Below are 69,443 nucleotides of genomic sequence, written 5' to 3' on the forward strand. Positions count from 1 at the left end.
GGTTCGTGATGCTTAGCATTCCTTGGATGTTGTGTAGCTTTCAAGTTTCCATTTCATACAAATGTCATTTTTTAGCCTTACATGTAAAACTTGTATTCTTTGATTCCATGTATATAATGTGTACTTAAGTACACTCTTTACAATGTATTTGACATGTATGAGATGAGGCCAGAGGCCAATGACTATTATATTGTATTCTATGTACTTTTTAACTTCATGGAATATTATGAAAATCTTGAAAAATCGCAAGTCATTGCTTCACCATGGTTGCATCGGGTGTGGGAATTCCATTCTCATTCTTTCATAGGGTCTTATTAATCTTGTATGAAGTGTGGCCAAGGGCCAAACAGTCATTTGACTCTATTTTATATTTTTGGATTCCATGTTTTCCATTCCAAGTCCATTTTTGCCTTTCGGGCCATTAGGGGGTCGGATTTTGCATCGGCGGTATTTTTAAGTCGTGGACCATTGTAGCACATCCAAATAGGTAATTTACATTTGTGTACATGGTCGTTTCTAGGTAAAACCTCATCATTTGTGTTTTAAGCCTTCTACGGACTCATTTTGCACTTTTGTTGCATATTCTGATCTAGGGGCGTTCTAGACTTTTTAATACGGTTTTATTTTCTTCTTTCAACATGATTGAATAGAAAACATGATTTCAAAGGGGGTTTCTTTTTTGTGTTTTTCCAGAAAATGTCATCTTGGTATCAGAAATCGCTTACGAAGTTCAGCTCTCAGTTTTTCAATTTAGCAGCTTTTTGGACCTCCATGACCAAATTTCATGGAGGGGAATTTTGGGAATTTTACATTTTGTTTTTTTTTTTAATTCTCCCATGAGTCATGTAGAAAATTCAATTTTGAGGGGGGTATCTTCTTGGTGTTTTTCCAGAAAATGTCATCTAGGCCCTCAAAAATCCACTTTTTCCCGAAAAACCCATACTGCCAGGTTTTTGCTGAGTTGTAGTACAAGTGTACGAGTCAAGTGTACAGGTGGGGAATCTCGTAACCAGTTAGATGAGTTTGGGCAGTGAATTGGTCACTAATTTTTGCCTTCTAACCGGTCAGAAAGGTCATCTAACCGGTTAGATGTTCATGGGTTGTCTCTTTTTGACCTTTTTGCCCTTATTTCTTCCGTAAGCCATATCTTCTTCGTCCGGACTCCGAATCATGCGATTCTTGAGTCCATCTTACTTAATTTTTTGTTGTCTTTCCAATGGTGTGGTCGGTAGAACCCACTTTCAGGTTAGAAATTACCATTTTACCCCTAGGTTCATTCTTGTCCCTTTTTGAAACGTCGCTTCCGCATTTGTTTTCTTTGGGTTCCGTGACCTTATTGAGGGTCACATTTGTGTCTTAGGGACGTATTGTGTCGCTTGAGACCACTATTTCATCTTTTGCTTCCACATTCCGGATCCAGTTCGGGTCATCACAGGAGACACTGGGTTGAAAAATCCAGGGTCGATACAGGTACTATCATGCTACCTTACTAACGAGTAAGTGTGGGTGGGTTCTGGTCATTGTTCGTATTGCCATATCATTCTTAGCTATCTGTCATGATTTAATTTTTCATTGTCTTGGGGATTCTCTCGGTGATTGACTTTAAGTTGATATGCTGATTCATTTGGGAAGTGTCACTCAGTTCTTGATTTTTATGTCCCTTCGGATGACCTTCAGGCTTTTAGAGTTATCCTTTAGCACCTTATGGTTTGTCCTTTGGTTTGATCTTGCTTTGATCATGTTTGGTTCTCTTTTATCTGTTCCTAATTTCGGGGACGAAATTCCTTTAAGGAGGGTAGGTTGTAATGACCCAGTCATTTTCCTCCCTTTCCTTTTTCTCAAATTTTATGGATAAATTTTTTTTCGTTTAATTTTCTTTTCTGAGTTCTGTTTCTCGATGCTTAGTGTCGTCTCGAGTGCTCAGAAATGGTTTCCAAGACTCTTTCCCTTGGATTGATAACTTTCTTTAAGGACCAAGTCATTTCCACATTTTTACTTTTTGGACACTATTCATTTTTCGTTATTTTCCCTATTTTGTCTTTTTCCGTATTTTGTCTTTTCCCCGTTTGTCACTTTTTGGCACAACCGCACTTTTCATGCTCAGAGTTGGTTTTTGACTTCACGTATCTTCATTCTGAGTGGTTTCCACGAAATACGTGTCTTTACTTTTGCAGGTAATGTACTCTGGTTGCTCCCGGTATCCATAGGGGTATGGATGCATAATTTTTCAGAATTTTTTTCTTTTCTTGGGGTATTTTTCGTAAATATCTTTTGAAGATATTTTATTTCAGGGGTTTTTAAGAAAATAAATTTGGAAGATATTTTCATTATGGGCATTAGTAATATTTTTCTTTTGTGAAAGATTATTTCCCATAGCCATACCTTGCATGAAATTAACTTGTGATAAGGTATTAAATTAAGTCTTGGCATGCTCTTTAACATACTTTAATTTTGGAATATTTGGATAAGTTTGAAAATCTAGAGATTTTAATTAAAAGGATTAATTAAAATCTATTTAATAGTTCCATTGGCTTAATTAAGTTTTTAACTTGATATTTGTGATGAGTATGACTTGTACACTAGCATATATTAATTTGGGACTATTTGGTATTGTTTTAGAAGTTAGAGATTTAATTATCATGATTTAATTAAATTCTACCTTAATGTTCTATAGCCTAATTAAGTTTTTGAATGGATATATGAAATGACCATGCTATGTTGTTTAACATGTGTTAATTAGGGGTCATTTAATTGAGATTTGAAACGTATAGAAATTAATTAGGTTATGTAATTAATTTTCGTTTCTATTGCGTTAATGATTTAATCATGTGTTTGACATTGGTTGTATATTTAAATCATGATTTTGGACTTGTATTAGATTCTTCAGTTTATGTTTTCAATATTGAATTATATTGTTATAATGTGTAACGAATCGCACACTGAAGATTTGACATGTGATGTTATTATAGTGCGTAACGAATCGTGCTCTGAAGATTCGACATTGCCATCCTATAATAGTTGTGGATTTAGAGCATAAGTTATGTGGTTACAACCTATTTGTGCATAGAATGTAGTTTCGTGCTTTATATATATTTCGTATATAAGTTGTTAACTTATTTATTTTGGAACCCCTTGGAACATTGCTTGATGGCTAGGGTTTGGATTTAGTACGGGGACAAGAGTCCTCTAAGTCAAAAGTACGTGCGTTGGGTATACTGCCCAGGGGTTAGTATCCCAAAAGAAATCCTGTGTTGGTCTGATCCGATTAGTGTCCAAGTATATCCGCCTTTGTTGATTTCGCATTCAATTCCAAGTTGGCAACCAATGTTTAATTGTGACTTATGGTTTTGGTTATTGGCAAATTAATGTTGTTAAGTACATTTAGGCATTATGATTTCTAATGAATCATTGCAGGTTTTGATGTTGTTAAGTACATTCTGGCATTATGATTTCTAATGAATCATTGCAGGTTTTTGATGTTGTTAAGTACATCTATGCTATACTGTTCAAATGTAACTTAGGAATGATCCTATAGATTCATTTGGAACATAGACGTTAGGTGGCATGACCCACTTTAGTTGTTTTCGTGTTTTAGATTTCAAGTTGATGACTTTGAAAATCTATATCTTGTTGCTTGGTATAGCATGTTTTTATGTTGATGAAATTGCATGGATGATGTGATTAATGCTAAAAATGATCTAAGATAGCTTAGGATGCTCCCTGAGTCTCATCTTGACATAGACGTTAGGTGGCATGAGCCCCTTCAACATATTTCACCATAAGGTGATAAGATTGTAAAATGCTAGGTCGATGCATGCTCATTTCCTACAAGTAGCTTTATGTTGCTCACCCCAAAGTTACTGGGGTATATTTCAGGTACAGTAATCAAGGTTGAGATTTTCATTATGCTTGGGCGATTAGTGGACTTGAAGGTTCCATTTTATGAAGGTTGGCTTGAAATGCCATTTGCAGCCTTATTTGTCAAATGAGTATATTTGATTCTAAACTTGTAATGTGTGCCTAAGCATACCTTTTGATTCTCATTTTATGTATATGATATAAGGCCAAGGGCCAAATTTCATTTGAAGTCCATGTTTATTCATAATGTTTGTATTTTGCCTTTAATGAGAATATATGAAAAAATATGCGTTTTAGTATGTTATTTTACACCGGAGTGTGCTTTATGTATGAAATTCATTATTTAGTATTTATTTACCATGTATGAGGTGTGCCCAAGGGCCAAACACCATTTTGTTTTCACTTTTGTATTCTTGTTTCACATATTGCATTTTTGGGCTAAAATAGTAAAATGCGAGCCTTTAAGGGTTCATTTTCAAATCGGGTGGGGTAAAGTGTGTTCCGGCACATCCACTAGGGTTTATTTATCTTGCATGAAGTGTGGCCAAGGGCCAAATGGTCATTTGAAATCATTTGTATATTTTGGATTTCAAATTTTCCATTTCAAGTCCATTTTTGCCTTTTTGGCCGTTGGGGGGTCAAATTTTGACTCGGCCATTTTCGGGAGCCGCGGACCATTCCCGCATGCTCAAAATCACCATTTACGTCTATGTGCATAATTATTTTTGTAAAAAACCCTCTCATTTGTGTTTTGAGCCTTCTACAGACTCATTTCACATTTTTGTTGCATGAACCGGTTTAAGGGCATTTTGGGGTTTTCCTTCGGGAAATAAATTCCAGTCTTAATATGGTCACTTAGAAAATGTGATTTTAGGAGGGTTTCTTCTTTGTGCTTTTCCAGAAAATGTCTTCTTGGTGCCAGAAATCCATCGCAAAGTTTAGCTTTCTACAATTCATTTAGCAACTTTTTAGACCTTCATGACCAGATTTCATGGAGGGGCATTTTGGCCATTTCAAGTGAGTTTTTTTCATTTTATCACACGCAGCCGGGTAGAAAATTTGATTTCGGGAGGGGTTTCTTCTTTGTGATTTTCTAGAAAAATTCATCTACTAGCCGATTTCTGCTCTCAGTTGCAGACAGATCCTAGAGCACCTTTTAACCCTCTTGGTCTAGACTGATGTAGGGCATTTCGGAAATTTCTTTTGAAAAATAAACTCCAATCTTGACATGGTCACATAGAAAACGTGGTTTTAGGGGGTGTTTCTTCACAACATTTTTCCAGAAAATGTCATCTCAGACCCGTAAACCCCGCGTCAAATCTGATTTCCTATGCGCATCTGTACTATTTGAAAAAGTCTGTTGTAAGGGCATTTTGGGGACTTCACGGCAAAAATAAAATTTTCTTTTGAGATGATCAGCTTGGAAAAATTATTTTGAGGGGGGTTTCTTCTTCGTGTTTTTCTAAGAAATGTCTTTTGGTGCCTCAAAATGGCACACGAATTCCAGCATTTTGCCCAGGTTACTATTCACGGCCGCGGCGATGCCAAAACTTTGTTTTGACTTTTCTGTTCCATCCGGACTCCAAATCAAGTGATTCTTGAGTCTAACTTGACTAATTTTTCATTGTCTTCCCAGTGGTGTGCTCAGTAGCACCCGATTTTATATTTTTCAGAAATGACCATTTTGCCCTGGGGCTATTTTTGTCCGGTTTTCTTGTAATTCGCTTCCGCTACTTTCTTTTGAGTTCCGTGACTTCACAGGAAGTCATGAATGTGTCTCGGTAGTAATATACATTCTAGGGACATCATTTCCATGTAAAATGACTATTTTACCCCTAGGGACTTATTTGTCATATTTTTGGTCTTTTGTTTTCGCGTCAGTTCTCATTGAGTTCCATGACCTCATGGAAGGTCATCAAAGTGTCTTAGAGGTGTGTTGTGCCTTGGGAGACTATTGTCTTGTTTCTTGCTTTTGCATTCTGGATTCATTATCGGATCTACGTTCGGTTCATCACAGGATGCGCTAACCTAAAAGCCAGGGCCGTCACAATACCCCGGTAACTTTAGGGTGAGCAACATAAGGCTACTTGTTGGAGATGAGCATGCAAAAGACCTAACATTTTACAAGATTATCACATTAAAGTGAAGCAATTCAAAAGGATCATGCCACCTAACATCTATGTCAAAGGTGAGACTCAGGGAGTATCCTAAGCTACCTTAGATCATTTATAGCATAAATCACATCCTTCATGCAACTCCAAACAACATAAGAACATGCTATACAAAGCAACAAGATATAGATTCTCAAAGTTATCAACTTGAAATCTAAAGTGCGAAAATAACTAAATATAACAATTTAGTATAATTTGAATTTCTAATACAACGCATCAAAGACATAGATTCTCAAAGTTATCAACTTAGAATCTAAAGTGCAAAAACAATTAAATATGATAATTTAGCATAATTAGAATTTCTAATATAACGCATCAAGACATAGATTCTCAAAGTTATCAACTTGAAATTTAAAGTGCAAAAATAACTAAATATAACAATTTAGCATAGGTGTACCTAACAATATCAAGAATATGCGATAATTCCTTAAAAATCATAATACATAAATGTACCTAACAACATTAAATCGCTAATAACCAAAACTACAAGTCATAATTAAACATGATTGTCAACTTGGAATTGAATGCGAAATCAAATAGTGGAAGACTTGGATGTTAAATCTTGGATAAAGCCAAGAACTACGGTTATTCCGGCTATTAACCCCCTACGAATACCACCCTAGTACACACTATCTCAATTGGGGAGAACTCATACCTCCCGTACTAGAGCCAAACTCTAGCCATATCACTTGTAATAATGTCCCAAGACTCCAAAATAAACCAAATAAGTTCACAACTTATACATAATTTATATAATGAACGAAATCACCTTCCATGCACAAGTAGGTTGAAATCACACAATTCATGCCTTAGAATTTCAATTCTAAAATGGCATATATAATGTCAAATATAAAGTGTGCAATTCATTACACAAGTCAATCATATATTCAATATTGGAAACAAGTTCTTATGAATATAAATTTAACAACAATGTTATTCAATACTTAAAACACAACCAAGTGAATACACAATAAGTCCAACATCCATTATTTAAACATAGAAACAACTTCTACAACAATGTTAAATCCATGAAACAATTAGATAGAATTTAATTAAACAAAATAATTAAATTCTATAGATTTCAAATCAATTCCAACTAACCTCAAATTAATATATGTTAAACAATATAGCATGGTCATTACATATATCACATCAAAAGTGCAAGATGAACAAGATATCATCATATATAATTTAATTAATTTAAATCAATTAAATCTCTAGATTTCAAAAGTTATTCAAATGACCCCAAATTAATATATAACAAGCACTAAGTCATGGTCATACTATATATCAAGTCTAAAATGGAATACAAGCAAAACACAATTAACTAGAATTTAAATCAAATTAAATTCATTAAATCTCTAGATTTGAAAACTCACTTAAATCATCCCAATTTAATATATACCAAAGATCAAGTCATAGTCATACCATATACCAAGTCTAAAATGAGTTATATATAAGTTATGATACATCATTAATTTCTCAAATTAACAAAAGACATGCACACAACTTATATTTCATACAAAAGCAAGTAAAACCACTTAGAAAATAAGCTATAACACTCCCTACCTCACTAAAGAAGTGTCTCTCTAGAATCCAAGGCAAACAAGCTCAAAATGGCAAACCCTTCAAGGGTTATGAAGAGGAGGATGGGAGGAAACTTTTGTCTCCCAAGGCTAATGGTCTAAGGTGAGTGGAAGGCCCTCAAAAATTAAGGTCAAGGCCTAAGCATCAAGCTTCTCTAGTGGTGGCTAGGGTTTTCTTTACAAGAGAAGGAGATGATGAAATCAAGTGTGAGAGAATGTGAGTGGAGGAAATAAAAATCCTCCACTCACTATGTGGTCTTACACCAAGGTCAACACACACAAGTTTGGTTAATTGAAAAAAAAACCTTTCTTTAAAACCATAATCCCAAAGTAGGTCAAAAATAATTGCAAGACTTAATTTGGAGTATACACTTATCACTCATCCAAGCATCCATTGTAGGCTTAATCCTAAGCCTACACTTGTCAACCATCCAAGCCAACAAGTGCACCTATCCTAGGTCAACAAGTGGTTGAATCTCCACCCTCATCATCCAAGGCATCAAAGTGTCTCCACACAAATGTCAACAAGTGGACCAATGAGAGTGTGACACTTGCCACACTTTTTAAAAATTATAAAAAGGCCCTTTTTGAAAATATCTTCTAAATCAAAATGCAAAATGGTCCCTAAGATGAAAAATAATTATTTTACATAATTACATAAATGACCCCAAAAGAAAGAAAAATTCCAAAGAAGTGTGCATCCATACCCCTAAGGAAGACAGTACACAACTAGCATGTTTTTCTACAAAAGTAAAAATGCACATAGTAGGGAATTTAAATATCGTGGATGCATGCAAACCGAAATCAATCCGAACGCGAAAAGTGAGGTTATGCAAACAAAGTGACAAACGGGAAAAAAAATGAAAAATGAATAGTGTCACAAAAGTGAAAATGACTCGGTCCTCAAAGGAAGACATCAATCCAAAGGAAAGAGTGTCAGAAACCATTCCCGAGCACTCAAGATGACACTAAGTGATGAGAAGCTGAACTTAGAAAGGAAAAGATTTACGAAAAAATATATATATATTCGTGAAAATCTGAGAAAAATGAAAGGAAGGAAAATAACCGGGTCATTACAACTGTCACCGCAGATTGTGATACATCTTCATACCACCAGGATGAACTGCGAGCCGAGAGTGGTGAAAACCTCGAAGAACGTCTTCATGACAAAACAAAGGAACAAACATCATCCCCTTGTACCTGAGACCACCGTGTGAATGTCAGGTCCAACCCTCTACATTCTCGCTGCCTAAAATCCGAACATGGATGGCCTTCATCTCCCCATCCTCCAACTGTGCCTCAATAACTCTGCTAACAAGAGTAGGTTGAGCCACAAGGCTAAATAAAATAGCCGACGAGACATCCTCATAAGACTGTAAACCAAGATCTGCAAGCTTTCCTAACATCTTCCATCTGTGAATGGAAATGCTAGCAAGAGTCCCCTGTGACTTCCTACTCAATGCATCAGCCACCACATTGGCCTTACCCAGATGATACTGTAACTCAAAGTCGTAATCCTCTATGAACTCAACCCATCTGCACTGTCTCAAGTTCAAATCCTTCTGACAGAAGAGATACTGAAGATTCTTGTGGTCAGAGAAAACCTCAAACTTTTCCCTGTACAAATAGTGTTTCCACCCTTTCAGGGCAAAGATAACTGTTGCCAACTCCAATGTGTCGGATAGTTCAACTCGTGAATCTTCAACTGTCGAGACCCATAAGTAAGCACCCGCTCTGTCTACATCAAGACACAACCCAAACCTTCCCGTGAAGCATCACAAAAGATCACATAACCCAAACCACATTCAGGAATGATCAAAACTAGAGTCGATGTCAACCGGACCTTTAACTCCTAAAAAGCAAACTCACAAGCCTCGTTTCATACGAACTTGACCCCCTTGCAGGTAAGTCGAGTCATAGGTGCCGCTAAACGAGAGAAGTCCCGAACAAATCTGCGGTAATAGCCAGCTAGGCCATTGAAACTCCAAATCTCAAACACTATCTTCGGACGTTCCCAATCCATCACTGATTCAATCTTTGACGGATCTACTACAACACCGCCCCCTGACATAACATGTCCAAGGAACTTCACTTCTGATAACCAAAATTCACTTTTCTCGAACTTGGCGTACAACTGATTATCCCTAAGGATCTGCAACATTGTCCTCATATGATATTCATGTTCTTCCACCGAAGCTAAGTATACAAGAATGTCATCGACAAAAACCACAATGAACTGATCAAGATGGTCACTGAATACACAGTTCATCAAGTCCATAAAAGCTACGGGAGCATTGGTCAAACCAAATGGCATCACTAGAAACTCATAATGACCATACCGTGTGTGGAAAACGATTTTAGATATATCTTCATCCTTAACCCTTAACTGATAGTAACCCGATCTCAAATCAATCTTTGAAAAATAAGTGGCTTCCTTCAACTGATTAAACAAGTCATCAATCCTAAGCATGGGATACCTGTTCTTGATCGTAACATGGTTCAGCTTGCGATAATTGATGCAAAGTCTCAAAGACCCATCCTTCTTCTTCGCCAAAAAAATTGGTGCTCCCTAAGGTGAAGCACTAGGACGAATAAAGCCTTTAGCTTTTAAATCATCCAAATGAGCTTTCAACTCATCAAGCTCTGCCGGTGCCATACGGTACGGTGCCATAAAGATCGGCGCAGTACTGGGAATGATGTCAATGCCAAAGACGACTTCCTGAAGAGGAGGAAGCACCGTCAACTCCTCTGGAAAAACATCCAGAAACTCCACAATAATTGCTGGATAAACACGGCTCGAACTGCTATCTTCATCCGCTAATAGGCTAGCCAAGTAAGACCTGTGGCGACTCCAGTCACCGATACTGAAAATCATCGTCGAGTGGGAATCACTGCGATCTCCCACAAAGTGAAAACAGTCTCCCTCTGAAGTATAAACAGTCATTCTCTCGCAGAAGCAATCAATTGTAGCCCGAAAGAAGGATAACCAATCCACCCCGAGAATGACGTCAAAGCCCGTCATGTCGAAAACAACAAAATCGAACTCTAAGTTCTGCCCAGCTATCTCGATAGCACAACCCTAACAAACACGGTGCAAAAATACTGGACCCCCAATTGGTGTGTCAACACAAAGGAAACCATCCCGCTGCGTGACCTCCAGACATAATGAATATGCAAATGAAGCAGATATGAATGAATGCAATGCACCCGTGTCAACAAAAACTCAAGCCCAAGAACTGAAGACTGGAAAGATACCTCGAACTGTAGAAGTCCTTGCGGAGGTATCAGCCTATGGTAGTGCGTAAACTCATCCCTTAGCCCCTGACTACTGTGAACTGCCCTACTGAGCTAACTGATGTCCGGAAGTAGTAGACGTAGGGTTCCTACCCGGATACAAACTGACTGGTGCAACTGCCTGTGGTGCTTGAGGCACCCTAAAACCTGACTGCACAACTACCGACTATGACGGTGTAGCCTGTAAACCTGTGCCACTCTGTGCCCTGCTCTGTGGATGAGGGCAATCCTTTCTCATGTGATCGGGCTGCTTGCAGTAGTTGCAAGTCCCCTAAAACCCCTTCATCAAAACTGTAGGTACTAGCCTGTGATTGACTAGCCTGTGGCTGAAACTATGGGCAGCAAGGCTTGATATGCCCCGGCTGCTGAAAGTGGTAACAAATCACTCCCCGGGATGACCCTGAGGACATTGGAACTGCATATGAGACCGAGCCTGCTATGACTATCCTTGAGTACATGAACTGTCCCCGCCCTTAGCCTTCTTCCATTGACCCCCAATAGATACTGATGGAGCCTCTCCACGCGGCTGCTTATACGAACCCTTGATCCTATGCTGATCTCGGTCCTCTGCCTCAACCATCATAGCCCTCTGGACCACCTCTCCGTAGGTCCTCCAATCCAATACTGAAATCTATGGCCTAATATCAAGATGTAACCCATCCTGAAACTTCCTTGCCCTGAGCTCATTGGTAGCTACCATCTCCGGTGCATAGCGGGAAAGAGAAGTGAAGCGTGTCTCATACTCAATGACACTCATCATGCCCTGATAAAGACCTATGAACTGTACCCTCATATTCTACCTCATAGCCCTCGGAAAGAAACGGTTGAAGAACATGGTCCTGAACTTTTCCCAAGTCATCACCTCCATATCGTGGATAGTGGTCATAGACCTCCACCAGATATCGGCATCTCCCATAAACATAGAAGCTGTCAAGGAGATCCTCAATCAGTCTATAGGTACTGCCATGTTATCGAGCTTGTGTACCATGAGATCAAACCATGCCTCTAAAGCAAACGAATCTATACTCCCTACAAATTGGTTTATCTTAACCCACTGTAACTTCATGAAATAGTCCAATGCCTCATTAGCAACTGGTGTTGGTGCTTGTGCCGGTACCAAAATCTGCATCCCTGCAATATACTGACGAGACATCTGTTGAATGGACTCTGACATTCCCAGAGCCACTCCCTGTGCGATCTACTCCTCATAAGTCGGCGATCGTGGTGGATTAGAACCCATGCCATGAACTGGAATCCTGGACCTTCCCGGACCCCTCGTAAACTCGGTGTCATCCACCTGCTCCTCAATGCCCTGACGTGAAGACTATCCACATATGACAACCATAATACTAAACATACGCAAAGAAAGAGGTCAACAATAACACATAGAAACATGTCACACCACCTAGTGTGTTACCAAGAAACACGTAAACATATTATAGCAAGTCAACAAAAGCATGATATGAACCTAAAACCCGTCGTCCAAAGGTTTTTGAACCTAGGAGCTTCGATACCACTTGTAATGACCCAAGTTTTATTCAACCCAATGTGTCAATGATGACCCGAAAGTTGACCCGGTAACAGATCCAAAATGCGAAAGCGAAAGATAAACAAAGGTCTCTAGGAATATAAATCATCCCTAAGACACCAATGTGACCTTTCATGAAGTCACGGGACTTAAAGAGAGAGAAAGAGTAAACGAGAGTCAAAATGGGCAAAATTCGTCAGTCAAAGGGCAAAATGGTCAATTTACAAATAAGTAATGAAATTTGACTTCAATCAAGTCAAATTAGGTATTATCAACCTAAAATAATCATTTCACAACATTCCAAGAGGTTCTAAAGACTTTGGTCAAGAATCCCACAAAACGTCTTTTCCCGGTTTAAGCAAAAACTGACACCATCTCACTAAAACATGAATAATTCTCACTATGATTTGAATCTGAGAATGGAATTGATACCATTGGAAAGCTGACTCAAAATCCTTAAGTGGCTCAAGAATCACCCCATTTGGATTAGAAATGAAGAAATTATGACCGTTTCAAGTCGGAACAACAATGCTGAAACAAAATCTGGAAGACTGGTGTATGAAAGCTATTTTGGTCGACCGAAATGACATTTCAGACGACCGAATGGACAGAAACTTTCCTGAAATCTGGTTTTTGAGGGAAGGTCACTTCGGTAGACCAAAATAAGGCATCAGTAGACCGAAATGAGCCCAAATAGTGATTTTGGCTACTGGAATGTGTGTTTTTACTGTTCAATTGATTTCAAAAAGGCAACGGTCAACCGAAATGATGTTTCGGTAGACTGAAACACCTCGAATCCTACTAAAAGCTCTACTAAACATGTGAGATTTGCAATAGGACCTATAAGATTCATTCTACCCACATACATAGGTCAAAATTGATTCTTTTTAAGGAAGATTGAGCATGTGAACATGTCAACAAGCATAATATGAATATTTGAATGCAATACAACAGCTCACGGCCTCATACACATCAATTACAAGAATCTCATATGCCAAACCCCCAAAATTGGTTAAAATACATTTTTGAAGCAAATATGGTACCAAATGAGTACAAGTGTTAAATTAAACATGCTTGGCCCTTGGCCTCATTACACACACGTCCAAAGAGTGTCAAAAGGTGAACTTAAGGGCACATTACATAGTTTGAACAACAAATATATGTTTTGACATATAAACCAAAATGAAGCATGATATGCTAACAAGTGCATATTCTAATATAACAAAAATACTCCAAGTAGTCAAGCAATCTTAAGAGTATTGTGCATCCCACAATAATGCTTCTTTTCCTGAAAAACAACCAGGTAACTTTGGGGTGAGTAAACAAGTTTACTCGTAGGGAATGAACATTCATAAGCTTAACTTAATACAACTTGCAATTCAATATTATTTAATCCAAAGTGTTTAACCGACATTGAAACTTCCAACACAACGAAACAAGATACAAACTCACAAGGTTATCAATTTGGAATTTAAATGCGAAATCAAACCAATGTGCATACTTGGATATTGCCCGGATTAAAACCATACTCTTGGGATCACTTTAGGGCTATTAACCCATAGGTACCTTCCCCTAATGCACACTATAGTGTAGGGAGCTCTCTATCTCCCGTACTAGAACCCAAGTCCTAGCCAAGTCAAGTTCTTGATAATATCCTAAGTTTCCAAAATCAACAAGTTGAGCAACAAGTCATGATATATGTTACAAACACGAAAGCTCCATGAATTAAATGACTAAATCATTAGAACAATGAAATAAAAATTATTTAAACTAATTAATTAATTTTTTCTAGATTTCAAGAGTTATTCAAATAATCCCAAATGAATATATGACAAGAACTAAGTCATGGCCATGCCATATATCAAGTCTAAAATGGAATACAAGCATGGTACAATTAAGTAGAATTTAAATCAATTTAAATTTATTAATTCTCTAGATTTAAAAGCTCATTTAAATCATGCCAATTCAATATACAATAAAGATCAAGTCATGGCCATGTCATATACCAAGTCTAAAGTGTGTTCTATGCAAATTACTATTAATCATAATTTCTCAAATTAGTAAGAGTCGTGCAAACAACTTGAATATCACTACAAAAGCAATTTATTCACTTAGATAATAAACTAGAACACCCCCTACCTTAATAGAGAATTGTATTTTTATAATCCAAGGCAACCAAGCTTAAAAATGGAAAATCAAACAAGGGTTTTATAGAGGAGAGTGAGAGGAAGCTAAAGTATTCTAAGCTCAAATGTCTAAGGTGAGTAGAAGGAGGCCAAAAATGAAGTCAAAGCTCTAAGTCAAGCAGTGCTCCAATGGTGGCTAGGTTAGCGCTTGAGAGGAAAGAGATGAAGTGAAAATAAGTGTAAACCCTAAGCTAAATGTGATAAGATCCTCCACTCACTAGGTACTCTTGCACTACCTCACACACACACACATAATGCAAGACTAAATATGGTGCCTACACTTGTCACCGTCCTAAGTAAACTTCCAAGACTCAATATCAAGCCTACACTTGTCAACCATCCATGCCAACAAGTGCTCCTATCCTAGGCCAACAAATGGGTGAATCTCCACCCTCAATGTGTCAAGAGATTAAGCCTCCAAGTGGTTCCACCACAATGTCAACAAGTAGCTCCATGAGAGTGTGACACTTGTTACATTTTTCAAAAATTGCAAAAAAGTCCTTTTTGAAAATATCTTTCAAATTAAATTACAAAATGGTCCCTAAGATGAAAAATAATTACTTTGCATAATTACACTAAAACCCCAAAAGTCAAGAATATTACCAAAAAGTTATGCATCCATGCCCTTTACAAGAAAAGTAAACATTTAGCATATTTTTCTTATGAAAGTAAAAATGTAGATATCATGGAAATTAAATATCACGGATGTATGCATCAAATCCGAGCACAAAAAGTGAGGTTATGCAAGAAAAAACGATAAACGAGAAAAAGACGAAAAAAGAAATTACTGAAAAAAGAAAAGTAAGAAAATGACCGGGTCATTACACATACTAGTCAAACATTCTGATGTTTATTTATGGATTTCTTCTACGATCCCTTCAACTTCCTTTCGATTTACCAAGGTTATTTAACTGTTTAAATAAAACTTGTGATGTATGTTAAGAAAAATTCATTTATTATATACAAATATGTTGTAACACGTATTAGCCAAACATCCTGATGTATTTAAGGATTTCTTCTACTTCCCTTCAACTTCCTAAATAAAACTTGTGATGTATGTTAAGAAAAATTTATTTATTATATACAAATATGTTGTAGCATATATTAGTCAAACATCCTAATGTGTATTTAAGGATTTCTTCTACTTCCCTTCAATTTCCTAAATAAAACTTGTGATGTGTGTTAAGAAAAACTTATATATTATATACAAATATGTTGTAACACATACTAGTCAAACATTATGACATTTATTTATGGATGTCTTCTACAGTCCCTTCAACTTCCTTTCAATTTACCAAGGTCATTTAACTGTCTAAAAAAAATGACATTTCTTAAGAAAGATTCATATATTATATACAAATGTCTTGTAACACATATTAGTAAACTGTTCTGATCTCACTTTAAGGGCTTCTTCTACTCTCCCTTCACTTAGAAGGAATTAATAAAATGTGTATGGAACCTATGCAACATTTCAAAAAAATTGACTGCCATCAATGTGCCATCAATTATACCACATTAACACAAATTATGTTGTTCTTTTGGGATCATGGAATAAATGCCAAGAGGTACAAATCTGATCTTCTTTGATTCTTCAAGATTATGAAAAGTATAACACTTTTATTTAAGTCATAATAAATAAAATATAAAATCTAACCATTAATTTAATTACATTGATTATATTATACCAACAAGTTATAACATATTTTACTTACAAGTTCCAATTCGGGAGATAAACATTTCCCATTCCACAGCTCCATAAACTTCATAACAAAAACTCCACATGATGAACTGCAATACAAACTTTTATTAATTAAAATAATTACCTATATAACAATAATTATAGTCTAAACAAGAACTGTATTTTCATAATAATCGCCCCAACTGTATAAAGTAGTTTTCTGATTAAATAAATAATAAATTATTCTTACCTATATGGTTGATGGAGTATTGCCCTTCGTATATTAGCCCGAATTTTTTTAAAATCTTCCTCAAACACAATACCAATAAACTTTTTCAGTTGTACATACCAATAATTTGTAAATGATAAATGTGCACTAATAATACGTGATGTAAACTCAAACTCAATATACATACCAACAATTTTACATAATCCATATATCTATGGGGCCTTCCCAATGAACAAAGGTAATCAACCGTTTTCTTCAGATGGTTTACAACAAACAGTAACCAATGGCCCTCTATGCATGAAGGGACAAATAAGGTAAGTATGGAGTTAATGAATACTAAAAGTAAGGTTTACAGAATTATGGAGTAAACAATATAAAAACACACTAATCAATTTCGCAGCATCCACATCAAGTAGAAAACAAAATTCACCATTCTTCTTCAATTTTTCCCACACTTGGTATATGGCTCTACTACTGAAGTAGTACTTCTCTCCTACAGATCCTTGCTCGTTATTTAAAATATTCCCAAAGTAATTTATAACCTTTAAAAAATTACAGAATTTTTAGATATATGAAAATTTAATTCAATTAACATGAATACATATGTATAAACAATGTACAAAGTTAATTTAACTCACATCATCGAACGCCCAGTTATCAGCGAAGACACTATGAATCTCATGGCGAGACACGGTATTACTGTATATGGAAATAATTATTTCACTGACACAATGAGTAACAAGGCTTAAGAATTAAGTATCATACTCATGCAATCGATTTTGAACAAATTTTGTAATTAATTGAAGCCTACAAATTGTAATGTAAAAGTGATCAGTGCATTGGAAAACTTACGATTCATCTGCCTCAATATTTGCCACATATGTCAACAACATGTTTTGCTCCGTAGTAAGACTCACAATTTTGTTGCCTTTGTATATATATGGAGAGAAAAAATATTGTCCACCCTTTAATTTCCTCTTTCCTTTTTTAACATTTACATCACTTGTCCCCTCTGCAACATTTCTTAAATCTATATACTCCACATTAATGGCATCAATAACATCATTTAAGGATTTCTTTTGCTCCGGAGTTAGCAACACGTTCTGCCTCAGACCCTCAAATTTTTCACCCTCCGCATCACTGGAATAATGGTCACTTCTTCCATTACTTTTCTCACTCCCATGTTATTCATCTTCAGTATTCTCATAACCACTTTTCTCGTCCACTATTTCATCATCACCACTAGAGTCATCATCATCAGATTCATCATTCGTTGAATAATCAGATATCTCTTCACCTGTTTTGTCAACATGGTTAACATGGTCATCCTTACCATCTCTGCCATCATCTTTAGGTTCCCCGCCAAAACTGTTGTTCTCTTTGTTGTCCCTAGACACTTTTGATTTTTTTCGCATTCACACTTTTTCAATGCAGACAACATTTTCCTTAGACTCCTCTTCGAATTTCTTAGATTTAATTCTGCTAATGCAATGTCAATCTTCACTTTCTTAATGCAAGCCTGCGCATATCTAGTTCAATGGCATCTGTAATTTTAAAAATAAATATTCTGCATACATAAAATGTATTTCACTAAATGATTACCTCCACCTTTGAGTCAAAACATTCATAATCATCATATTCAAAGCTGAAAGAATCAAATGGAGAAGAGGTCAAGCCATCTTCGGCTACGCCATCATTGGCTCTGTTGCTGCTACATTTGTTCGCCTTAAAAGGCATCAACTATTCCCATTCCATATTAAAAAAAACATAAGTCAGACATTACATTAGCATATATATATATATATACACACATATATTGAACATCATAAAATAATATTAATTAATTTTGTTTTTCACTAAATAAAATAAGAACAAAATTTACCCATCCACGCCCAAAACCTCCATTACCAAATTCCCATCTTATGCGTGAACGAAAAATATCTAAGGTCCAAAAATCAATGGCTTTAATATCTCCCTCTAAGTAACCTCAATATTCTGTCTCACAATGCATCATATAAAACAGTTGTTTTCAATTGTAACAAACATAGTATAAATGCCTTATTTTTCAATTTTCAAATATGTACCTCACATAATAAAAATGAAATCTAAAGAAATGACAACCACCATATGACTTTTTCATCTTCCCATTTGTAGGTGGTTTTATAGTTCTTAACAAACAATTACGGGCATAGCCGCATCAGTTGTAAGTACTAACGGCATTCACATTATCAACACTTTTCAACAAGCCCCAGTGGCATTTATTTCTGCCAATAGGACTTAGTAAAGTAAAGCAAGCAAAGAGGACAAATGCTCTCTTGAATTCATCATTTGCCTTTAATTTTAAAACCTGCTCAAACAATAAATCATCATGCATTCTGCCTTTTTCGTTATAACCAGCTTCATCTATCCACTCGGCATCATAAAAGTGGACATGTGTGGACACTTTAGGAACCCCAAATGGTATGTCAAGGATGGAGTGGACATCAGCTGAAAGTATGGACATATACCCTATGTCCTCAACTCTTATACGATAATTATCGGCCTCATAATTGTTTATCAAATACGTGCATAAGTCATGAGACAAATATGAACATTTAAACTTCAACAATTTTTCAAAAACCAATCTCCTCAACATCTTTTCTCTTTTCTTCATTAAGCTGTGAAATTATTTCAAGAAACTTCGATACCAAGCATCTGTGCCACACACCTTTGTGAGCAATTTTTTTTTTTTTTTTCCTTTTTCTTCTACTTCAAGCCATACCATAACAAAACAACATGCATAGGCTATGTTATAGGTTAGGTCATAAAAAATAATTAGAACGAAATATAATTACCTTATGTTTTATTGGAGCTTTTTTTTCTTCAAGAATGTTGACATGCTCTTCCTTTAGTCTTTTCCTTTCCCTTATTCATGGTTTTTCTCAGTAGCAGACATTGAATTCCACGTAATTCTGGCACGTTTGTGTACTGAATTCATTAAGGGCTTAGCTATCCTTTTGGGTTTTCAGTTTTGTTTCTGGAACTTCGCTATAAAGTCAAACCTTTTATCATAATAAATAAATTATTATCAACTTTTTAAAGGACTCAATAGTTATTAAATGCATATTGCATCAACAAATTTCCCTATCACGTAACAATTATACAATTGGACAGCTTAATTTTTCATTTCATATTTCTATAAATAAGAATCACAAATTCTTTCAACATGTGTATAGTATGAATTGCATAGTGCATTAACAAATCTTCCTAACCCGTAACAATTCTATTGTTGGACAGCTAAATTTTATAAATAAGTTTCACAAGTTGGAAACCATGTACCATGTATTAATTGCATATTACATTACATCAGAATATTTTGATAACACGTAGCGAAAATATATAATTCTTATTTCAATAAATAAGATCCATAACTTGTTTCAACATGTATCTACTAAGAATTGCATTTTGCGTCATCAAATATCCTATTTTACAATGTGAAATTTAAAAATATTTAAATTTTAATATATATTTTTATACAACCTATTTAATCAATTAATTTTTATAAAATCAATCAATTTTTATAAAACCTAAATTAATATAAATTAATTTGAAAAGCATAATAAATATTTACTTATACATGAAAAACACTATGGGAGGCGGTTTAACCAAATCCTGCTCACCACCTGAAACATCTTCCTTCTTCATTGTTTTAGGTACCCAATTCCTTCCCACTTTCTTCTTCGCTGCAGTTTTTTTCCTAACCATTCTATTTTTCCAAATGTATAAAACCCTCGTAAAACCAGAGGAATAATGTAGCACTTTTGATGGAATAAGATGAAATAACAAGAAGAACTACTATTAAACATACCAAAGGGAAGATGTCGAAGGTAGATATGATACCCGGCTCGGAGGGGAAACCAGAAGAACCAAAGGACGAAGGATGAAGGAAGACGAACAGGAGAAGCTGAAGGAGGACGAAGAGAACAGAAGCTAAAGAAGTTAAAAAGAGTTTTGTTTTTTATTTTACCAAAGGGGAATTGGTTCCCACCTGAGTCACACTAATAAGTGAATAAAATAATATTTTATACCACTTGTGTATATGATATTTGTACATGGTAAAACAAAATTGAGTTCAATAACTTTGTTACTTAAGTTGCTGAGTCAGCGCTTAGTAGGCAATGACAAGGCAAGTGTCGGGGAAGTGGCTTCATCACAGCTGTAGCATCCTCCATGGACAGCCTTCAGTGAGAGGCTCCAGAGAGGCTCCAGGGAGACGATTTTTGCCCCAGCCTACTTGTATCATCCAGCCCAAAAGCTTGACTTGTTAAGTGAAGCTCCCCACCCGCCCTTATAAACCCATGATCCTCCCGATCCGATGTGAAACGAGAACCCTCTAAAGTAGCTTATATGATTGGTTAGGTTTTTGCATGCACACTAAAATCCTTGTAGGTTCACGACTTCACATTTTTTTGATTGATTATTTCCCAATGCAATACAAGAATTGTCACAATTTATCCTGTGAAAAATAGAGCAATTAGAAAAATTCGAGACGCTCCGCTTTGTTCCTACGAAGACTTGAAATCTTAATCTTCTAGTTTGGGAGAGAAAGTATCACTACATTACAACCTTCTAGTAAAATTCGAGACACTCACATTGTCCTTACGGAAACTTGAAATTCCGGCCTTCTACTCTTGTGAAACATAGCATTTGGCCCATGCGATGGTTCTGGAATTAGTAATCATGGCAACTAGACTGCCAAAGTGGGATTAAAATAAATAAATAAACTAATATTAGAATTAAGCAGATTAAATAGAAATTTTGGGATATGAAAGTGTACACATTTCGAGCTCGAAGACAAAATAACAGTCCATTACAACTATTTTCAAACTAGCAAAAATGCCATCTCCTATTCCTTTTTCCCAAAACCATCGACTAAATTCACTATGATAAAACAACACGAGAACTGTGAGTTCCTACAATACATATATATACATATATAAGTGTATTTCGTTAAATCACAAAAAAATTGTTCTTCCGGAAAAAGGACTTGAGCTTCTCCACTTCCCTCAACAGTGAGGAATTTCCTTCACAAGCATCTGTCAATAAGTGGAATCTTTTGTCTATGCAGCATGCCTGCACTGATGAACCCTCCTCCTGTCGGGAATTGTGTTGAATAAAATCCACCATCATTCCCTGTTATTGCATTACACGTACAAGGATGAGTAATAATGTATTTCAAAAACAAGGAGGTAAGAAGAAAGGACAATATACCACAAAATCATTTTTATGCATATCGCTGCTAGCCACTAATCATCACAAGCCTTCCTACCCCTCTTGGCCCAATCTTTCTTTTCTTCTTTTCTTTTCTTTTTTTTATTTATATATAAGTAGCCTAATCATATATATATAACCAATATGAGTGAAACTTCCCAATGAAAGAAGAAGTTGGTGAGGCAGCATCAGCCAATAGCTTTGACAACTATTCCTTCGGAGCCATAAATGACATTGGCATGTTCCAAATGATTTTTTTTTCTTCTTTGAGCACCCCATAATCCACCACCAGGCGCATGCAATCCCTCCATCCCACATGCACCGGGCAATTACAAGAAAAATTCCATGGGGGTGGCCCCAAGGGGATTTCAACTTCCAACCTCCAGGATGTGAGGTGAGAATCTTTGCCATTAACCCCTTGGGGTTGCATGTCCCAAAGGATTCAAAACTAAAAAATGTGGTCCACAAGATACTGGAACTTCATATATGGGAGTGTGAAGGTGAGGAGTAAATAATTATGTGCGCGCTTATATACAACATAAGCATGATCATTAGATAATAAAGTGGAGGAAGATTATTTAAATTATCCAGCTAGGAGAAGAAATAATTGAGCTGATAGTCAATGGAGGCCCAGTGGGTTGTTTTAGTGGCAGAAAAAAGAAAGATGGGTGCTCCAGCACCCCAATATTGAAATATATGGGGACTTCAGTGGCTTTATGAAGTTCTGACACAAGCCTCGAGGACAGTAAGAGCAACATTTTTATCAAACGCTGGTAAGTCAAAATATAAAAATGGAAGTTGTAGGATATGGACTGAAGAGGAAAGGTTTTTTTTTTATCGGGATGTGTTGAGGGATCATAACCTGCCATATGTCTTCCTCTAAGAGGGAAAGGAGGGGGGATTTCTAGTGGTTTTTATGACCTTGGTGGAATTAATACTGAAGGTAGGGAGTATTTGGGTGTGGCAAGAAACAGACAGTGTCTAGAGAAGCCATTGTTAGTTGAAAATTCGTTGTCAGTGGATAATGTGGCTTGCTTGGAAGGCTCATGTTCCTTGGGAGTTGTTTGACTGATACACGTTGAAGAAATAGACACAAGATTCCCGGATTAAGCTTAGCTAGGTTTAGTGACTGGGTAAATAGAAAATGGGGAACTTCTCCAGGGTGTTTGCTGTGGACTTGAATGGCACTTAATTTCTGAGTTACTTCAAAAAGGAAGCCAAGAGAGATACGTTTTCAGGAGGAGGCATAGTTGTTAAAGGCTCAAGGCGCACAAAAGCGCAAAGGCCTCCTGGAGCCTGAGGCGCAAGGCGCAAGGCGAGGCGCACGCCCGACTGAAGCAAGGCGCACGTTAAAAAAAAAAAAAAAAAACCTATATATAAAGATGCAAAAGTCAACTAAATCAATTACTTAAGTTGAATATTCAACATAAAGATGCCAAAGCCAACTAAATCAAGTATTTGAGTTCAACAGTAAATAATTAAACATAATAATATAAAGATGCAAAAGTCAACTAATGAGAATTATGAGATAAAACTAAAACAAACATAGACAATAAAATACTAGGCATCTTTTAAAGTACAAACTACATTCAAATTCAAGATAACAAAATAAATTCATGTCAATTATTGGTGTTGTAACAAAATAAACCAGATTTCAATTAACAAAACCAGATTTCATGTCAATTAGCAAAACCAGATTTCAATTTCAAAGCAATATTAACATTTCAATTAAAAAAAAATACAGAGATGCAGTCCAGTTCCAAACTTCCAGTTCAGTTCATAAAAAAAGAAAAGAAGACAGAGAGTTGCAGTCCAGTTCCAAACTTCCAGTTCAATTCATTAAAAAAAAAAAAAAAAAAAAAAAAAAAAAAAAAGAGGGAAAAGAAGACACAGAGCTGCAGTCCAGTTCCAAACTTACTGTCCAGTTCAAAAGAGAAAAGAAACGAAGACACATATTTCATAAAAAAAAAAAAAATTAAAAAAAAAAACTGTGCACAGAGAAAGTTTGCCATAAAGAAAAAGAAGAAGAAGAAGAAGAATCTGCTGAAGAAGAGAGAAGAATCTGCCGAAGAAGAGAGAAAAAAAGAGAGAAGAAAAAAAGAGAAGAGAAAAAAAGAGAGAAGAAAAAAAGAGAAAAAAAGAGAGAAGAAGAAGAAGAAGAAGAAGAAGAATCTGCAGAAGAAGAAGAAGAAGAATCTGCCGAAGAAGAGAGAAAAAAAGAGAGAAGAAAAAAAGAGAGAAGAAGAAGAAGAAGAAGAGAGAAAAAAAGAGAGAAGAAACTGCAGAAGAAGAGAGAAGAATCTGCCGAAGAGAGAGAAAAGAAGAGAGAAGAAGGAGAGAACAGTAACTTACCTGGATTCGGATTGTGATTCGTGAGAGAAAGTCGGCAGATTCAGATCTTGTCTTTGCTTCAAGCCTTCAAATCGCAAGCCTCTGTCTTTCTCTTTGCTTCAAAGTTTCTCAGCCCTAGCCGACTCACTTCACTTTTGCACTTTCCTTTTGCGTTTATTTATTCTTTTATTTTAGTAAAGTTGTCTAAAAAGTATAATAAACAAATAATAAATAATAAACAAACAGCAAATAATAACAAAATACTAACAAATTAAAGGAGGCGCGCCTTTTTTACGCCCGGGGCCTCTCGCCTCTTATGTAAAGGCGCACGCCTGTTCAAAGGGCATCGCCTTATGCATACAAAGGCGCAGGACTTGCGCCTGTAGGCGCCTTGCGCCTGTAGGCGCCTTGCGCCTCGCGCCTTCGGCGCTTTTGACAACTATGGGAGGAGGGTGTTTCCTCCAAAGATTCTTTGGGTGTCATGTGATGTCCCATGTAATTGTGAGTAATTGATGTCAAGTGATGTCCCATGTAGTAGTGAGTACTATCTTTGGGTTTGAATGGCACGTGGGTTTGAATGGCACAAACAGGCAGAGCAATGAAGACTATGCTAAAGGAATGGAAAGCTAATGTGTTAGTCTATAAGAAAACAAAACGAAAGTGGGAAGTGTCTCCGAGTACGTTGGTTGGTAGAGTGGAAAAAATATAGTGACTATAGGTACAGCTGAATAGGTTTGCAACTTGGAAGAGCCAAATGAACCCAACTTTTAATCAATTTGAGCAACCATTTTTTAAATTAGAGTTGGGCTTGGCTGAAAAAGCCAACCTGAAGTTAATTTGGTTTGGGCACAACAATAAATTAATATATAATTTATTGTACATTAATTCATTGGAGAATTTAATTATAACTTCATATAAATTTATTATATTTTTATATTCAGTTTTGAGAAATAAATAAATAAATTATGCGTAATGGTGAACCCAATTTGAGGCTAACCCCAGAGCAAACGAATTTTTCAGCCTGGCTTTCTAATGTGACCCCAAAATTTGGATTTAGTATGGGCTCTGGATGGAGAGCCTGAATTAAGGTTGGGCTTTGTAGAAGGTTTACACCTTGGCTTGGGCATGGATTAACCCGTCAATCCCCCAACTAACCCGAGTTGCACGTCTACAGCTAAGAGCTTAAACCATTCCTTAGTGCAATGGTAAAAACATAGATTGACAAGTTCGATTTTTAGACTAGTCACTTTGTGCAATATAATGTCAAAGGTCAGGTTTTTCTCCATTTTTTCCCCATTGGCAGTGATTAACTATTTTTGTTTGTGTGAGCCAGCTTGGTGATCTTGGTTATGTGGGATTCTAGGGTCATGTCAAGAGTGGACTTTTTGGTGGAGAGTTTATTCTGTCATGTTATGGATGGTTGAGGATTCTTCCAATGGTGGATATTTTCTAGAGTATATGTTGCAGTGGAGGACGGGATGAGTTGCCAGTTATGGCAAAGCCAACCGATGTGATGTGAGAGTGAGATGGTGCTACCCTTGGTGCATTAGGAAAGACTTTAACATTGTCCAATTTTTGTGTGAAATATTGGGATCCACCCGTATCCATATATGAGTCCAGATCTGACCCAACTCAATTCTAAGAAATCCATCCCTGTTTGGATAAATGTTCAGTACCAGCCCAGTTTCAGAATCCAGGCCCAGCACCCAGCAGTCCAGTACCTAAAGATTAACCAAATTACTCATTTACACAGTCCTACCCATTGTTTTGGCTCGTAAATCAAGTGTCACAATCATGTCCAGTTCTCTAAACTCAACTCAACAAAGGTTATAACCTATTTATACATTCGTTACATCATCAATCCTATTTATACATTCTGCTCTATCCAAGGTTATAACCTTACTAAACCACAATTTTTTTTTTTTTAATAAGTAAAGGTTCATTAAAGGCGCTCAAAAGTGAACCGAACCCAAAAGAAAACACAAGCCACGACGCTATAACTTTAAACTATCCAAAAAATTCGAAAGACCATCCGCAGATATGCAATTCTGCCCATTCACCCAAAAGAATAAAGAAGTCAATATTTGTATTTGAGAAACCAAATAGGAGACTCCTCCCCATTGAAGGATCTCCTATTTCTCTCACGCCACAGCCCCCACCATAAACATAGAGGAGTGGCCTTCCAAGCATCTCGCACTTGGCTCTCCACTATACACCATTGCCAAGCCTCAAGCAAATCAACCGTTGACTCGGGACACACCCAAGCCAATCCAAAAGCAACCAAGAACATATCCCAAATATCCCTCGCCACAGGGCAGTGAAGCAAAAGACGGTTCAGAGACTCCCCTGACTTCTTACACATACAACACCAGCTCACCACAACCTGAAGTCTCCTTCTGAGGTTATCACAAGAGAGGATGCTTCCAAGAGCAGCGGTCCATGCAAAGAAAGCCACCTTCAAAGGTGCTTTCGTCCTCCAAATAGCTCTCCAAGGAAAGGGTTGGCTAGGGGTCTCCATCAGACTCTGGTAAAAAGATCTAATCTCAAACACCCCTCTCGAGGAAACCTCCCACGCCATCTCATCCATGACACACCCTCCACCACCTGGTTATACAACAATGTAAGGAAATCAGTAACCTCAATAATATCCCAATCATGGAACTCTCTGCAAAATTGCACATTCAAGTTACCCTTCCATTATCAAGCCGATAACAGTAAGCAACTACAGCATGCTTGTTCACAGAAATCCCGAAAAGGCGAGGAAATCTACAGGCCAAAGCAAAATCCCCGCACCATCTCTCTCTATTTCTCTTTCTTCTTCTACTCCTTGTGGGGTATTGAGGGGGTGCACGGGGATATGGAGGGGGGAGTGGTTCCGGCTTTACAGAGGTGGTCACCGGTGGTTGAAGAGGGATCAGAAGGCAGGAGTGAGGATGAAAGTGAGGATGGGTCTGATTTCTCAGCTCATACTGGGCCCTGTCATGTTTTGATACCAGAATTGATGAGGACCTGCATGGGTTGTTGAAGCTGATTCTAAGTGGCAAGGAAGAAGGAAGTCTTTGTGATGGCCATGGGACTCAGTTTTTGATTGATGGAGGGACTGTCGATGCTTTGAGAGCTGATTCGAAGCTCCACTGTGCTGGGGATAAGGGTGGTGATGGAATGCCATCATTGAATGACTCCGAGGATAGATCTGGTCATTGCATAAGTGATTTGTCGCTGATTCCCAAAAGTGGCAATTGGGCTGTTGTATATGGTTTTTCTGATGTGGCTCTTCCCCCTCCAGTGTGGGAGAATGGCGGTGTTCTAGGTATTGACACTCCTTTGGCAGCTATCAGGGAAGCGCAGAGAGATGTTAACCTTAAAGGCAAAGAATGAGGGGTGGTTTGTGGAATGCATTGAGGGCACTAGCAAGCTTCTGGGTATGTCGTATGCCAGGGATGACAAGCAGGTCCATGACATGTTCCAGGAGGTGAATGATGATTGGGCTCTGAAGAAGCAGAAAAAAAGTCCTTGCTGGAAGGGGGGAAGAGAGCTCAAGAACCTTATCTCCTATGTGAACTATAAAGGGAGAGTGGAGAAGGCAGTGAGAGAGAAGTAGGGGTAGAAGGGGAAGAGTAATTGCGTGTATATGAAGCTCAAAATAGTGTCTTGGAATGTTCAGGGCCTCAACAACCCAAACAAAAGGAAGATGGTGAAGGCCTTGATTTGAAAATGGGGGGCTAATGTGGTGTGTCTGCAGGAATCTAAGTTGGGAGAGAGGGAGAGAGAGAGAGAAGGGGAAAGTGTGGGGGGGAGAGAAATTGTGTCTATAAAGCTCAAAATAGTGTCTTGGAAGGTTCGGGGCCTCAACGATCCGAACAAAAGGTAGGTGGTGAAGGCCTTGATTCGAAAATGGGAGGCTTAATGTGGTGTGTCTGCAGGAATCTAAGTTAGCTTGCCCCACGGACAGAGTTATGAAAAGTCTTTGGGGGTGGCAGAATTGTGGACTGGGAGGTGATTGATGCGGAGGGGGCAGCGGGGGGCATTGTGGTTTTATGGGACAAAAGGTGGGTCTCAAAGGTGGATATATGGAGAGGAAAGTTTTCCATTTCTCTTTTGTTTGCTCTGGAGGAAGATGGTTCGCATTGAGTTTTCTCTGTAGTGTGGGCCAGGAGGGGATGTTGAGAGGAGCTGGGTGTGGTTCGAAGTAGATGGGCAGTTCCGTGGGGTGTGTGTGGGAGAGGAGGGGGGGTGGGTGGGGGGGGCTTTAATGTGGTTCGGAGGCCGAGTGAGAGATCCATGATGGGCAATTGGACTCCAGCAATGACAGAATTCTCAGATTTTATTATCATCATCTTCTGATCAATCTCCCAATGGACGGAGGTAAGTTCACTTGGTCTAGCGGGTCGGAGTCACCTACATTGACGAGGTCGGACAGATTTTTTATTTCTGGCAATTTGGAGGAGAAGTTCCCTCGTGTATTGTTGGAGAATATTAATATAGGAACCTTAAATTACTCCACAGAATATTGCTCTGAGAATATTGTGGTAGTGATTTTAGTCTATGATAAAATATGATTGGAGTGATTTATGAGATTGATTTTATGAATCCTCCATTAATGTATTTTCCATATTTATCGCTTTGTTCTTTCACCTATAAATAGAGATGCTCATTGTAAACAATCTTAAAAGATAAAATAATAAAGATGATGTAGCCCTTTGGGCTTTGTGGTTATATCCTTGTGTGCTTCATTTTTTATATCTCTCTTCAACTTTGACATGGTATCAGAGCAAGTTTATCATACCATACTCTACACTCTACTCGTCTCGGATCTACGGATCAACTTGTTTCAGATGTACGGATCAACTCGTCTCGGATCTACGGATCAACTTGTCTCGGATCTTCGGATTAACTCGTCTCGGATCTTTGCAACTCGTTTCGGACTATCAACAACTTCGCATTTAGTTTCAAGTTGGACACTTGAGTTAAAATCTCCGTGTACCAACTTGAGGGAGGCTGTTGGAGAATATTATTATAGGAACCTTAAATTACTCCACAGAATATTGCTCTGAGAATATTGTGGGAGTGATTTTAGTATATAATAAAATATGATTGGAGTGATTTATGGGATTGATTTTATGAATCCTCCATTAATGTATTTTCCATATTTATCGCTTTATTCTTTCACCTATAAATAGAGATGCTCATTGTAAACAATCTTAAGAGAGAAAATAATAAAGATGATGTAGCCCTTTGGGCTTCGTTCGTATATCCTTGTGTGCTTCATTTTTTATTTCTCTCTTCAACTTTGACATATATCAAGTGGTGCTGGCTCGTGCAATTTCGGATCATATCCCTATTCTAATTAATTGTGGAGGAGTTAGGAGAGGAAGGACCCCATTTCGGTTTGAAAATATGTGGCTTAGATTCAGGGATTTTAAAGACAAGGTTCGGGATTAGTGGAGTGGATATGAGGCTAGGGGCAGCCCGAGCTTCCAGCTTGCTTTGAAAATTAGGCGCTTGAAGGAAGATATCAAGATATGGAACAGGGACGTGCTTGGTAATCTCGAATTAAGAAAGAACAGATTCCTCCTAGAGATTTCCGAGTTGGACAGAAAGGAGGGAGAGTAGGGCCTCAGTGAATGGGAGGTGAGTAGGAGGGAAGAGTGCAATACTGAGTTTGAAGATATTGTGGAGATGGAGGAAGTTTCTCGGAGACAAAAATCTCGGGCTCTATGGCTTAAAGAAGGGGACCGGAACACAAAATTCTTTCATCGCTTGGCTAATGCTCACAGAAGAGGCAATCACATTGGGAGTATGCGCTTTGATGGCATTTTGGTTACCAGGGAAGAGGACATTTGGAAAGGGCTTCTGTCGTTTTTTGAACATCTTTTTACAGAGATCGCTACTTGGAGACCTTTGTTGGATGGGATCGGGTTTGTGGGAATTTCAGATGCTAATAGAGATTGGCTTGAGAGGCCATTTGGGGAGGAGGATGTGTTGGAGACTTTGAGGAGTTGTGATGGGGACAAAGCACCAGGGCCAGACGGCTTCACTCTTGCTTTTTTTTCAACAGAACTGGGGAGTGGTGAAGAAAGAAGTGATGGCAGCCATTCACTCTTTCTATTCTGATGGGATGTTCGAGAAGAGTCTTAATGCTTCTTTTATTACCCTAGTTCCTGAAAAGGGTGGTGCTATGGAGGCTAAGGATTTCAGACCAATCAGTTTAGTGGGGGTAGTCTATAAAATCATTGCGAAAGTGTTAGCAATCCGTTTAAGGAGAGTACTGGATGGGGTGATCTCAAAGTCGCCGAATGCGTTTGTTGCCAGAAGACAGATTTGCTAGGAGTGCATTGAGGCTAGGGCCAGAAGCGGCGTTCTAGGGATAGTATGCAAGCTGGATGTTGAGAAGGCCTACGATCATGTTTGCTAGGACTTTTTGATATATTTGTTGCAAAGGATAGGGGTTTGGTCACATATTGCGGACATGGATTTACCACTGCATTTCAGCTGCTCAGTTTTTGGTCTTAGTGAATGGCTCCCCTGCAGGATTTTTTGCTAACTCTCGCAGTCTAAGCCAGGGAGATCCTCCCTCCCCCATTGTTGTTCATCATTGTTATGGAGGCATTTAGTATAGTGATGGGGAGGGCGGAAGAGATTGGATTTATCCAAGGATTCACAGTGGGTAGACCTCCCAATCAGTTGACAATCTCCCACTTGCTTTTCGCAGATGACACCATTGTTTTTTGTGATGCTAGAGCTGATCAGTTAAGACACTTGAGATGTGTGTTGGCTTGTTTCCAAGTGGTTTCTAGGTTAAAGATCAATATTGGGAAGAGTGAGATAATCCCAGTGGGGGAGGTTGAGGAGATTCAGGATTTTGTAGATATCATGGGATGCGGCGTTGTTTCTTTCCCGATTTCGTATTTGGGACTTCCATTGGGGCGTCGTCAAGGACGAATATCAGTTTGGGATCCTGCGGTTAAAAGATTTGAGAGGAGGCTAGCGGGGTGGAAAAAACAGTACTTGTCGAAAGGGGGGAGACTGACGCTTATGAAAAGCACTCTTTCGAATCTGCCTACATACTTTTTGTCCCTTTTTCCAATGCCTACAACTGTGGTTCAAAGACTTGATGCGATTCAGAGGAATTTTTTATGGGGAGGCATGGGAGATGAGTTCAAATACCACTTAGTTAATTGGGAGAGAGTTTGTACTCCTACTAGGAAGGGAGGTTTGGGGATCCGTAGGCTGAATTTGTTTTAAAGGCTTTGTTAGGAAAATGGTTATGGAGATTTGGGGGCGAGAGGAAAGATTATGGAGGCGAGTCATCTCTTGTCGCTATGGGGAAGGAAATGGTGTGTGGTCTTCTAGGGAAGAGTCCCAGGTATGGCCCTATGGATTCTTGGAAATTTATTCGGAACACGTTAACTAATGCAGGACAGTTTTATTGCGTTGCATATTATTTTTATTATTAGCATTAGTATTTTATAATTTTTTGAAGAATTTTAATTTTAAGTAATTTTCTTATATTTTTAGTTTCTTTATATTATTAAGTTACCTTATGTTTTTTTTAAGTTCCCTTGAGGAATTGGATTCCTTAATCTTTTAGGTTTCTTAGTCATGAAGTTTCTTATTCTATTTATACGTAATGCAAAGAGCAAAAAAATAATTCAATTCAATTATCAATAATATTTCAGAACTCTTGGCGAATTGTCTTCAACTTTGTGGATTCAAAGTTACCCTACTTTGTGGATTCAAAGTACCCTTGTTCCTTGTGAACGGTTTCATAGCTTCCGCTACGTCGGTATCAGAGCCTTGATTTACCTTTGGTTGTACCCACTTTGCCGATGATTGATCGTTTTGGTTGTACCCACTTTGCCAACGTTGATCGTAGAGTGAAGACCCATTGGGCAGCTATGCATACTCAAGAACGGTTTAATAGCTTCCGCTACATCAATTGGTATCAAAGCGGTTCGTAGCAACTGGTTTGGGATTGGTGGCAACCAGGTTCGTGGTTCAGTTCGAGTTCGCGCTAATGACGTCTCGCAGCCAACTGAACATGGGTTATGTTCCTGTGTATCCCCGTAGGCCTCAAGCCTATGCGGGTTAGTCCGATGATTATTCAGCGATCGAGGTATACGCAACAACAATCGTAGATATCCAGACAATCATGAATTTCAAGTAAAACTTGATCGACTTACATCCAATGGAAGTGTTGTTATTAAAGATGTTATGGACTAGCTTGAAGAAGTTGTGAAAATTTTTTTGAGTATTTTGATTTACCTGAAAACAAAACAAGCAACTTCCGCTTGTTGCCTTCAAGCTTAAAGGATGGGTTTCAATTTTGTGGGAACAAACACGGATTAACCAGAGAAGGCAAGGAAAATAGCTTGTGCGGTCGTGCTACAAGATGAAAAGGTTGTTAATGGCTAAATTTCTGCCACCAAATTATGAGGAGATGATTAATCAAAAATATCATAATTGTCGGAAAGATAAGTCCATCTTTCAAAAGTGTACAGAAAATTTTTAGAAAATAGATAGTGACATCAAGGAAGATCAAAATAATTTTGTTGATGCAATGAGTGATATAATTGAGATTGATCTTGAGAAAAAATCTATTGTTTCTCATCTTGTAGTTGCGGATGATGTCCATGTTTTAGTGACAACAGAGACACCTAAAAAGGCTTCTAATAATACAACTTCAGAAACAACAAAAGACGAAGATGGTGAGAAGTATTTCAATGCTGAAAGTAAGCAACATGAATTAACTGATGATCAGCAGTTCGATGATTTTTCTAAATTGCCTGTTCAAGATGGTATGGAAGAGTGCGGTGAACAAGTTGGTGTAGGGACTGGTGGTAGTAATCTTCCTAGGGTCAATACTACTTCACTGAAGACACCAAATTCTGAAAAACCAGTGCAAGACGATGGAGTTCTCCAAGAGGCGTCAAACAACAAAATCTAAACGTTGGATCTGGTTTTGTTTATAAGGAAGTATATTATTGGGAGAAAATATAGGGATTATTGGATCTGGTATTGTTTCCTTATGAAGTTCCACATTCTGTCTTGGAATGTCCGAGGTCTAAATGATCCGGATAAAAGGAAGGTGGTGAAGTTGGGGATCCACAAGTGGGGTGCGCATGTTGTGTGTTTGCAAGAAACGAAACTTTTGTCAGTATCGGATAAGGATGTCAGGAGACTTTGGGGTGGATTGGATTGCTTTGGATGCTTCCGGTGCTGCAGGAGGTATTATTATTATGTGGTACAAAAGGTGGGTCTGCAAGCTCGATGTATGGGTTGGTGTTTTCTCGGTGTCTTGTGCCTTCTCTATGAAGGAGGATGGCTTTCATTGGATCTTTTCGGGTGTTTATGGGCCTAATGACGATGATGTTCGCCAACAGTTATGGGAGGAACTTCTTTCTGTTCAGGATAGGTGGCCTTTTCCTTGGTGCGTAGGAGGGGATTTCAATATCATCCATTCTCATATGGAAAGATCTTCGGGCGGTGGGTGGACTTCGGCAATGGAGCAGTTCTCTAAGTTCATTGATGATTGTCAATTGATTGATCTACCTTTGGAGGGAGCTTCCTTTACTTGGTACAATGGTAGAGAGGCCCCCACTCTCTCTCGCTTGGATAGATTCCTTGTGTCTGGGGATTGGGAGGAGAAGTTTCCGGATATCGTCCAGGCGGTTTTGGTTCGTCCTACATCTGACCATATTCCTTTGGTGTTAGACTGTGGTGGGATAAAGAAAAGAAGCTCCCCATTCAGATTTGAGAATATATGACTTAGAGCAGAGGAATTCTTGGAGATGGTTCGGTCTTGGTGGGGAGGTTATGCTGTAGATGGTTCCCCGAGTTTCTCCCTTGCTTGTAAGTTGAGGTTCCTTAAGGAAGATATCAAGAAATGGAATAGGGATGTTTTTGCTAATTTGGAATGGAGGAAGAATTGTGCTCTTTCAGAGATTGCTAACATTGATCGGAAGGAGGGGTTGGGTTCTATTGAGGAGGTTTTAAGGCAAAGGATGAGTGAGGGTCAAGCGGAGATTGCGGAGATTGCTATTCAGGAGGAGATGGAGGCAAAAATCTCGTGCTTTGTGGCTGAAGGAAGGGGATAGAAACACAAAAATTTTCCATCGGCTTGCAAATGCCCATAGAAGGGGCAATCATATTGGAAGGCTTATGGTGGACGGTGAGTTATTGTCAAAGGAAGAGGATATTTGTAAAGGGGTTGCCTCTTTTTATCATAAGTTGTTCACTCAAACCTCAAGTTGGCGTCCTTCCCTTGGAGGGCTTCAGTTTGATGCGATCTTCGGATCGGGGAGTGAGGGGTTGGAAAGGCCCTTTTCAAAAGAAGAAGTCGTGAAGGTGTTGAAGAGTTGTAATGGGGATAAAGCCCCGGGTCTTGATGGTTTCTCTATAAGGTTCCTTCTTGAAAGTTGGGAGGTGGTTAAGGGAGAGGTGATGAACACTTTCCATGCTTTTCATTCTCAGGGCCGTTTCGAGAAGAGCATGAACTCAACATTTATTGCTCTTATTCCTAAGAAGGGGGGAGCGACGGATGTGAAGGACTTTAGACCCAATAGTTTAGTGGGATGCATCTACAAAATAATTGCTAAGATTTTAGCTTTGAGATTGAGGGAGGTGTTGGACGGAATCATTTCGGACTCTCAAAATGCTTTTGTTGGGGGGCATCAGATTTTGGATTCAGTTCTTATTGCTGGCGAATGTGTTGATTCTAGGTTGTGTAGTGGGGTTCTAGGGGTCCTATGCAAACTGGACATTGAGAAGGTTTATGATCACGTCAGCTGGAGCTTTCTTCTTTCTCTTCTTGAGAGAATGGGTTTTGGGAAGAGATGGAGGAAATGGATTGAATTTTGCATTTCCAGTCCTAGATTCCCGGTCCTCATCAATGGTGCTCCAACAGGTTTTTTTGGCAGTTCGAGGGGGTTGAGACAAGGGGACCCACTGTCCCCCTTTCTTTTCCTGATTGTGATGGAGGGTCTTAGTAGAATGATGGCAAGGGCTGTGGATTTGGGTTTTTTTAGAGGCTTCAGGGTGGGAAGAGATATCGCTAGCCAGTTGGAAATCTCACATTTGATGTCTGCTGATGACACCTTGGTTTTCTGTGATGCTAATGATTTCCAGATGAGATTCTTGAGATGTATTTTGATTTGGTTTCAAGTTGTCTCTGGTTTAAAGGTGAATGTGGGGAAGAGTGTTATGGTGCCGGTTGGGGATGTTCCTGAAATCTCAACTTTAGCCAACACTTTGGATTGCAGTATTGGTTCTTTTCCCATTACTTATCCGATATTGCCTCTTGGGGTTCCATCCAGGAAAGTGGGTAACTGGGACTCAGTGGTTGAGAGATTTGAGAATAGGTTGGCAGGTTGGAAGAAGCAGTATTTGTCTAAAGGTGGGAGGGTTAATTAAAATCACTCTCTCGAGTCTTCCTCTTATTTCTTATCGATCTTCCAAATTCCTTGTAGTGCGGCTAAGAGAATTGATAGGTTACAACAAAATTTTCTGTGGGGAGGTAAAGGGGAAGAGTACCAAGTTTCATTTGGTTAGATGGGAGCCTGTCTGCACTTCGATCCAGAAGGGGGGTTAAGGCCTTATTAGGGAAATGGCTTTGGAGATTTGGGATTGAGAGGCATAGATTATGGCGGAGGGTGGTTGTGAGCAAATGTGGGGAGTGAGGGCATGGAATGTTTTTTCGGAAGGGTTAGGATGAATTCCTAAAACATATCAGGTTTCGTGTTCGGGATGGCAAGGGAATCCATTTGTGGGAGGACATTTGGTGTGGTAATCGTTCTCTTGCGCACACTTTTCCTAGACTTTTTCCGATAGCTCCTAATCGTCAAGCTATGGTGGTCGACTGCTATCGCCTTGATAGTGGGAGAACAGTATGGGATGTTCGATTCTTGAGGCATTTTCAGGATTGGGAAATTGAGGATGTTTTGTAGTTTATTAGAACTCCTGTATCGGCAGGAAATTAGGGGAGATGTATCTGACTCTTGGATGAGGCTTCCTTCTTGTTAGGGGCGCTTTGATGTTAGAACTCTTTATAGGTGTCATTCGGATACTCCGATTCCTCCCCTTCCGTGGAGGGCTGTTTGGCATTTGAAGGCTCCGCTGAAAGTGGCGTTTTTTGCATGGGCATCCATCTTAGGGAAGATTTTGACTCAAGACAACCTAAGGAGAAGGAAATAGATTGTGGTTAACTGCTTCTTTATGTGAAGAATGATGAGGAAAACAATTAATCACTTTCTTTTGCATTGCCCAGTGGCACGGGATTGTTGGATGCTCATGCTGGGGTTATTCGGGTATCGGCGAGTTATGCTGAGGTCTCCCATATGCTTTATTGAGGCTGGGAAAGGCTGTACGGTGGGGGTTCAAGTCAGGAATTTTTGGAGAATTACACCTTTATGCGTTTGGTGGTGCATTTGGCTTGAGAGAAATAGGAGATCTTTCGAAGGAAAGGAAAATCCTATTCGGTCTTTGAAATTCTCCATTATTAGCACCCTTTTGGATGGGTTATAGGGAGAAATTGTAAATCCATAGAGGAGTTTGTTGATCTTTTGGGTTCTTTGAGGGTTTAGAGGCCCTTTGTTCTTTTGTAGCTCTTTTGGGATGCGTCCCCCTTTTGAACGCTCTTTTATACATTATTTACTTATCAAAAAAAAAAAAAAAAATTCCATCTCTTGAGTTATCTAATGGAGACCAAGACATAACCTAAGAGCTTGAACAACATATAATTGCACCTACTACTAGAGAAGGGGAAAAGAAAATAAAATTAGGAATTGTTTGTAAATTACAGTTCTGTATTTACGCTTGCTATTATTTTTGGTAATGTTAAGTTTTAAGGTTATTTTTTATTTTTTGGGTTTTAGGGTCTGGTTATGATTTCGCCCATATAAAGGCTCCTACATAATCAAAAAAAAATAGTGTGGGATGATAAAATAATATCGTGAATTTGATAATTCTCTTTATATCTTCTTCTCCTCCCCCATTATTCTTACTCTTGTCAACCCTTCAGTCTATCCGTCCAGCCTAGTTCAATCTGTGTTATCCTCTCCTCCCCACCACCACCGCCCCCCCCCCCCCCCCCCCCCCCGGTCTGCTTTCTCATCCCCTTCTTCCAGTCTCATCTTATCTTCTGATACTCATCCCCTGCTTTCTTTCTAGTTCTACATCAGTTGGTATCAAAGCATTTTAGTCCTACATCAGGAAGAGGTGAGCCCAAGCAAAAAATAGGGTATTGTAAGTTGAGGAATGATAGAAGAACACAAAATCTGCCAGAGAGTTGCAAGTGCATACGGGGCAGAATCATATCGGTCATTTGGTTGCACTGTGTTTGATGTTGAGGATAAAGCACCGTAGGAAACATCAAAGTGAGGACTTGTGCAGCTTTACAAAAGGTTGCATAGGGAAGGTGGTTTGACGCGGAAGAGGAAAATGTACAGACAATTATTGTTTCCGCTATCAGGGAAAGGTGGGTTATAGCAAGGACAATTGCTGACGTGTAGGAGAGCTGAAGGATTGGTGTTGTTGGAGGTTGGCGTCAGGATTTGACTCCACTCTGTCTTCCATGGTGTATTTGACTTTGGTGCTAGTGCAACAAGTGGACTTTTGAAGGTTTCAGTGTATAACTTGTATATCCCTACTGTGAGCAAGGTTTTCCCATGTATTTTGGCACCTACATTGTATGGTTCTTTACTTATTAAAAAAAGAAAAAGAACCAAAAAAAAAAAAAAAGAAGTAGAAGATAATGTTATTTCATATGAATCTAATTCATTATCCTTTACACAAATTTGTTCCACATAAACACGTGGATCGTAGTATGTTGGGGTTCCTTAGCTAATGCATATACGCTAGCAAAATGTTAACAGAGTTGGATAATATATCGTGCATTAAAGACAGTTAATTTCTTAATGCACACATTTGACCGGATGGATTCTTCAGTTTACATACCTCATGTTGCTGTTTACGGGAGTAGTCTCGCAGGAGAGACTTGACAAGCTTATTTCGGAGCAATAAATTATCACCAGCGTGACAACAAAAAATGAAAGATGAAAGGTGGTGCCGAACCAGTGTAAAGGTGACTGATCCTCGAGTTGCAGCCCTATCAAGGGCCCCAGAAATCCATGACTTAGCATAAGCCTCCAAAATGCTTTCATTATCCTGTAAAATAGGAAATGTTTGAATTCATTCAGTTTCAATACAAAAAGTATCAATGCCCTCGGAACATCTAAACAAAAGAGTTACCATCAGAAATTAAAATAACAGACATTACATGATGGTCTTATGGGCCAATATATCGATTCTTTTGAACATCAGTCACAACAACCATTACAGCAGAAGATTTCGTAGGAGATCCAAGTCAAATGCATTTTTTCCATTTCTTGTCCACAATTTGAGGTTCAAAACATTCCAAAAACCTCCAAAAATCTAGATCTATTCTTCAAAACTTACAGTAATCTTGAATTAAAAATTTGAGACATTTCATTCAGTGTGCAAGTCTATTTTTATTTAAACTTTTTTTTTTCCACTTCATTTAGCTTGGATATTACTTATGTTTGTTGTTTTGACGTTAGATGTTGAGAGTGTATTGATGGATTAGGTTTCAAGTTTCAATCTATAAGTTTCTGATTTGTTTCCAATTTTACATGAATAGATGGGTTTTATTTATATAAAAAGTTTGTTTCTTTTTATATGATCTACACTTGTACATTGTTAATTGTTGGTGTGATGCTATCTTTTATCAAAACACGCATAACGATACACTATGGAGATGTGTGATGGATAAAAAACACAGCTCCAGTAGTACCATCCATCTTGTCCACCACATAATTGCCTTTTTACACCCCCTCATCCAAATCCTTTTTTTTTTTTTATAAGTCCCCTCATCCACATCAATGTGACGATCACCAGTATGGCAGCTACTGCCGTTATTTAAACCTTGTTTACCATGTATTATACTCTCTCTTATTGTGCTCAAACAGAAGGAAAATATATGTATAGGCAAATATAAAAATTTATATGCACGGAAAAGAAAACGAGGACTCCCTCCTTTATAAAATAACGCTCATTCTACAAGAAACTGCACCTGGGACACCATTAGAATTTGATAATAGAATCTAGCAGGACATTGATCCAAAAAAACCTTCAGAAAATTGGAGGAAGTAAAAGTCGCCTTACTAAGGTAAACCAATGCACCCTAATCTTAGGGTGTAAATGCTAGCTTATTGTTTTTCCTATTTAATGTTGATTTGATTCTTTCCGTGTGTTGACTTTCCTAGTTTAATTCCTATTTATTTGTTGCTTGTTTTATTCCATCAATTTAGGAAATTGAGTAGCTGGTCTGTAGCCTCCAAATTTTCCTATTTATGTATTGTTTCTGTACAATTTCTAAATATGCAATAACAGAATTTCTTCTTCTCTTTCTCTCGGAGTATTCACCTATCATCATTATGGTATCAGAGCTGAAATAAAGCTCTTGCTTGGCATCATCTCTCCGACCCTTCCTAAGCTTCATTTTTTTTTTTCCTTGTATCTTCGGCCAGTTTCACACCTGTCCCCTCTTGCTCTGTTCAAAACAGAGTACACTCGGCAGGAAAGATCAGCCCAGAAATCGCCCAGAAGAAAGAAAAAAAAGAGGATGGTAAAACACGGCTTGGCAACCGATAGTCATAGTAATACCTCGGATATAACATCTACTCAAGAAAAAACCATCCTCAGTCATGTCGGAGGATTTGAAGGCTCAGTCTTACCAATTACCGGACACAAACTGAACGGCAACAATTTCCCTCAATGGTCTCAATCCGTCATGATGTATGTTTGTGGCAAAGGAAAGGACGACTATCTCACCGGAGAGATTACTGCTCCAGCGAAAGAAGATCCAAAATTCAAAACTTGGAAAGCTGAGAACATGATGGTTATGTCATGGTTGGTTAATTCCATGACTACAGAGGTGGGAGAAAACTTCATGTTCTATGCAACAGCAAAGGAGATGTGGGATGTAGCAAGAGAGACTTATTCCGATAATGAAAATACATCAGAACTGATTGAAACTAAGGGTATCCTTCATGATCTACGACAAGGTGAGATGTCTGTTACCCAATATTTCAATATACTCACTCGTCATTGGCAGCACCTAGATATGTTCGAGACCTCTGTATGGGATACTCCCGGAGATGCAGAAAAATATAGAAAGATTGTCGAGAAAGAACGAATCTATAAGTTTTTGTTGGGTCTTAATAAAGACCTTGATGAAGTAAGGGGAAGAGTCCTCGGTATTAAACCTCGACCAAGCATCCGTGAAGTATTCTCAGAAGTTCGGAGTGAGGAAAGCAGAAAAAAGGTGATGATGGGTAGCCAAAATCAAACTGCTTCAACAGAAGGATCAGCCTTGGTTACCCAAAACTCCAGTCCCTCAAACTATGACAACCATCCTCGGTAAGGCAGACCATGGTGTGACCTTCGCCGCAAATCAGGTCATACCCGAGAAACATGCTGGAAAATACATGGAAAACCACCAAACTGGAAGCCAAGATCAGAAAGAGAACCACGAGGATATCAAACTGCAGCCGACGGTCAGCCACCGGTCCCTGTTCCAGACAGCCATAGTTCTGGTGCCTTATCTCTCAACAAGGACCAAATGGAGCAGCTGATCAAACTCCTTAACCAGTCTAGCACAAATTTCAGCAATCCTTCGTGTTTCTTAGCCCAAAAAGGTAGTTTTAAAATTGCTTTAAGTGTCAGCAAAAAGGAACCCTGGATCATTGATTCAGGAGCCACCGATCACATGACAGGTTGTGCAAAATTTCTCTTCATATAATCCATGTCATGGAAATCTAAAAATAAAAATTGCAGATGGTTCATTATCTTCCGTTGCAGGAAAAGACTCAATTCCAATTTCAAAGAGTCTAACCCTCAAATCTGTTCTTCATGTTCCTAATCTTTCATGTAATCTTTTGTCTATTACCAAACTGACTAAGGATCTAGACTGTATTGCTAAATTCTCTCATTCCTTGTGTGAATTTCAGGAACTGTCTTCGGGGAGGACGATTGGCAGTGCTAGGGAATGTGAAGGGCTCTATTACTTTGATGAGGACATAGTCGAGAGTGGACAAGCTCAAAAAACAAGCTGTGAGAGTGAAGTTCTTTCTTTATCTGGAGAAAAAGAAATAATGTTGTGGCATCGTAGACTTGGCCACCCTAGTTTTTCCTATTTAAAAAACCTATTTCCTTCATTATTCAAGAATAAAAATCCAGCCTTATTTCAATGTGAAATATGTCAACTTAATAAACGTCATCGTACTTTTTTTCCATCTCAACCGTACAAATCATCAAAACCTTTTTCCATCATTCATAGTGATATTTGGGGGCCTTCTAAAGTAACAACTTTTACTGGTAAAAAATGGTTTGTAACCTTCATTGATGATCACACCAGAATTTGTTGGGTCTTTCTCTTAAAAGAAAAATCTGAAACTGCACATATTTTCAAAGAATTTCACTCCATGATCCAAAATCAGTTTCAAACAAAAATTCAAATATTAAGAACTGATAATGGTCGTGAATATTTCAACTCTGTTCTCAGTGAGTTTCTTAACAAACATGGCATTATTTATCAAAGCTCATGTGTGGATACCCCCCAACAAAATGGCCTCTCTGGAAGAAAAAACCGCCATCTCCTAAAAAGTAGCTCGGTCTATCATGTTCACCTCAAATATGAAAAAAACTTTTTGGGGAGAAGCAATTCTCACTGCCTCTTATCTCATAAACCGTATGCCCACTAGAGTCGTAAATTACCAGACTCCCCTCAACTCCTTGATGGAAGCCTATCCTCATATACGTTTCATTAGCAACCTACCTCTCAAAGTGTTTGGTTGTACTGCTTTCGTCCATATACATAGCCATAACCATGGCAAGCTTGATCCAAGAGCCATAAAATGTGTGTGTGGGATACTCTCCTACTCAAAAGGGGTATCAATGTTATTCTCCAGAAAAAAGGAAATTTCTCACCTCCATGGATGTCACTTTTTTTGAGAACCAGTCATTTTTTTCAAAAACTGATCTTCAGGGGGAGCAACATATTTCGGAAGATCAGTTTTGGGATATTTCTCTACCTAACTCAACCCCATCTCAACCAAATCAACCTCCACCTTCTCCTCTCAATCCTACTATGCCATTAACATGTGAAAATTCTCAGATAGGGGGAGAACTTCAGCAGCCGAATGAACAAGAGCTACGGGTTTACACTCGACGAAACAGTCAACGAGTAATAGAGCAACCAACATCTCAGCATCGCCAAGAATCCGAACCTCAGACAGTGACTCGAAATTCTGATTCAGGTAATCTCCCCTTTGAGTCTACTCTTGTGCTTAATAATGAATCTGATCTAGATTTGCCAATTGCCCTTAGAAAAGGAATTCGATCATGCACCCTTCATCCTATCTCTAAATTTGGTTTGTATAAAAAATTATCACCATCCTATAGAGCTTTTACCACTAATCTTTCCAGTGTCAAAATTCCAAATTCTATACAGGAGGCTCTTTCTATTCCAGAGTGGAGAGAAGTTGTTAAAGAAGAAATGAGGGCTCTTGAAAAAAATGGCAAGTGGGAATTGGTAAACTTGCCTACAGGAAAGAAAACAGTGGGATGTAAATGGGTCTTCACTGTGAAGTACAAATCTGATGGCTCTATTGAGAGAGATAAAGCTAGACTTGTAGCGAAGGGATTTACTCAGACATATGGAGTGGACTACCGGGAGACTTTTGCACCGGTGGCAAAACTAAACACCATCAGAGTCATTTTATCTTTCGCAGCAAATTTGGATTGGCCTCTACAACAACTAGATGTGAAAAATGCCTTTCTTAATGGAGATCTTGACGAGGAGGTATGCATGGACAAACCACCAGGATTTGAAAACAGGAGCGAATCTGGGAAAGTATGCAGACTGAGGAAATCCCTTTACGGGTTGAAACAGTCACCACGTGCTTGGTTCGAAAAATTCACTAGAACAATTCGCAGCCATGGATACAGTCAAACTCAAGCAGATCATACTTTATTCTATAAACAATCCCGTGAAGGGAAAGTCACAATATTAATTGTTTATGTTAATGATATAATCCAGGTGATGATCTTGAAGAAATGGAACTATTGAAGAAGACTCTAGCTAGTGAATTCGAGATTAAAGATCTTGGTTTCTTAAAATATTTTTTGGGCATGGAAGTTGCAAGAACCAGCAAAGGAATCTCAGTCTCACAGCGAAAATACACTCTGGACTTAGTAAAGGAGAGAGGTATGCTTGGCTGTAAACCTGCTGACACTCCGATGGATCCTAATCGAAAGCTAGGACTGACAGAAGGTGGAACTCCTGTGGATAAAGGCATGTATCAGCCATTGGTTGGAAAGTTGATCTATTTGTCTCACACACATCCAAACATAGCCTTCGCAGTTAGTGCAGTCAGTCAATTCATGCATTCTCCTGGAAAGGATCACTTAGAAGCCGTGTACAGAATCCTCAAGTACCTCAAAAGAACTCCTGGTAAAGGCCTGTTTTTTGGAAAACATGAAGAGAAGAAAATTGAGGCATACATAGATGCTGATTGGGCAGGTTCAATTACAGATAGAAGGTCCACTACTGGTTACTGTACGTTTGTTTGGGGAAACCTAGTAACCTGGCGAAGTAAAAAGCAAGCAGTTGTTGCTAGAAGCAGTGCAGAGGCTGAATTTTGAGCTATGGCTCAGGGTATTTGTGAATTATTGTGGTTAAAGTTATTATTACAAGAATTAAAAATTGAAGCAAATCTGCCTATGAAGCTGTACTGTGATAATAAGGCTGCGATCAGTATAGCTCATAACCCTGTTCATCACGATCGAACAAAGCATGTAGAAGTAGATCGTCATTTCATCAAAGAGAAAATTGAAAAAGGAACAATCTGTATGACATTTGTTCCTACAAGTAGCCAAATTGCTGATATCTTGACAAAGGGCCTACCGAGATTGAATTTCGAAAAATTAGGAGACAAGCTGGGCATGATCGACATCTATGCTCCAGCTTGAGGGGGAGTGTTGAGAATTCTTTCTTTTTTCTCAATACGTAGTGGAGACATGGATTTATCAGTGTATAGCTGGCACCCTAATCTTAGGGTGTAAATGCTAGCTGATTGTTTTTCCTATTTAATGTTGATTTGATTCTTTCCGTGTGTTTACTTTCCTAGTTTAATTCCTATTTATTTGTTGCTTGTTTTATTCCATCAATTTAGGAAATTGAGTAGCTGGTCTGTAGCCGCCAAATTTTCCTATTTATGTATTGTTTTTGTACAATTTCTAAATATGCAATAAGAGAATTTCTTCTTCTCTTTCTCTCGGAGTATTCACCTATCATCATTACACCTCCCTTAAGAGTTTGGAAAATTAGTATGCTTTCCTTCCGAATCATTGTTATTTTCTTGCAAGTTGATGGCACCAGAATTTCATATAATGTAAGCAAACTAATCTAGACAGTATTTACTGGTGGAGAAAAGAAGAAAAAAAGTAATCTAGACCGCAAACAGCACATTGTTTCAAAATTGTACTATTAAGAAGTAGTTTGCAGTCCTGACCTCAGTAGGTTCAAGGTATCCTTCAGCCTCAGCAAAACAATTCCCTAAGGGTGGCAAAAGTTCAAGAACACGAGCATTAGATAGTGCATTCCAGGCAGCAAGTCGTACTGGAGCTTCAACGCAACGGTGTAGATAAATTGCCACTTGCCGACCATAAACTAAATCACCATAGGAAACAGCAGCAAACTGCTCTACAAGAGTTTCCATAAATGTAAAATAACTCTCATGTATCTCTGATTGGAATCTAAGGAACTCCACACCATATTTCCCTCCAGTTTCTGCAGACAACTTCTCATTATTTTCCAAAATAAATTCTGTTTTACTAACTTTTGACTTATCAAGAAGCTGCCCATAGACCTCTTGCAAAGTTTCATATACAACCCTACTCTTCTCATCTTCAAGCACACCCATACCAATAAGTAAGACCGTGGACAAGGAATGCAGTTTCCAGATTATATGTACACTCCGAACAGGGGAGCCGACCTCAGTCGAGACTAATGAAAACATTGCTTCGATACCTAAAAGAAAGAAAAGTCCACCTTGAGCAACTTCAAGAAAAGGATTGAGGTCCTGCACATGATTTAATATATTAGAAGCGCTAGGAAGATCAGCACGCTTTCTGTCACTGATAGTTGAAATTGGACTGAGAAACCAATGCATTGGTAGAGGCAGTCTCTGGTGAGCCCATTCTACTAACAAAGAAGTGCAATCATGATCATGACTGGTAATATTTGATGTGTCCAAGTCCTCGTGAATGGTTTCCAGAGCATCACTGCCCTTCTTCAACATTTTCCGGCCAACACAACTAATTTCATCCACTGCTTTGGACTTTGTTTTTACACACAACCATCTGTTTTTGAAGTGTGAAGCTAAAATCTTACTGAAGAGCATGTAGTCCTCTTCTTTATATTCCCATCCAATAAGTTTATGTCCATTGTTAAGGTAAAGAAAACGGCGGATACAGATATCAAGATACTTCAGAACAGGGACTTCAAACAAGATATCCAATGCCTTGTCCACCATAAATCCATCCCTTGGTCCTACAACAGAACATACTCCAAAGACACAATTTATCTTTTGCATAATAAAGGTCATGTCTTCAACTGCAGGCAGATCTTCAGCAGACACAATCTTAAATATTTCAAGCAAGTGAATGAGCAATCCTGCATCTGTTTGAGCCAACAAAACAGCAGTAGACCAAAGACCTCCACCCAAAGCACCCCAGCCCAATCCAACCCCAGGAGCAGGGCCACCTCTGCCAAACACCTCAATGGACTGCACATTATGCCACTCAGAAGCAATTAACTTCATGAAAGTAGTTAGCAAATTTCTGAATTCAACCAGAGATGACTTAAGTATCCCATTTGCAAGTATCATACTTTCTCTTGCGAAACTGTCGCTTTGGGACAATGGCGGATGACTCTCAGACTTAGCTAACTTTATCAACTTGTCAACAGAAATAACAACTTGAACTAATCCATCAAGGCAACATGCAGAAGCTATTGACGTTTCATGTTCACTTTGATGTCTCAAATCACATAAATACTCAATAAAAGAGCTACCTTCAGTTGGATTCTTTCCATTTTCTGTACCATTCACATCTGAAAATCCCAAAAACCTGTTCCTAATGAGTTCAAGTCCAATCTTAGGGACAAACTCTGGCAGCCATGGGACATGCCCACCAGGCAGGCTGATTGCATCATTTGGGATCACTCTTTCAAGCACACTGGAAAGCATACGCATGACAGCAGATATCACCCATAACAATGATTTAACTGGTACATTTTGGACAGGGAAATCACTCTTCTTATCTTTTTGCCCGTAGAAGAGCTCGGATATGTATGGATCACTACTAAAGGCTGTCCACTTCAGAGCAAAATCAACCATTGGACCGACATGGCTCCAACACCAAGTCTCCATGTCTTCTCCAGCAACCTCCCCACTTATTTCATTGCCTAGATGCAGATGTGTATATATATTTGGAAGTCTTTTAGTAAGAGCCTCCAGAACAAGGTACGCTTCCTTGGCAACAGCAGCAAATTCACCAAGGATGTTGTTTTCTATGAGTTTTTCAAATGAAGGTACACCCAACCACACGCAGAGAGCAGGGAATAAATCTGAAAAGTAAGATACACAATACCCATACTGAATGCAGACCTTCCAAAAACGTAATTGTTCAACTATTAATGCCAATGAAAGTTTAGAGTTCTCCATTCCCGATTTTATCCACTGGTCAATGGAGAATGCATAACGATACAAATGCCATGTTACTTTCTGAAAAATCCCACTTTCCATAAAATCTGAGCAATTCTTCTTCTGGGATCGAGCCAAAACCTGCTCATTACACAAAAAACAGAAAACACTATTATAAATATTTCTTGAAGTGCCAAAACAATTTACCTGAATAAAAGAATATAAGAAACAAAGATATACATTCTGTCTGTAAGCAAGGACAAAATATTGATTACCTTCAAAAGGGTAACAGATTTTATCTTAGCAGGATGAACTTCCATTTGGTCTTTCATTGTAAATCTGTCAACAACTGTTTGAACAAGCCTTGGGCATTTCATTATTGCATTTGCGCAAGTTGGAGAATGCCTTGCTATTGCAATCAATATAGAAATTATGCCTTCTTCCAAAGCTGCTGAAGGGTCTGTCTGGAACCATAAAAATCAATACATTACGTAAAACTACAGCACTATCAAATTTTATACTTACGTTTTTGAGGAAATTATTATTTCAATTATATGAGCAAGCGCATAGCAGTTTAAAAGGAACATGTTAAAACAAGGAAATCTCATAGTAATTATATCTTGCATCAAATTCTAAAATCTTCGAAACCTTCATGCTTACAACAAAAAATCTTAGGGTGCCTAAGATGCTTCTACTAATCGACAATTGATGCAACACTTGCAATTACAGGTACCGATTCCAACCTAGAGGCTGAAAAAAGGAGTTCACGTTACAACTTAAAGAGATGGGCAGAAGAATGGTTGTGCTCATTTTCTACTTTAGTACAATGTTTCCACTTACACATAAACAAACAAAAAGAAACATACATCTTAAAAGTACCGGCTAACTCAAAGAGGAAATCTCTGTGTAATTGCACCAGAACTGAAGTTAAAACTAATATTCATCAAGGCTTGGAGGGGGAATGGGTATAAAGAAACCCTTCCCGATACAACACCAAAAAAATTAGTAATAAATAAATAAATGATTGGAGTTCTATATTCTATTATCAACTTTTAACACACATGAATATATTATTTAGAAATAAACATTTAGAAACCCACAAAATACCTGTTCCACCATCTAGACTATAACAGATTCCAATTCAAAACACTTTATTTTGAGTCCACAAGCGAAATCTAAATAAACTCCAAAAGTAGAAGGCAAAACATATTTATCACAATATCTTAACTACCTAGTGCAAAACAAATTGTTAAAAAGGCTGCAAACAGTGTTTATGAGATTATTTCTTAAGCATATACCAGGTGCAATGCAACTAAATTTTTCACAGGCTCGTGCATGCACACTGCGTTTTCTGGAGCAAGCGTATAAAAATTTACATTGAGCACAAAATTTCATCTGTCATAAGCATCTCAGGTCAGCCTAATCAAAATGCAAAATAAAGTTTGTATTTTCTAAACATCATATGCTCTTTGAGAAATGGAAGAATCCTAAATTTGTAATGATTATATATTTTTCTTTAGCAACAAATACACATTTATCTGATCTTTATTTGATTTTTATGAGAACCATTCAAAGAATTAATATCAGCATTTTCAAATCCTATTAAATAACTAAATGATGGGAGATAAATTTAACAATGGAGACAAACTTTTATTTATGTTGTATAATCACTTTAAGAACTTTCATGCTGCTCCATGAAATTTCATGAGTTTTATTCAGATGATCTTATAGAAAATCCCACTGAGTGACAAAGTTACTCATATATAGGCAATCATGGAAGTTTGTGACATACTAAAATTAAATCATTCCATAATCACACAAAGAATAGGGAAATGACTCGTAATGGAAGAGTACATTTGTACTAGTGGCAGATCTTTTTTAAAACTGAAATTTTTTTTTTTTTTTTTTTTTTCCATTGATCACCATAGCTGTGTTACTTATCATCCATGGATTTTTGTTAAGAATAGTAAAGGTTTGAGTGGACGTAAAACAATATTTGTAAATACAATTTCAATGGAAAGGAATAGGAGATTCTTTGAAGGAAAGGCTTTGTCGATTTCGGTGCTTAAATTCTCGATTATTTCTACTCTTTTTTGTTGGGTTTCAGGAAGAGATCATTGTTCTTTGGAGGAAGTAGTTGATTTTTTAGCCTCTTTGAAGGCCTGAGGCCTTTGTGGTCTTTTGTATTTGCTTGGGTTCCGCTCCCCTTCTGAGCATTTTTTTATAAAATTTTTACTTATCAAAAAAAAAAAAAAAAATGTGATTGAAAAATATAACTTCAATACCTACCAAGATCTCCTTTACACAATCCCAAACAAGTCACTAGAAGTGCTCATGGTAATGCTGCCGATGATACTATCAGCTATCAGCTACAGCAATGACTATAATGGGGACAGCTACTATTGCAATACTTCTAAAAGGTCATCATCATCGTCGAGTAGCTACATAAATACCTTTCTATAAGTTCTTTTTAATTAAGATTAAACTTTTGTCTATGAATCACAGGTGATACTCAACAAAACAGGGATAAACATTAGAGGTAAAAAAAAAAAAAAAAAAATCCCTGTCGTTTGGAAATGTCACACACATGGTCCCAAAACTCCATTTATTATTTCAGTTTTCAAGATTAAATATTGTCGATAAACATTTAGCACAATCAACTCACACTATTATTGTTGTTCATCCTTTTTAACCACCCTTCGTCCAACAGCACCAGTCCTCATAATTATTAATGGATGCAGAATCACAGAAACTAACAATGTCCAATAATACTTTGGTATGTGCCATTATTAAATTCTAACCTCCAGCAACTTGGCCCAAACATACCTAGCACTCTCATCATCTCACGTATGAACAGAAAAAATGGGCGTCAACACTTTCAGAGCAAACAAAGATTGAGGAGCAAAAATTAGATCATGCAAATCTACAAGAACAAAAAAATCCACTTTATAGGTAAAAAAAATGCCAAAGGCTCTTCAGTTCTAAAGAGAGTAAATGATGAATTTTATGAGAAGCTTTTGTATTATTTGAATCAATATCCCAAAAAAAAGAGGCATCCCACGGTATCATGCTTACCTCCAAGAGATAGCGAATCCTTGGAAGGATTCCCATCCTAACTAAACCTGCAGCAAAATCTTGTCCAGCAACAACAACGTCATCCTGAATAGTATGTTCACCTTCAGTTTTGTCATTCACAGAATTCTCGCCAAAAGGGAGAATGTTAGAAGCTTTGGTACTATACTTCCAAAAGCCACCGCGAAGGAAACCAACATCAATTTCTTGTCTACTTCTAAATACAGGAGCAGTACAAACATCCTTTGGATAAGTCGCTATTTTCTGGAAACAGAATGTGTTACTTTTAATATTTTGATACAATTAAATAAAAAACCAGTTACAACAATTCAACTTACTTCTGAGATATCAAAGAAGCTCTCATTGATCTCACAACACAGTATGCATTGAATAACTTTGGCACAAGCTAACACTACAGAGTTGTGGTTATCATCAAGAGACATCCTACAAGATAACAAAAATGTACAGTTAAAACATCAAAAGATGATTCTAGAAATTTAAAGCACAATAGAAGGTGCAAGAAAATAGAAATGCAACACTATTGATAAGTAATATACATTTTGGAGGCAATGATTTTCTAAAACCTTCCATATGAGAGGTTAGTGTGAACCAGAGATGTGCTTGATACTTTAAAACAATTTATGCACAAACCTAAAAGAAATTGACCAAGCATATTAATTCCCCATACACCAATGCACATTAGAGGACCCCAGTGTGAACCAAGAATTAACAAATTAAATGTTTCAAATATATATCTAAGCATTAAAGGTTCTTGTAAAATATTATTGTTATGACCTTTAACGAAACCTGGCCATAGAAAATTTAATGAAACCTTGCTAGTCTTAATTTTTTTTTTTTTTTTTGATAAGTAAATTCAACCATTGTTATTTTTATGCTTCACTGATTGCTCTCAGAACCTTGCTAGTCCTATTTTATTCTGTTTATTTTATTGTTATGACTTTTTTTTCTTTTCTTTTTTCTTTTTCTTTTTTTTTTTTTTTTGGGTATTTCAATAAGAATTTCTAATTGAAACTTTTCTACCCCCTAATTTAGTCCACTCAGCAATAACTACATGCTGGATATCTGATATGTATAGGTATTGTACAATGCTGATAGTGCAACTAGTACAGAGTTTGAAAACGGTGGCACTTGAATTTACTTTCAGCAAACAGTACGAGTGAGAGAAATAGGGACATCAAAACTCACTCCCAGGTTCCAAGTGGTGAACTTCAGTGTGACAAAAGTAGTGTACAGCCAACATCTTGAACCGTTAAATTAACAGAAAAAAATTCAAGCAACAAAAAAACATAAATTGTACACCTGCAGATTAGATGCCATGTAATAAGTAAGGAAAAAGATCATTCACAAGCAACAAAAGCATTCAGGATTCACCTCAGTGATAAAGAAAGCTCAGGTTCTGGGCCTAAAGCAAATGCCCAAATGGCTCCCCAGTCAATAAGCCTGTCAGTGTCAGCATCTTTCACATTACACCCAACTTGATTATGACAAATGTTGTATAATGCCCTATCAAGAACAGAAGCAAGGAGATGCAATGCAAGAGCCCGTTGCCCAGGAACCTGAAATTTGCATTTTAGAATCTGCTCAGAGAAGAATATCTTACAATCTAAATATAATCACTTGCAAAGAATGTGCTTCAATCATAATGAGCTAGAACTGATAATTATCAAAAGAATAATGAGCTAGAACTGATAATTATCAAAAGAATAATGAGCTAGAACTGATATATACTGTCAACTAACCACACTTCTAGTGAGAGCTAGAGCTTCTTTAATAGTGTAACCTGCAGCACCAGGATCTCCCTCAGTTCGAAGGAAATCGCGTTCAGAAACATTATTGGCACTATACCCATTGTGAACAGAGATATTACCTACAATGTGATAAACAAGGGGAAATCAACTCATCAAAGTTACGACAAGGCATATAGTTTTGCCAAAGAATAATGTATCATTAATATAAACCCCCTTTTCACGGAACTTCATTACTTTTGAGTAATGCTGCTCAAGCCAACAAAGTAGGCCGGCCAAAGAATGCAATGAAAAGTAAGCAATACACGTGTTCATGTGGTCCTAGATTATGTCATCCTATCAATATCTATTGCCCACTTTGCTTTCGTATTGATAAGTTGGCTAAGTTTTTCACTTTGTAAAGATACTTTTTTCAATGAACTACATTAGAGATGCAAAAAGTAAACCTTATGTTAATTTGATCAACACCTTTTGTAAAAGAAACATAGTTCCATGACATAACTTATAAATCTTAATCAAGTAAGAGAACATGCTAAAGTACCCAGAAAACGAAATGGGAAATTACTTGCCAGTTCAAAAAAATAAACAAATACAAACACCACTTAAAAAAAAATTTCTCCTAGTTGAAACTCACACACCCACTTCAACCTAATGGGGATGTGACCCCTTGACCTCCCACTTTAGAAGGTGAGGAAGTACCACTAGGCTAAAGCCTTTGGTGGTAACACCACTTAAGATCTGCTTATAGTGAAACTGACCATGCGCATGTGTAAGCTTCTCAATCACATTCCTGAAATGCCCTAGTCATCTTTCCCGCAACTGAGACAACTGTGTCCCCATAATATTGTTACGCCACATTCATTTTAGGCCACAGTTCCGTTTTAACCATATGGTATCCTATCTTTCCTAACTATCTCAACCTATGTATTTTTTTGCCTTTCATTTACCTAACGTAACCCTCAATAAGGACCACATTACTTTTCCTGTGTTCCTAGCTGTGTAGTTATTAGTGATCGTTGGACATGGCCAAAACACCTTAATCGGCTCTCTCATTTTATCTTGTATAGTGCTGCTTCAAACCATCTCACAGAGGTATTCATTTCTAAGTCTATCAGTTCTATTCTTGCCCCACATCCATTTTAACATTCATATTTCCACAACACTCATTTTATGAATACGTTGTTAACCGCCCAATATTTTATCCTATAAAATATGACTAGTCCAATAAATTAATAATTGCTTTATAAAATTTACCTAAAAATTTTAGAAGTATATGCCAATCACATAATATATAAGTGGCACTCCTCCATTGAACCTATCCTACTGTAAAATTTATAATTAACATTATCTCCAATTTCTTACTCTTTCTCAACATCAAGCCTAGGTAAAAAAAATGTTCAGTTTTACTCCTACTAATTATAAACCCTCTTAATTTTAGAGTTTTTATCCAAACCTATAATCTAGCACTTATCCCTGTGTTAGGTCCGTTAACAACCATCTACATAAACGCTTGAGTTGTTAGAGGGGGTGTTAACTTTAATATTTTAAATCCTCTAACACCCCCTCTCGTGTATGGCCGCCTTTTGGGGTAACACATGTTCAATTTTAACTATCAAAGTGATAGTGAGGTTTGAACTGAAAACGTTGAATGCTCTAATACCATGTTAACAACCATCTACTCTAAAAGCCTAAGCTTTTTAAATATATATATATATATATATATATACTATTGAAAAAATAAAAATTTATTTCATAAGGAAGTAAACCATAACAATAAGGATAACAATAACAGCAACAAAAATGAGAAGGAAGGTTATAATGATAATAATTTAGACTTACCAGTCTCTGGTACCCGAGAGAGGTCCTTTTTGATAATACTACCATCCAATGAAAACCTTAATTCCTTGACAGCCTCAACTCTATCAGACCAAGCATCCCACAAACTACTACTAGAGGCCTTCAAACTCCCAATGGCACTACGACCTGGTCCACTCTGTGTGTTTTCTGCTGCTGTTGCTGTCACCTTATGAGGGATATCACTCTCAGAAAGTGAAGAACCGTTTTTATCTTTAAACAAATTTTTCTCATCTTGCAAATCACCCACCTCTCCATTGGTGGCCGTATTCAAGCTATCTAAATTTTTCTTCTTCAACTTATCCTGACCCCGCTTTCTTAAAGCCTCTATTAGTGCAGGATTCATCTTCTCCAGTATCTCAGCCTGTGCTTCTTCAATCTCATCAGTTGACATACCCTGTAACCGTGCACGATTCTCAACATCAATTTGACTTTCAAGACTTATGGACCCTTGTTCATTTCCCAAGTTGCTGGAAGTAGACCTAGAAGGCACATGCAATTCTGACATGTTTTGCATCTCTGTATCCATTTGCCTTTGTCTTTTTGACACCTGCCCCGTAATCTCACCTGGTGTTCCAGTAATTGCATTTCCTGACATTTCCTCTTCCATAACCACATTCTGTGCTATCGCATTAACAGATGTCTTTGACAGGCCATTATCCGTAGCATCAATATGGTTGTTTATCTTGCCTGAAATTTCAGTTACTTCACTAACCTTCCTATGCTCTTTGGATTCCACTAATAAATGTTTATCTGCTTGACTTTTGTGAGACACAAAAGAATTATCAGTAGCTATCAGCTCTCGCCAACGACTAAAATCCAGACCTTCCTTCTGTTTCCTCTGCACTGGATTAGCAAAAACACCTATTGGGTCAAATTCAGCTAAATCTTCATCTTCTTCATCGTATATATCATCACCACCACCACTATTTTTACTATCCGTTGGAGCCCAATGCTGCAAAATGCAATTGTTGCTCAAGTATATGAACTTACTATAATTTGAATGAGGAAAAAAAAAAAAAAAAAAAAAAAAGAAAAAGAAAAGAAAAAGGAAGGTGCTCTTGATGTTTATCTACGAGTGACAATCAAAAACGGCTTTTACTTGCAAATATTTATAATTGGCCAATGAGAGGATATGAACTAACACCAGAAAGAAATGAATCCTCAAACATCCTAAACTTCAAACATATATACTTATACATGTATATAAACATATAATCCCAGATAAAAATGAATAAATAAATCAATCAAAAGAATTAAAATTCTACTCCAAACAGCTTAAGGTGCAATTAAACAAATGAATTGGGAAAGTTCACAAATGAATTCTCAAAGATCTTTACATATAGCTATGTGTGTGTACTGGGTACCTTTACATAATACAGAAACATATATATACATAATATATATATATATAGTATATTTACTTACAGGGGTGTAGGAAATGATGGCATTATTGAAATTAATAAGATGGGAATTGGGACGAATATGGGTCTGATTGTGGTACCGTTGTTGTTGGGAGAAAACGCAGTGTCGTATGAAATTGCCCATGTCGCCATTACAAGTGCTGTGGAGAGATTAACGATTGTGATGATGGCCATGACGATATCAGACATCTCTTTTATGTATTGATTATGACAATGAATAGAAAGTGATGCAGTGTGTGTATTTAATGGGTTTTTGGCGATATTGACTTCATTGCACCAAAAAAAAGTGTTATGTTTAATGTTGAAAGCCCCTCCACTGAATGAGGAGCTTTTGCAGCATTCAAATGTAGTAAAAATAACTATATGACTTGCAACATATAGTTATGTTGCGAGATATATATTACTTATCAAAATAAATTGTATTTAATGTTGTTAAAAGCCCCTCCCACTGTGCACAACAGTTCAGGTGGATTCAAACGGCAGTCCTCTCAAATCGTATAAGTTAGATATAATGGCCAATGGTTAAGTCAATTCTCAATTAACAATTACAACAAACAAAATTTTGAATTATTATTATTATGTGTTCTTATAGAACAAAGAATTTGTTAGGCGCTGAATGTAATACATTTTAGCCCCTTTATTTGCATGTTTTATTCTCTTAATAATAGTTTATTTGTGATTTTACATTGTTTTATTGTTTTTTCTTATTTCAGGCCTTTAATTGTAAATTCAGTCAAGACCAGTGATTCTGAACTTTAAAAGATGACATTCCGTGGGACGAGCAATGTTGGAGATCCAAGTCTAATTATACTTAAAAAATAGTCCAACAGAAGCCACAAGTTGATAAGAATGGAAAGAAGAAGAAAAGGAAAAATCCTTCTCCAAAAAGGAAACTTTCTCCAAAGTTGGTAACTTGAACCCGTTTTGGTAATCTGGCTGTATCTCTCTCCTCGAGTGTCAAAACAGCTAAATTCCCACGTAGGTTGAAAGGAAATTCGAAGAGCTACAATTTTATATTTCACGAGGATTTCCTAAAACAGCTGTTTACCTTGTCAAAATTGGCCTGAAAGTCTGTACGAATTTTGGGAGTCCTTATTTGACAGAATTTCTATGTATATCTTCTATATGAAAAAGGGAACTTTAGGGCTGATCTTTTATTATTTAAAGAGAGTCACCTACAGCATTGAAGGATCGTACAGAGGAGCTTGAGGCTAAGATCAGAGAGAAGCATTCAGAAGAAGGAAGGGATCAATCCATGGCGGTGAAGATGTCTTCCTCAACCATGAAGAATTCCACTCTAGTCATGCTTGGCTAAACGCTTTGCTAGGGTTGTGATGTAGCCCTAGCTTAGCACACTGGTTTGATTGTATTTAATTACTGGAGAATAATTTTTATCATGCATGATTGTGTAATCTATAGGATTTTTAATTGACTTTTCAATAAGAATCGGGTTTAAAGTTTTAATTCAATTACAAATATTTTTCTATCTTATCTTAGATATTTTAATCTTGTGATTGAACACAACTCATTCACTTCTTATAGTTGTGAATGAGATGATTACACAATGGTATTTCTCTAAATACAATGTTAAAGATTTGATGAATTATGCCTAGAAAAGATAGACCATGCTACGCCCTAGAGTAAAGTAGATAAGTAGATGGTTTATACCAATCGAAGATAATCCATACTCAACTTTAAATTATATTATTTTCTAGCTGAATTAATATGTGCTTGTAGGCATGATTAATTCCCTGTGCATGTTATATGATATATCTCCAATAAATTACTGCAATTGACTGGTGGTGCGACGTTAGTGGTGAAATCATATCCCTAATCCTCTCTTTCTATTTTCTACATCCTATTTAATCATTGTTCTTTAGTTTATTTTATTTTTCAATTTAGTTAATTTAGAATTCAACATCATAATTTGATTATCTACTTTCAAGTTAATTTGAAATTTAAAAAATCTGTTGACAAACTTATTTTACACAAGTCCCTTAGGTACAACACCCTTACAAGTAAATCCTATCTGCAAAGATTCGTGCACTTGCTAGTGGTACATATAAATCTCACAACATAATTACTCATAAAAATTTGAACCAAGTCATGCTGTACCCTCATCTAGTAATTTCTTCCATTTTCTTTTTCTATTGCCTTCATTTTCCCACCACCCAAACGGAGGAATATAAGAAAAATAAGACCTAATTTCAAGAGTTGGTGGTAATTATTGAAATAAAAAAAGAAAGATACAGAAGTACACACACACACACCCATAAATATATATATATTATGTATGTATGAATTAGGGAATGATGATATAATATTGAAAGAGGGCATACCGGGCCGTCAGAGCGGTGACGAGCCACCGGAAAAGGCAGAACGGTGGCGCGAGGAGGCTGGAGAGGGGTTTTTTGGGGGTTTTCTGAGATACCCTTTTCGACTATGCTACCAACTAAGCACGAGGCTTCGTCTTCTGAAATTTGGAGCGACTTGCTTCCCAAAATCCTCTGCCGTGGAGGTTTTGAACTATCTTTCTTCATCGTCGGTAGTGTTTACTTGACAGACAACAAAAACAATGTAATTTTCTCCGGTATAGAGAGAGAGAGAGAGTGGGTCTCCGGTAAATATAGGGAGAGAGAGAGAGGGTGAGAGCAATGAAGTTACACAGCAAGTTCAGTCTGAGAGAATTTGAGCTACGCAGGGGGGGGCTGAAAAAAAAAACTCCGTACTACATAATGTTATGTTTGTGTCACGGTGACAAGGACGAATATGGGTTTAAACCGGCCCAACCTGTGTGTAAGGAAGACAAAACCATGGTTTGTGTAGAAGCGTGTATAATAAAGTCACTTTTATTTGCCAGGACTACTTGATGTTGGCCTAAACACATCTTGGTTCCTTCATTTTATTTATTTATTTTTTTTTTTTAGTTGGGACCCTCACACACACACTATTGAGATTCGAACCTCTAACTTTTTTTAAAAAATTAAAAACCTTGTACCGCTAAGCTACGGCATGTTGGTGGTTCCTTCAATTTAAATGGAGCAAGACACGATCACTTAGATTAAAAGCAAGACACCATATTTTTTTTACACAAATATTTGATTTTACCACTAACTTGTGGCAAGGCTCAATTCATCAATTGTGTGATCAAGTAGTTTCTAGTAACTCAAAATTCAATTGAAAAGTGGAATTATTTATCACTTTAGATTATTTTCAGTAGATTTCAATTAGGATTTTCAGTACCCTAATTTTTATTTCGATGAATATCAAAGAGTAAAGGCTTTAAGGTTGTATGGAATTGGAGCCTTAGAATTGAAAAATAAAAAAAAATAAAAATAAAAAAAATAATTGAACAAAAAATTTATCAAATTCCAATTCCAATTACATACAATTGAACACACCCTAAAAGCATTCCAAGTGTGGAATATCATTAGTATTCAACATTTCAAATCATTTTTGTAACTGAATCATGGAACCAATCTGAAATTAATCATCAATTAAGGTTTTTAGTGCTCTAATTCTGCTTATGGTCAATATCAAAAAACCCATAATCCCTAATCAAACTCAATGAAAGGGTTTTCAAAATTATTTTGGATCACTATTCATCTAATGACACTCTTTGATTTTAAATAGGCTCACCCGATTGAGCTAATTTTGAAAATTGCAAAAAGTTTTTCGAACCCACTTCACCTATTTGTAATTTACCAATTCTCCACCTACAATCAACAAACCATTAAATGGATGTTTTTGTGGCGAAATTCAAGTCATTTTACCTTGAAGCTCTCTATATTCCTTTTCGATATGAGCTACTTTAACCATTGAATTGCAGAAAGAACTATCTTAGCCGTCTCATCATGGACATTAATTATTGATTTTTGAAATCTTCATCTTGCCATCACAAAAACTTTAGATCGATACTTTCATGATAAAATTCGGGTTATTTTAGCCAAAAGCCTTCAAAATTGCATTTTGATTTAGTTACTTTTACCGGTGTTAATGCAAAAATCTGCACAGTCCAAAGCGAGAGTGCTTCTTGCAAGACAAGAAAGAAGTGATGACCGGCGTGGTGCCGACCGAGTGTACTCCGACGGTCAAGTTAGTACTTAACAATTAAATATCTGAGAAATGATTAAATGTGAGATTTATGGCGTACCTTTCTAGGTTGACTAATGATTTTTTTAATAATAGTTTTATGGTGGCAGTGTTTTGTCATGAAACCGAATCATTTCCCTTATCCATCATGAATTGTAAGAATCATCAGAAAGGGTGCTAGTAATTATATCTGCCTTCTTGAGTTTATCCATACCCTTTTGGATTTTCAAGTCTCTTAGACTTATTAAGTGGTTCAATATTCCGTATCAGTTGCCCCCTTGCCCCCTGTTCCCAAGCTTGTTTGTCACGCGCAGGGAACGCTAAGTCACTTCGGTTTCTTATCTCTTAATTGACATATTAGCCACATAATATAGGAGCAACCACATCCATGAACATATATATGGTTATATCCCTTGGCCATCTTATATGAAAATTTTCATCTCATTCACAATGAATAGCTATATAATTTTAAGAATGGAACTGCTTATGTAGAATCTCAATTTTATGCCCAAGCTTCAATTACAAAAGCACAACTAACACAAGCTAGCTAGTTAAGCCATCTAAAGGTGTATGCATAATACAAACTTTAATAGTATACTACTGTTATAGATGTAAGAATGGATTAACCTAAAATCTCATATTCTGAACAAATAATGAAGAAATTATAAGCTCATATGTATATTCTTTAACTTAACATCAATGAGCGTGAGATTAAAAAGATTCTGATTGGTTTGATTATACTAATGATGATTTTACTATGTAGATCATGCGAATGAAATAAAGCTAAAGTAAACTTGGATTAAAGTAATAAGGAGCGAGGCTTAGGGCATGGATTACACCACTAAACTGATGCAATTATACCTAATGCCTTTAATTAATAGGGAAAACACATTGTAATAAAAATGTGGCTACAAGCACACATCAACAATCAAGAGGATAATACAAATTGCAGTGAATAAGCATGAACTATCAAAAGCAAGCACGGATTGTCTACCTAACTACAACTACTCTAAGGTCTAGCACAACCCATCAAAATTAAGCACAATCCATCAAATTAAAAGCAATTGTATCCAATAGAAATCATGTATGGCCATCACTAAGCACAATTACAAAAAATACTCAATGAAGAGATTGACACTCAATTAATCACACATAAGACAACACCTACTCAAAATAGAGAATCAATTGGAAGAATTAACAATATAAACCATGGTACAACCAAGTTTGAAATCACAAGACCAAGCACTAATTACAATTCATAATCCCCAAAATTAAAAGACAAAAGGTATAATTACACAAGCTTAGGGCTCATCCAAGCCCTAAGTGATAAACTAGCCACTCATGGAGAAGGTAGATGTCATCATAGTGGTTTCACTTCTTTTTCTTTTTCCTTAAAAGAAACCCTAGAGAGAGAGTAGATCTAAAATTCTCGTTTTCCTTTAAAATCCCCCAAATGTCCAACCCTTTATAAAATGGCTCAATCTTCTATTTATTGGTGACTCTTCAAGGCCAAAATGAGTCAGACCCATACATTTAAGTCAGGCAATCCCGCAGACCCTGTCTCCTCGAAATTGGAGCCCAAAACACGAGCATTAAATGATTATGCCCGACTCATGATTGATGGTGAATTTCCTATGATCAATTGTATTTAGAGCACGATCGATCGTGTATTTGCCAGGATCAATCATGAATTCCCAGGATCGATCGTGAATTCCCACTTCAGCTATTTTTGGAGCTTCCCTTCTTTGCTGCATTTTGATTGGCTCCAAAAAGACTTTAACGCACTAGACTGAACCCTTTTCTGATGCAACAACCTGAAAATGACAATAACACAAATAAGTACTAAACAAAGAATAAAGATAGGATTAAAGTGCTAACAATCATAAGAATAAAGGCTGAAATGTGCATATTTCGGCACTTATCAGAGGTATAGTTGGTCTTTTGTCCTTTTAATAAGGAAATGAGGGATAGTCAGCCTCTCATCCTTTTTAAGTAGGGGAAGGAGGTGACTGTGATACCCCCTCGTTTTCAAGCCATGGGTTGATCAAGTCCAAGCCCAAAACCTAGGGGATATCGAACAATTAATATTTTAAATCGAACACATAATACAAAAGGAATAAATAATAAAGAAATAATATCGTTGAAGGGAAAACTAATTAATAAGTAAATAATATCCTCTAAAGCTCTATTCTTTAGGAAGGAAAGAAGATGGGTGGAGGGAAAATAGGAGGGAAGAAACAAAATTCATTTGTTCGGTAGGAAGGAGACACAGAGAGAAAGGAAAATAGGAGGGATGAGTTATCCCTCCTACTTTACAAATTTTCATTCGCCCAAATTTGGGCTGAAGACAGGAAAGAAAATAAGTGGGTTATTATAAAAAGTTCAAATTACGTAATTATCATGCACAAATATTAATAAACTCCACAAACTCATCTCCTTTGTTGGACTTGTTAACTGAATCTCTCAGCAATCTCTGTGACGCAAGTAGCAAACTCTCTATTGCTCTCGCTTTATACACATACATAGATCTGCATATAAATATGGTCAGTTAACATAGATCTACATATAAATATGGTCAATCTGTTGCTCTCACTCTATACACATACATAGATCCACACATAAATATGGTCTATTTACAAACTGATTTGATTCATGTGTTAGCGGTTAGTGGTTAGTCTGGTAAGGCAATATGATCTCCATTGGCATCATAGTTTAGGAGAGTTTTCTTGTTTGCTTCGTTACAATGTCATTCTCCAAGTCATTTACCAAAATAGTAATAAATGAATATCTCTTCACTTTATTAACACCATTATTGCACCTCTGATGATATTATTATCAAAAGATCAAAACAGTTAGTGCAGCACCATAGATCTGTTCTAGGTCAATGGGAATATAGTAGTCAGGTTAATAACGAATATAGAAATATTGGATTTAGGCACATATTTTTTTTAATGATGAAATATGATTATATATATATATATATATGAATGACAAACAACAAATTTATATATTTATATATGACAAACTACAAATTTAATCGTACTTATCACATAATAAAAATTTTAAAAAGTGGTAAAAAATAGTAAGGGTATAATGGTAAAAATAATTTAAAATTTTCTTTCCCTTCTCTCCTAACGAACAAAGTAAGTTGTGAGCTTCTTCTCTTCTCTTCCATTCAACCGAACAAAACGAAAGAAGTTCATAATCTTTTTTCTAGGGATGTTTCATCCTTCAATTCTTCTCTCCTTTCCATCCAATTTTTTTCCTTCCTACTGAACGGAGCCTAAATAAAATCCATTATTTTCAAGAAAATCTCCAAATATTAAATTCTCCAAAAGAATACAAATCGGGAATCCTCAAACATGGACTCCTAATAAAATCCCAAAATTGAAAATAAATAACTGTCTAAAAAACTAAAATAACTAATCAGAAGGTAGAGTCCTACATCAATGACACCAGAAGAGTGATTGATGATAAGTCTCTGATCTGCACGAACAACTACTAATCCTACTACTGATAAGGACCTAAAAATTATAACAATGGTAGGTCAAAACCCATAACAACATCTATAGCTAACTCATGCAATAACTACATAGTCAATAAGTATATAAATATATGTTGGAAATGGGGGCATTAAAAACATAAACTTTGGATGAGAATTGGAATAGATTCCACTAAGTTTTTTTGCAGATCTATAGACGAGCGCGCTCCTCTTCGCAAGGAGATGAATGTGGTATATTTACTTTCTCAAATCCATTTCCAGGTGAATGAGAAATTAGATCCAAAGTGAGGTGTTTGATAAGCCTAAATGGAAAAAATGTTGAAACCAATTGAAGTTTAAATAAGTCAAGCTTGGGCTTGGATTTGGGCTTGGGCCTAATTGTAAAGTCGGGTTATTCTTTTTACTAAATGAAATTTTGGATTGGGCCTATTTTTGGGCTGGGCTTATTTAAATGGGTTTCACAAATGGTTGGTTTTTTGGGTGGTTGGTTTTTTGAATTTAAATTAAAAAACCACTTTTTAGATTTTTACAAAGGGTTGTACCTTTTTCAGAACCATCATAACCCATGGTTGCACCCACCCGAAAAGGCACCTTGCTACCTATAAATACCCCCATTTGGATCATTTGCAAATCACATCAAAATTCAGAGAATTCTTCTCTTCTTCTGAATTTTCTTCTTCCTCCTTCTCTCTTTAGTCTGTGGGTTCGAGCCTTAGTATTTGGGTTCAAGCCTTGGTCAATCACTCCAAGTCTGAGTTCGAGTCAGAGAGTACTACACCAAGCCGGTTCGCCTATTCTTTTGGTTTGCAGTGCTACTACTGAAGGAAGACAAGTCGTTGTATCCTAGGAGATAGATGTCATTGAGTCCGTGAGCACCATAGCGGGGCGAATCTGTCTTAAGGACATAGAATCAAATTCTAGCCTCGACTTTTAATCAGGTTCCTTTATTTTATATTTTTATTTGATTATATTAAACTTTGTATTATAATAAATTATATAATTATAGATTATTTTTTTATAATAATAATTATATATATATATATACATTATATTTTTAGATAATATTTAAATAAATAATACTATAGTATATAGTATAATTAAACCATATTTTGGACTACAATCTTAAGACAGATTTTGATATATACTATAGTTTAATTATTTAAATATTATTGTTATTTTATTTCTATAAATCTGGCTGTGGTCTGTATATTTAATATATATCAGATAAATGGCAAGTACAAGTACTACTATGCCTAATGTTCCCGTCAGTCATGGGGAGAAGCCCGAAAAATTCAATGGGGCGGAGTTTAAAAGGTGGCAACAGAAAATGATATTCCACCTTACAATTCTGAATCTAAGCAAGTATCTAACTGAAACTGCCCCAGTGCTAGATAAGGGTGAGACTGACATTACCAAACTAAGAGCTGTTGATACATGGAAGCATGGAGACTTCCTATGCAAGAACTACATCCTCAATGGATTGGACAACACTTTGTATAATGTGTACAGTCCAATAAATACTACTAAAGAGCTCTAAGAGTCACTAGACAAAAAGTATAAAACAGAGGATGCTGGCTTGAAGAAGTTTATGGTCGGACAATTTCTGGACTTCAAACTATTAGACTTCAAGACAATCATGAGCCAAGTGCAGAAGCTCCAGCTGATCCTATATGAGATACATGCTGAAAAGATGACATTGAGTGAATTCTTTCAAGTAGCTTCAATCATTGAAAAGCTGCCACCTACTTGGAAAGATTTTAAAAATTACTTAAAGCATAAGCACAAGGAAATAGGGCTCGAAGACCTATTTGTCAGGCTAAGAATTGAAGAAGATAACCGCACATCTGAAAAGAAAGATGGGAATTCTTCATTGGTGTCAAAAACAAATGTAGTGGAAGCTGGACAGAAGAATAAGAAAATGAAGTACTCTGGCGAAGGTCCTAGCCAAGGAAACTACAAGAGGTTCATTGGGAAGTGTTTCATATGCGGCAAGCTAGGACACCGAGCTAAAGACTGTCGTAGCCGCAAAACACAACACAACCCCAAGAAAAAGGACCACTGAGGTGCACATTGCTGAGGAAGATAAGTTAACAGTTGATGTGTCAGAGCTAAATCTTTCAGCAGTGGTTTCTGAAATCAACCTGGTAAGCAACAATAAAGAATGATGGGTGGACACAGGAGCTACTTGTCATGTTTGCTCTGAAAAGAGGATGTTCACTACCTATATAGATAATGAAAAATAACTCTATATAGGGAACTCTTCTACTGCAAAGGCTGAAGGACAAGGAAAGATTAAGCTACTAATGACCTCAGGGAAAGAGCTCACTCTTAATAATGTGCTGCATGTACTAGACATCAGGAAGAACTTGGTCTCTGGGTCACTTCTAAGCAAGAATGGGTTCAAGCTGGTCTTTGTATCTGACAAGTTTGTGCTGACTAAGAATAGGGTGTATGTGGGCAAATGGTATCTAAGTAATGGATTATTTAAGTTCAATGTAATGACTGTTGTACCCAAAGCTATTAATAATAATAATAAAGCTAATGTTTTTTCTGCTTATATGATTGAATCATCTAATGTGTGGCATGGTAGGGTAGGACATGTTAATTATAATATGATTCGTAGATTAATTAACATAGAGTCTATACCTGAATTTAGTATTGATTTAAATAAAAAATGTCAAATATGCGTAGAAGCAAAATTGACTAGAACCTCATTTCACTCTATAGAGCGAAGTACTGAACCTCTAGCATTAATTCACAGTGACATCTGTGACTTTAAATCTGTGCCTACTAGAGGTGGGAAAAAGTATTTCATTACTTTTATTGATGATTGCACAAGATATTGTTATGTATACTTGTTAAGAAGTAAAGATGAAGCCTTGAAAATGTTTAAACATTACAAAAATGAAGTTGAGAATCAACTTGGTAAAAAGATAAAGGTGTTTAGAAGTGATAGAGGTGGTGAATACGAAGCACCATTTGCTGACATTTGCTCAAAACATGGTATTATTCACCAAATTATCGCTCCTTATTCAACGCAACAGAACGGTGTTGTTGAACGCAAAAATCGTACCTTAAAAGAAATAATGAATGCTATGTTGATAAGTTCTGGTTTAACCCAGAATTTATGGGGGGAAGCTTTACTCTCTGCTAATTATGTTCTTAACAAAATACCTCAAAAGAAAACAAATGTGACACCTTATGAATTATGGAAAGGTCAAAAACCTTCCTATAAATTTTTAAAAGTGTGGGGGTGTTTAGCTAAGGTTGTGGTTCCTACTCCTAAGAAAGTTAAGATAGGACCAAAAACCTTTGATGGTATTTTCATAGGCTATACACAGAATAGTAATGTATATTTTTTCCTTGTGCATAAATCAGACATTCCTGACATCCATGTCAATACAATTATTAAATCAAGGAATGCTTATTTCTTTTAGAATATATTTCCTTGTAAAAATCTTCTTAAAAGAAATCATGATATTGCTAATAGTAATATACAAGAGAATATAGACTAAGAGTCTATAGATGATGAAAATAAGGAATAACTTAGATGTAGCAAAAGAGCTAGAACGTCTAAGTCATTTGGTCCTGATTTTCTGACATATATATTAGAGAATGAGTCACTAAGCTATAAGGAAGCTATGTCTTCTCCTGAAGCTCCTTTATGGAAAAAAGCTATAAATAATGAAATTGAATCCATTATGCAAAATCATACTTGGGAGCTGGTGGATCTTCCTCCTGGTACTAAACCTTTAGGGTATAAGTGGATTTTCAAGACGAAGATAAAGCCTGATGGTTCAATTGATAAATATAAAGCCCGACTTGTTGCTAAGGGATACAGGCAAAAAGAAGGCTTGGATTATTTTGATACATATTCACCAGTCACAAGAATAACATCCATTAGATTGTTACTAGCTATTGCAGTATTGAAAAATATAGAAATACATCAAATAGATGTTAAGACTGCCTTCTTGAATGTGAATTTGAGGAGGAAATCTATATGGAACAACCTGAAGGTTTTATAGTTCCAGGAAAAGAAAAGAAGGTGTGTAAGTTTGTAAAATCCTTATATGATTGAAACAAGCACATAAACAATGGCATGCCAAATTTGACAAAGTGATGTTATCAAATGGTTTTAAAATTAATGAGTGTGATAAATGTGTTTATGTGAAAAACACTCAAAATGGATATGTCATTGTGTGCCTCTATGTGGATGATATGCTAATAATGGGTAGTAATGATGTTATAATCAAAACTACTAAAAAGATATTGACCAAAAATTTCGATATGAAATATTTAGGCATAGCTGATGTCATACTAGGAATCAAGATTTCTAGAACATCAGATGGTCTAGTTTTATCTCAATCTCACTATATTAAGAAAATATTAGAAAAGTTTAATAAGGAAGATAGTAGTCTTGTAAAGACTCCTGTTGATTTAAATCTTCATTTATTGAAAAATACTGGTCCTAGCATATCACAACTTGAGTATTCTCGCATTATAGGAAGCTTAATGTATTTGATGAATTACACACAACCAGATATAGCATACTCAGTTAATAAATTGAGTAGATATACAAGTAATCCAGGAAAGAGCCATTGGACTGCAATAATCAAGGTTCTAAGGTATTTAAGATATACCATAAGTTATGGATTACATTATTCTAGATATTTAGCATCCTTGAAGGATACAATGATGCTAATTAGATATCAGATACGAAGGATTCTAAATCCACAAGTGACTATGTCTTTACTATTGAAGGAGGTGCCATATCTTAGAAATCTTCAAAACAAACTTGTATTGCCAGATCCACTATGGAATCTAAATTTATTGCTTTGGATAAAGCTGGTGAAGAAGCTGAGTGGCTTCGTAATTTCTTAGAAGATATTCCAAATTGGCCTAAACCTGTGCCCGCTATATGTATATATTGCGATAGTCAATCAGCAATTGGAAGGGCACAAAGTAATATGTATAATGGTAAGTCTCGACATATACGTCGACGACATAATACCATCAGACAATTGCTCTCAAGTGGGATAATCTCAATAGATTATATCAGGTCAAAAGATAATTTAGCGGATCCGTTTACAAAAGGTTTGACAAGAGAGCAAGTGTATAGTTCATCGAGGGGAGTGGGATTAAAGCCGAAAGCTAACGAGTCATCTTAATGGAAACCCAACCTAATTGACTAGAGATCCCAAGATCTAGGTTCAAAGGGACAACAGAAATTCTGAATGGCTCACCAGAAGCACCGGAAAGATTTAATCTTCTACCCATTTCTATAATGAGACAGTGCTACCTACAGCGATGAGTAGGATAAACTATGCTTTTAATGACTCTTATACCTTGAAAATTCAAGTGGGGTATAGTCGGATACTCTTAATAAGAAGTCACCTATATGAGTGTGAAGTGGGGCCGCTTCTATGAGAACTTCTAAGGCTAACTTTTCTAGAGCACTCATGAAATACCAGGAGTTGTTCAGGGCCATATGAACACAACCATGAGAACCGACTTTGTAAAGGAAGGAATTGTGTGTTTGCTATTGTCTTGGTTTACATCAACGGCTGAACAGTTCAAGACATCATGTTCACTGGTTAGCTAGTAAATCCGATAGTAATACACTAGGGAAGGTTCAAGACCAAAAGCTACCTATCCCAATGCAGTTACTTTCCAATAGTACTCTCTCTAGTGTCTGTATCTTCTTTATTTATAATTTGCGCAAATTTCCATTCATGTGGGGGATTGTTGGAAATGGGGGTATTAAAAACATAAATTTTGGATGAGAATTATAATAGATTCCGCTAAGAATTTTTGCAGATCTATAGACGAGCGCGTTCCTCTCCGCAAAGAGATGAACGTGGTATATTTACTTTCTCAAATCCATTTCCTGGTGAATGAGAAATTAGATCCAAAGTGAGGTGTTTGATAAGCCTAAATGGAAAAAATGTTGAAACCAATTGAAGCTTAAATAAGTCAAGCTTGGGCTTGGGCCTAATTGTAAAGTTCGGTTATTCTTTTTACTAAATGGAAATTTAGATTGGGCCTGTTTTTTAGCTGGGCTTATTTAAATGGGTTTCACAAATGGTTGGTTTTTTGGATTGTTGGTTTTTTAAATTTAAATTAAAAAACCATTTTTTAATTTTTTACAAAGGGTTGGACCTTTTTACGAACCATCATAACCTATGGTTGCACCCACCCGAAAAAGCACCTTGCTACCTATAAATTCCCCCCTTTGGATCATTTGCAAATCACACCAAAGTTCAGAGAATTCTTCTCTTCTTCTGGATTTTCTTCTTCCTCCTTATCTCTTTAGTCTGTGGGTTCGAGCCTTAGTATTTGGGTTCGAGCCTTAGTCAGTCACTCCGAGTTCGAGTTCAAGTCAGAGAGTACTACACTAAGACGGTTCGCCTATTCATTTGGTTTGCAGTGCTATTACTGAAGGAAGATAAGTCGTTGTATCATAGGAGATAGACGCCACTGAGTCCGTGAGCACCATAGCGGGGTGAATCTGTCTTAAGGATATAGAATCAAATTCTAGCCTCAATTTTTAATCAGGTTCCTTTATTTTATATTTTTATTTGATTATATTAAACTTTGTATTATAATAAATTATATAATTATAGATTATTATTTTATAATAATAATTATATATATATATATACATTATATTTTTAGATAATATTAAAATAAATAATACTATAGTATATAGTATAATTAAACTATATTTTGGACTACAATATACACACTAAAGACTCTCACTGGACTAAGGCAGACTCAATCGGATAGTGAGTATCTCATGCAAAGTGCACAAAAAGGTGGTCACGAGACCTCTTTCTAC

At 37.0% G+C, this 69,443-nt stretch overlaps 1 protein-coding gene across 1 annotated transcript; it reads right to left on the bottom strand.

Moving 5' to 3' along the window:
* Positions 1-21,275: 21,275 nt before the first annotated feature.
* LOC132300718 (transcriptional elongation regulator MINIYO) lies at positions 21,276-57,734 on the bottom strand. Its single transcript, XM_059797920.1, has 10 exons — positions 57,351-57,734; positions 53,573-54,542; positions 51,728-51,855; positions 51,360-51,544; positions 50,306-50,411; positions 49,971-50,231; positions 47,171-47,359; positions 44,703-47,036; positions 38,065-38,274; positions 21,276-21,702 (listed from the first exon to the last, which is right to left on the bottom strand). The coding sequence occupies exons 1-10, from the start codon at positions 57,549-57,551 to the stop codon at positions 21,520-21,522; spliced, it is 4,767 nt and encodes a 1,588-aa protein (XP_059653903.1). The 5' UTR covers positions 57,552-57,734; the 3' UTR covers positions 21,276-21,519.
* Positions 57,735-69,443: the final 11,709 nt, after the last annotated feature.

The sequence above is a fragment of the Cornus florida genome, unplaced genomic scaffold (assembly GCF_030987335.1).
Source record: "Cornus florida cultivar Cherokee Brave unplaced genomic scaffold, ASM3098733v1 CherokeeBrave_3.0.0_Hap2_Chr03, whole genome shotgun sequence".
In the NCBI taxonomy this organism is placed as follows: Eukaryota; Viridiplantae; Streptophyta; class Magnoliopsida; order Cornales; family Cornaceae; genus Cornus; species Cornus florida.

Bases quoted from the DNA above. Each gene is read 5' to 3' on its own strand.
- LOC132300718 (XM_059797920.1), bottom strand. From the start codon at position 57,551: ATGAAGAAAGATAGTTCAAAACCTCCACGGCAGAGGATTTTGGGAAGC. The intron at 51,545-51,727 runs GTTAGTTGACAG...TGCAAATTTCAG, and splicing joins TAGCTCTCACTAGAAGTGTG to GTTCCTGGGCAACGGGCTCT. The intron at 50,232-50,305 runs GTAAGTTGAATT...TTCTGTTTCCAG, and splicing joins GCTTCTTTGATATCTCAGAA to AAAATAGCGACTTATCCAAA.